Here is a 72,089-nt window from a genome sequence, read left to right as displayed (position 1 = left end):
TTTCTGCTCTTGAAGTTCTACCAGACAGAGTTGCCTCATCCCGAATCAGCGATGCCCATTTGGCTGACACAATGATTGGTAAAGTAGTAGAGCATACAGGTATGTTTGAAACAGAGGATGGTTCCAAGGAGGAGTGGCGAGGGATGGTATTAGCACGTGCACCTATTATGAACACATGGTTTTATATAACCTATGAAAAGGACCCAGTCTTATATATGTATCAACTTTTAGATGACTATAAAGAAGGAGATCTTCGGATCATGCCAGACTCAAATGATTCCCCTCCAGCTGAAAGAGAACCAGGGGAGGTTGTGGACAGCCTGGTGGTCAAGCAAGTGGAATATGTCAAAGAAGATGGCTCAAAAAGGACTGGCATGGTTATTCATCAAATTGAAGCTAAACCATCTGTGTACTTCATTAAGTTTAATGACGATTTCCATATTTATGTCTACGATTTGGTGAAGACATCCGAAATGGGATTCTGTACTTTTTTTTTTTTTTTGCCAAACGTAATCTAATGTAAACATTTGTAAAAAGTCGTTGCTTTCTGATTACGGAAATGCTCAGATATTCCTGCGAATCCACAATCCCTTCCCAGAGGAAAAAGAAATTGAGAAATCGTTGTTTGAGAACGTTTGTTCTCTTTCCCTTACAAAGGAACAAACCACTTTCCAAGAAGACTGACGTTTTTGGGATTATTGAGACATAATGTTTCTCTGACGTCCTAGTGGATGCTGGGAACTCCGTAAGGACCATGGGGAATAGACGGGCTCAGCAGGAGACTGGGCACTCTAAAAGAAAGATTAGGTACTATCTGGTGTGTACTGGCTCCTCCCTCTATGCCCCTCCTCCAGACCTCAGTTAGAATCGGTGCCCAGCCAGAGCTGGGTGCTCCTAGTGGGCTCTCCTGAGCTTGCTAGAAAAGAAAGTATTTGTACGCCCGCTAGCTCAGATGGTAGACACAGATGTCGACACGGAGTCTGACTCCAGTGTAGATGAGGATGAGACAAATGTACAGTCTACAAAGGCCATCCGATGCATGATTACTGCAATGAAAAATGTATTGCACATTTCTGATGTTAACCCGGTTACTACCAAGAAGGGTATTATGTTTGGGGAGAAAAAGCAGCCAGTGACTTTTCCCCCATCTGATGAATTAAATGAATTGTGTGAAGAAGCGTGGAGTTCCCCCGATAAGAAACTAGTGATTTCTAAGAGGTTACTGATGGCGTACCTTTTCCCGCCAACGGACAGGTTACGTTGGGAAACATCCCCTAGGGTGGACAAGGCGCTCACACGCTTATCAAAAAAGGATACGGCCGCCCTAAAGGAACCTGCGGATAGAAAGCAGGAAGCTATCCTGAAGTCTGTGTATACACACTCGGGTACCATACTGAGACCTGCTATTGCTTCAGCATGGATGTGTAGTGCTGCAGCAGCATGGTCTGATACCCTGTCAGACAACATTGATTCCCTCGACAGGGATACTATTTTGCTAACCATAGAACATATAAAAGACGTCGTCTTATATATGCGGGATGCACAGAGGGACATTTGCCTGCTGGCATCTAGAATTAATGCAATGTCCATTTCTGCCAGGAGAGTATTATGGACTCGGCAGTGGACAGGTGATGCTGATTCTAAAAGACACATGGAGGTTTTGCCTTATAAAGGTGAGGAATTGTTTGGGGACGGTCTCTCGGACCTCGTATCCACAGCAACAGCTGGGAAGTCAACTTTTTTACCTCAGGTTCCCTCACAGCCTAAGAAAGCACCGTATTATCATGTACAGTCCTTTCGGCCTCAGAAAGGCAAGCGGGTCAGAGGCGCATCCTTTCTGCCCAGAGGCAGGGGTAGAGGAAAGAAGCTGCACCAGGCAGCCAGTTCCCAGGAACAAAAGTCCTCCCCCGCTTCCACTAAGTCCACCGCATGACGCTGGGGCTCCACAGGCGGAGCCAGGTGCGGTGGGGGCGCGTCTCCGAAACTTCAGCAACCAGTGGGTTCGCTCACAGGTGGATCTCTGGGCTGTACAAATTGTATCTCAGGGATACAAGCTGGAGTTCGAGGTGACCCCCCCTCGCCGTTACCTCAAATCAGCCTTGCCAGCTGCTCCCAGGGAAAGGGAGGTAGTACTGGCGGCAATTCACAAGCTGTACCTCCAGCAGGTGATCATCAAGGTCCCCCTCCTTCAACAGGGAAGGGGTTACTATTCCACAATGTTTGTGGTACTGAAACCAGACGGTTCGGTGAGACCCATTCTGAATTTAAAATCCTTGAACACGTATATAAGGAAGTTCAAGTTCAAAATGGAATCGCTCAGAGCGGTCATTGCAAGCCTGGAAGAGGGGGATTTCATGGTGTCGCTGGACATCAAGGATGCTTACTTGCATGTCCCCATTTACCCACCTCACCAGGAGTACCTCAGGTTTGTGGTACAGGATTGTCATTACCAATTCCAGACATTGCCGTTTGGTCTGTCCACGGCACCGAGAGTATTTACCAAGGTAATGGCCGAAATGATGATACTCCTTCGGAAGAAGGGAGTTATAATTATCCCGTACTTGGACGATCTCCTTATAAAGGCGAGGTCCAGAGAGCAGTTGTTAGTCAGCGTAGCACTCTCTCGGGAAGTGTTGCAACAGCACGGCTGGATTCTGAATATCCCAAAGTCGCAGCTGATTCCTGCGACGCGTCTGCTTTTTCTGGGCATGATTCTGGACACAGAACAGAAGAAGGTGTTTCTCCCGGTGGAGAAGGCCCAGGAATTGTCATCTCTGGTCAGGGACCTCCTGAAACCAAAACCGGTGTCGGTGCATCACTGCACGCGAGTCCTGGAAAAGAAGGTGGCTTCTTACGAAGCAATTCCCTTCGGCAGGTTCCATGCAAGGATCTTTCAGTGGGATCTGTTAGACAAATGGTCCGGATCGCATCTTCAGATGCATCGGTTGATCACCCTGTCCCCAAGGGCCAGGGTGTCTCTGCTGTGGTGGCTGCAGAGTGCTCATCTTCTCGAGGGCCGCAGATTCGGCATACAGGACTGGGTCCTGGTGACCACGGATGCAAGCCTCCGAGGATGGGGGGCAGTCACTCAGGGAAGGAACTTCCAAGGACAGTGGTCAAGTCAGGAGACTTCACTACACATAAATATACTGGAACTAAGGGCCATTTACAACGCCCTGAGTCAAGCAGAGCCCCTGCTTCAAAACCAACCAGTGCTGGTTCAATCAGACAACATCACGGCGGTCGCCCATGTAAACCGCCAGGGCGGCACAAGAAGCAGGATGGCGATGGCAGAAGCCACAAGGATTCTTCGATGGGTGGAGAATCACGTGCTAGCACGGTCAGCAGTGTTCATTCCGGGAGTGGACAACTGGGAAGCAGATTTCCTCAGCAGGCACGACCTCCACCCGGGAGAGTGGGGACTTCACCCAGAAGTCTTCATGCAGATTGTAAACCATTGGGAACGGCCACAGGTGGACATGATGGCGTCCCGCCTCAACAAAAAGCTAAAAAAATATTGCGCCAGGTCAAGGGACCCTCAGGCGATAGCTGTGGACGCACTAGTGACACCGTGGGTGTACCAGTCGGTTTTTGTGTTCCCTCCTCTTCCTCTCATACCCAAGGTACTGAGGATAGTAAGAAAGAGAGGAGTAAGAACTATACTCATCGTTCCGGATTGGCCAAGAAGACCTTGGTATCCAGAACTACAAGAAATGATCTCAGAGGACCCATGGCCTCTGCCTCTCAGACAGGACCTGTTACAGCAAGGGCCCTGTCTGTTCCAAGACTTACCGCGGCTGCGTTTGACGGCATGGCGGTTGAACGCCGGATCCTAACGGAAAAGGGCATTCCAGATTAAGTGATTCCTATGCTGATAAAAGCTAGGAAGGATGTGACAGCAAAACATTATCACCGCATATGGCGAAAATATGTTGCTTGGTGTGAGGCCAGGAAGGCCCCAACAGAGGAATTCCAGCTAGGGCGATTTCTGCACTTCCTACAGTCAGGAGTGACTATGGGCCTAAAATTGGGGTCCATAAAGGTCCAGATTTCGGCCCTATCTATTTTCTTTCAAAAAGAACTGGCTTCACTGCCTGAAGTTCAGACGTTTGTTAAGGAAGTGCTGCATATTCAGCCCCCTTTTGTGCCTCCAGTGGCACCTTGGGATCTTAACGTTGTGTTGGATTTCCTGAAATCACACTGGTTTGAGCCACTTAAGACCGTGGAGCTAAAATATCTCACGTGGAAAGTGGTGATGCTGTTGGCCTTAGCTTCGGCTAGGCGTGTGTCAGAATTGGCGGCTTTGTCATGTAAAAGCCCTTATCTGATCTTCCATATGGACAGGGCAGAATTGAGGACTCGTCCCCAATTTCTCCCTAAGGTGATATCAGCGTTTCATTTGAACCAACCTATTGTGGTGCCTGCAGCTACTCGGGACTTGGAGGACTCCAAGTTACTGGATGTAGTCAGTGCTTTGAAAATCTATGTAGCCAGGACGGCTGGAGTCAGGAAAACTGACTCGCTGTTTATCCTGCATGCACCCAACAAGCTGGTTGCTCCTGCTTCAAAGCAAACTATTGCGCGCTGGATCTGTAACACGATTCAGCAAGCTCATTCTGCGGCAGGATTGCCGCATCCTAAATCAGTAAAAGCCCATTCCACAAGGAAGGTGGGCTCTTCTTGGGCGGCTGCCCGAGGGGTCTCGGCTTTACAGCTTTGCCGAGCTGCTACTTGGTCAAGTTCAAACACATTTGCTAAGTTCTACAAGTTTGATACCCTGGCTGAGGAGGACCTTGCCTTTGCTCATTCGGTGCTGCAGAGTCATCCGCACTCTCCCGCCCGTTTGGGAGCTTTGGTATAATCCCCATGGTCCTTACGGAGTTCCCAGCATCCACTAGGACGTCAGAGAAAATAAGAATTTACTCACCGGTAATTCTATTTCTTGTAGTCTGTAGTGGATGCTGGGCGCCCGTCCCAAGTGCGGACTCTCTGCAATACATGTATATAGTTATTGCTTAACTAAAGGGTTATTGTTATGAGCCATCCGTTGAATGAGGCTCTGTTATTGTTCATACTGTTAACTGGGTATGGTTATCACAAGTTGTACAGTGTGATTGGTGTGGCTGGTATGAGTCTTACCCTGGATTCCAAATCCTTTCCTTGTTGTGTCAGCTATTCCGGGCACAGTTTCCCTAACTGAGGTCTGGAGGAGGGGCATAGAGGGAGGAGCCAGTGCACACCAGATAGTACCTAATCTTTCTTTTAGAGTGCCCAGTCTCCTGCGGAGCCCTTCTATTCCCCATGGTCCTTACGGAGTTCCCAGCATCCACTACGGACTACGAGAAATAGAATTACCGGTGAGTAAATTCTTATTTTTTTAATATAAATCCTAAAGCAGGTGGTGTATTAGAGCAAAAGAGTGCAAGAGACCAGCCATGCAGTTTCTGAAATATTATGACAAACTGTTACTGTATTTCATAAGCACTCATTCCTAACTCTGCTAAGTACTGTTTGGTATACTGTATCTGGCTTCCATGAGGTAGTTGTCCATTATTTCAGCTTCCATTGACCTTTTTGAAAGCAGTAGAAGTTATCGATTCTTTTTTTTTATTTTTATTTTCCCCTATTTTTAATTTTCTCCTGCATAGCCCAGTAAAATGTTGTAATGTTAAGTATTGACTTGTGCCTTCTGGGGGTCCACTTCTTCACCAAACCCAGCCAAATCTCATCCTAACCCTCTGTTCCACGTTCTCTATGTACCCCATCTGTGTCACACCTGTCTGTCTACCCCTCCCCTTTAGATTGTAAGCTCTCACGAGCAGGGACCTCTTCCCTCATGTGCTTATCCTTTGTCTTACTTTAATAATCTTCAACTGTACCACATCCAGCAGTCTTCTGCCACCTGATACTTATTCCAGTGTCATCTGATGATGTAACTATGTGTATTTATTTTTACCCTGTACTTGTCCTATACTGTCATCAACTGTAAATTGCTGTTTTCCTGTTTGATTATTTATGTACTCTGTAAATGGGCGCTGTGGAACCCTTGTGGCACCATATAAATAAAGGATAATAATAATAATATAGGGTGTGTAATCCCCAGGTGTATCTCACACATCGCTCAGTACAGATTACAGGATGTATAATCACCAGGTGTATAACACACGTCGCACAGTACAGTATACAGGGTGTATAATTAATTACCAGGTGTATCACACACATCGTACAGTACAGTATATAGGGTGTATAATCCCCAGGTGTATCTCACACATCACACAGTACAGTATATAGGGTGTATAATCACCAGGTGTATCTCACACATCGCTCAGTACAGATTACAGGATGTATAATCACCTGGTGTATAACACACGTTGCACAGTACAGTATACAGGGTGTATAATCCCCAGGTGTATCTCACACATCACTCAGTACAGTATATAGGGTGTATAATACCCAGTGTATCTCACACATCGCTCAGTACAGATTACAGGATGTATAATCACAAGGTGTATAACACACGTTGCACAGTACAGTATACAGGGTGTATAATTAATTACCAGGTGTATCACACACATCGCACAGTATAGTATAGAGGGTGTATAATCCCCAGGTGTATCTCACACATCACACAGTACAGTATATAGGGTGTATAATCCCCAGGTGTATCTCACACATTGCTCAGTACAGTATATAGGGTGTATAATCACCAGGTGTATCACAAACGTTGCACAGTACAGTATACCGGGTGTATAATCCCCAGGTGTATCTCACACATCGCTCAGTACAGATTACACGATGTATAAAATCACCAGGTGTATAACACACGTCGCACAGTACAGTATACATACTGGTCACAACAATGCAGCAGATATTGAGCACTGATCAGGATACTAGAAGTGACACAGAGCTGCAAGATACAGCAATGGCCTACTGTACTGTACTATATGTATACTGCTGGTCACCAAAATGCTGCGCTGTCCTACTACATACTGCTCACAATAATGCTGCACAGATATGGATAGTATACTTGACACAGAGCTGCAAGATACAGCAATGGCCTACTGTACTGTACTACTATAATTATATACTGGTGGTCCCCACAATGCAGCACACTTAGCACAAATATTTGCAGCACACTGAGCACAGATATGGAACGTTTTCAGGCAGATAATGTAGATATGTGCAGCACACTGAGCACAGATATTTGCAGCACACTGAGCACAGATATTTGCAGCACACTGAGCACAGATACAAAGCTTTTCCGGGAGAGAACGCAGCCACGTCCTCTCCGTTCAATCTCCAATGCACGAGTGAAAATGGCGGCGACGCGCGGCTCTTTTTATAGAATACGAATCTCGCGAGAATCCGACAGCGGGATGATGACGTTCGGGCGCGTTCGGGTTAACCGAGCAAGGCGGGAAGATCTGAGGCTGCCTCGGACCCGTGTAAAATAGGTAAAGTTCGGGGGGGTTCGGATCTCAACGAACCGAACCCGCTCATCTCTAATAACCACACAGATCTGAGGACGCTAATTGTAGGGTCTCTAGTGTTTAAACCATCCAGAGTTTGATTATTAAAATACTAGATATATTCATAAATAAAACATTGCTTTTATACTGATAAATTTATTCAGAATAAAATTGTTAAAATTCACAGTAGTACATAGGCAACAACTTATAGGTGTCACAGAAATATTCTCTATATTTATCCAGTTTGTGTTCAGTATAACAGATTTCTTTGTTGATATTCAAAATGTGATACAGAAATCGAGAAGACAATGAACCCCATGTGTTTCATCCCAAAGGACTTCCTCAGGGGTACAGTATCGAGAACTTGAAATAAATATGGTACAAATGAATACACCACTGGTTGTGCCAGATTGGCTGAATCTAAAAACAGACAATATTCTGTATAGATATTCAGCAAGGTTGTCACAGAGACATTCTTCAATGGGTAAAGAGTCCTTAAAAAGGGGCTAAAAATGGGTAGCAATATATGTTGGACCGAGAAAAATTAATAAGAGGTGTAGTACTGAACTTCTAGTAATTCCACTGGACAGCACACCGCCTTCAAGAGGCAATCTAGTAGTGATAGAGCACAAATGGACTGAACTTTGAAAGGAACACATCAGTCCATTTGTGCTCCATCATTACTAGATTGCCTCTTGAAGGCGGTGTGCTACTGTTAGTGGGAACCAATGAAATAAATAAACACAAACACAATTCCAGAGTGCTTACAAGTGATAAAATTACATGAATTCGTACAGTATTTAAAAATTAAACTTGAGAATTCATAGGGATAACAAAGATCCGCTAGGTTAATTTACCTGGAGTATAGCAACTGGCAAGGCAAGGGTTAATTGCAGACAGACTGGATGCAAGATAACTTGGCAAAGGCTGGGGTTAATTGTACACTTTGGCTAGGTAATACTGGCAAGGCGATGCAAGTGAAGACAGCAAGACTTGATTAAATCAGATAGCAAAACATGGGTTTATTGCAGGTCAGGTTAACAGGATACTGAAATGGTTACTGCAGACAGGTTTGACAAGGTATGATAACTGGAAGCCACAGGATTGAATATGCACTGGTAACTGAACAATGGTAACTGAATGAGGTGATAACTGCTGGGAGTAACCAGGTGAGTGTGTGTGTGAGTTGATTAAAAGCAAAGTTCTGTCAGCTTGAGCAGAGAGACTTGCTTGGTGACTAGTGACTAGACTGTAATAACTCACAGAGGCAGAGATGTAGCTTGAATACTGATACAGATATCCAGGAAATGTTGCAGCCTTGTGAGTGCAGGTATGGCTGGAGTGAATATACTTTGCTGCAATAGGTGGTAACAGACACATAGGCTGGATGTGCACAGAAACAGTACTAGATGTGACTTGAACCAGCAAGGTGAATCCACAAGAACTTGCTGTAACTGGACACAGATTGAAGGTGACACAGAAGGTAAACTGGAGGGTCTTGGCAAGGCTAGGACACATAGCTGGGATAAACGCTAGAGATGTGCGGTGGGCACTTTTCGTGTTTTGGTTCTAATTCCATTTTCGTGGCTTGGTTTTGCCAAAACCACCCTTTCATGTTTTGGTTTTGGATCTGGATGATTTTTGAAAAACAAACAAACAAACATAAAAACAGCTAAAATCACAGGATTTGGGGGTAATTCTGCTCCTACAGTATTATTAACCTCAATAGCAATCACTTCCACTCATTTCCAGTCTATTCTGAACACCTAAAAAATATATATAACGAACCAGTGATTGCGCAGTAAAAAGGACCAGCTTCCTAGGTACACCTCTAAGGGGAGAAAAAACACTAATTCTCTACAAGTGAATACTGAAGGTTTGTAGGGGGTACCCCTGGCGCTTGGTCTCTTATGGATGATTCTGAGTGTCCTACTCAGAAGCAATAAACATCTATCGCATGACAAATATTTCTAAATGGCCCGATCAAAAGTAATACATATCTGACACATGTGACTCAATCAATGAAGAGGGAACAATGTTTAATATTTAATAAAGACAACACATGTAAACATGACATAAACAATGGAAAGATAAAATGACTCATGCATCCAATGATGAATCAAATCTTTCACCATAGGAGAGCAGCTGATATATTCAACCCTACTAGAGGGCTACTACCCAATGGGCTTTACCTGGTGAATACCACCACTAGTCACCACAGACCTGGTTCAAATGCAGTGATTGTATGAGGTCTCTGTGCAAAGGCAAGCAACAATAAAGTGACTGGTGCATGAAGTGGAAATATGAATCTCTCACCATTAGGTTCCCGTGCGGTGGGCTAGTTTGAAAATAGCAAATATGGTCCAAGGCTGATAGGCCTGGCACCACCGCCACGGGTATTATCAGCAATATGTCCTGGAAGTGTGTAGCTCTTTCTCCAAACAACGCGTTTCGGTCCAAGATGGCGACCTTTCTCAAGAATGGATAAAGAGCTATTCCGTTTGTGCTTCTTTTATACCCTAAACCAATCCTCCAATAAAAACATGATGGGAATCACGCAGTTGCGTTCCAGCGGCCGTTTCCGCATTTCCTAGGTCTTGGACAGCCGGGCTTCCGGGATCACGTGATTGCGTTCCAGCGGCCATTTCCGAGTTTCCTGGGTCTCATGACGGAAGTGACGCGGCCGTTTCTCAGAGACCATTACCACAATGGTCTCGTTTAACATTCTTTCCTCACACCACAGACCTCCTACATGTGACCAACGGGGGCTTCCTGATGGTCCAGCAGCCATTTTGTTTAAGGGATCATGTATTCTATTTGACCAAAGATTTCCACATTTCTTTTATCACGTATATAGATCCCCACACCAGACCAAACTAGATGGTACTTCGTATTCCCATCATGTCCATCCCTGATTACCCGGGTGGGGATCTGAATTTCTTCAGACGAATACATTGAAGATCGAGGATGTGTAATATAGGATAAAAGAAAAAATACATGATTAATACATATGTATAGATACAACATATTTATATAAAACCAGTGTTTAGGAACTTTTACATATACAAGACACAACATCAGATCAAACTAAAAAGGCATTTAATCCAGAAACCACCTTAGTTCAAAGTCGACGTTATGACCTTTAGGTTTTAACGTATCAAGGTCATATATCCATCTCATTTTGCTTTGCGCTAAGCACTTCTCTAGGTTTTTGTTCCGCCAGGTAGGTTTTATCTGCTGTAACCCAATGAAGCGTTTGATCTGCCCCTCACACTTATTGTGTTTTTTACTGAAATGTTCCGAGAGGGGGTGAGTCTCTAATCCCTTACGGATATTATAGATGTGCTCCGCTGCCCTCGTTTTTAGTGGCCGTGTTGTCTTTCCAATATAAATTTGGCCACAATTACATTCTAGTAAATAGATTACGTTCCTGGAATGGCAGGTGACGAAATCTTTTATCACACATTTCTTGCCATTCACCTCAAAATCAGTGATCTTTCTGACTATATCTTTTTTCGTGGTAGTTCTGCACATAAGGCAGTCCCCACATCTATGAAACCCCTTGGTACATGTCCTTCCTATGTTGTTCTCTTTCAGACTACTATTAACCAACTTGTCCTTCAGAGATCTGGCCTTTTTATATATGAATACTGGTTTAGCCGGTAAGGAATTCCCCAAAACTGGGTCATCCTGCAGTATTCGCCAGTTGTCTCGAAACACCTTTTCAACCCTCTTATGGTATGCACCATACTGGGTGATAAAGGCCCATTCATAAGGGTTATCTTTCGATATCGGCTTCTCCTTCTCTGCCAGGAGCTCCTTTCTATCTAGCTGATGTACTTTCTCTTTTGCCTTTTCCAGTGTGGACTCCTCGTATCCTTTTTCCCTAAACCTTTCTGCCATTTCCTCAAGTTGTGTTTCTAGGATTACGGGATCCGTACAATTTCTTTTTACTCATTTAAATTGCCCTACTGGTATCTTTTCTAACCATTTTTCATGGTGCTCACTATTAATACTCAAGTAGGCATTGGAGTCAGTCGGTTTTCTATGAGTTTGGGTGTTTATTTTCTCATTCTCTATATATATTTTAAGATCCAGAAACACCAAGTCCTTCTTGCTTTCTACAAACGTTAAAACAATATTAAAATCATTAGCATTGAGTGTTTCAAGAAAGTGAGTTAACGTATTGCTCTCTCCTCGCCAGATAAAAAGAACATTGTCTATAAAACACCACCAGGACACCAGGTTTGCTCCCAGTGCCTGTAGGTAAACCACATACTGAACTTCCCAATAGGCCATGTACAGGTTTGCATAACCGAGAGCAAACCTGGTGCCCATGGCTGTCCCCTTAATTTGCAGATAATAAGAACCATTGAAATAAAAGTAATTATTCTTTAAAATAAAATCAATGGATTCCAATAAAAAAGATTTTGTCTCCTCTTTATATTCACTTTTGTTTAAAAAATATTCTATGGCCACTTTTCCTTTGTCCCAATCAATGATTGTATAAAGGGAACTCACATCCGCACTTATTAAAGTGCATTCTTGATCCCAAGAAACTTTCTCAAGTTTTCTCAGGACATCACCTGTGTCCTTTAGGAAGGCAGGGGTGCAGGTTACTAACGGTTGCAGGAACGAGTCAACCATTGCCGATAGATTAGATGTAATACTATTGGTACCTGTAATTATAGGATGTCCCGGGGGATTACTCGAATCCTTATGGATTTTTGGCAGCACGTAGATCGTCGGGGTGGAGGGGTCACTAATATTAATGAATCCTCTTTCATCCTAAGTGATGGCACCTCCTTCCACAGCCCTTTGAGTAAGTTCATCCAGATTTTTAGTTATTTTGGTGAGGGGATCAGTCTTCAATTTCTTATATGTACTGAGGTCACTGAGTTGTCTATTAATCTTCTTCAAATAGTTCTCTTTGCTCATGACAATGACCCCTCCCCCTTTGTCAGCAGGCTTTATAATTATCTCATTATTTGCCTGTAAGGATTGTACTGCAAGTGATTCTTTCTTAGTAAGATTTTTCTTTCTACATCTGGGAATTTTTCTCAATTCTTTGGTGACTATGGAATTGAAGCAATCTATACTGCCCCCTTTCACGTGCTGGGGGTAAAAATTAGATTTTTTCTTAAACTTAGATCTCTCTGTTGGTAAGATTTCATTGGAGATTTCCTTCCCTAGAAAGAATTTCTTTACGCTTAATTTTCTTATATATTTTTGCAAATCCACAAACAATTCAAACGGGTTGGGATCACTCGATGGTGCAAATTTTAACCCTTTAAGGAGCACCCTCTGTTCAGAGTCAGACAAAATCTGATTACTTATTCTGAACACCTCACAATATTGTTTTTAGGCCTAAAAGTTGCACCGAGGTGGCTGTATGACTAAGCTAAGCGACACAAGTGTGCGGCACAGACACCTGGCCCATCTAGGAGCGGCACTGCAGTTGCAGACAAGATGGCACTATTCAACAACTAGTCCCCAAACAGCACATGATGCAAAGAAGAAAAAGAATTGCAATGAGGTAGTTGTATGACTAAGCCAAGCAACACAAACAATTGGCCCATCTAAGCGTGGCACTGCAGTGGCAGACCAGAGGGCAGACATAAAAAAGGCCCCAAACAGCACATGATGCAAAGAAGAAAAACAATTGCAATGAGGTAGTTGTATGACTAATGGGCTCTACACATTTAAAGATCCGCCGCCGAGCTGCCCGACGGCGGATACGGCCGACGGGCGACCCGGCACCGGGGGGGGGGCAGTGATGGAGGGAGTGAAGTTACTTCACTCCCCCGTCACACGGCTCCATAGAAGTGCAGGCAAATATGGACGAGATCGTCCATATTGACCTGCATGCACAACCAACGGGGCACCAGCGATGAACAAGCGGGGTGTGGCCTTGATAAAGTGGGTATGGTCTCTGTAAAATGGGCGTGGTCTCATCTGAAAAGACTACCTTACACCCCAGTTTTTGACCTTGCACCGACAGATCCCGGTGAGCACAGGAAAAAAATAAAAAATATATATTATGCCATACACCGCAATGCCCCTTGATACATTAAATCCCCATTTTCCACATTACGGCAAGCATGAGTCCCCATTTTCCACATTACGGCAAGCATGAGTCCCCATTTTCCACATTACGGCAGGCAAGAGTCCCCATTTTCCACATTACGTCAGTCAAGTGTCCCCATTTTCCACATTAAGGTAGGCAAGAGTCCCCATTTTCCACATTACGGCAGGCAAGAGTCCCCATTTTCCACAATACAGCAGGCAAGAGTCCCCATTTTCCACAATACGGCAGGCAAGTGTCCCCATTTTCCACAATACGGCAGGTACGTGTCCCCATTTTCCACATTATGGCAGGCAAGAGTCCCCATTTTCCACATTGCGGTAGGCAAGTGTCCCCATTTTCCACATTGCGGCAGGAAAGAGTCCCCATTTTACACAATACGGCAGGCAAGTGTCCCCATTTTACACATTACGGCAGGCAAGTGTCCCCATTTTACACAGTACAGCAGGCAGGAGTCCCCATTTTACACAATATGGCAGGCAAGTGTCCCCATTTTACACAATACGGCAGGCAAGTGTCCCCGTTTTACACATTACGGCAGGTAAGAGTCCCCATTTTACACATTACGGCAGGTAAGTGTCCACATTTTACACATTACGGCAGGCAAGTGTCCCCATTTTACACAGTAAGGCAGGCAAGTGTCCCCATTTTACACACTATGGCAGGCGAGTGTCCCCATTTTACACATGCTGGCTGGCAAGAGTCCCCATTGTACACATTCCGGCAGGTGGCGTGGGGGGGGGGGAGAGAGAGAGGGAGAGGCTGACTTACGTTTGAAGCGGTTCTTCCCACTCTTCAGCCACCTCTCCCTCGTCTTGGTGGCGCCGGCCGGCTTAGCTCCCTATTCGCCCTCCTCCTGAGTACCCAGCTTGGGGGGCGGAGTTTCACAGAATGGCACGAGTGCGTTGTGATGTCACGACGCACCCGCGTCATTCCGCTAAACTCCGCCTCCCGCCCGAGCTGGCCTCTCGGGAGGTGGGGGATTTAAAAAGCTCAAGAAGTGCCACGGCGGGCGCCCTGTGCGGTTGCGCGGCTCGCCCACCGCAAGAAACGGCACTGCATCTAGGCGTGGCTCTACAGTGGCAGACAGGAGGGCAGATATTAAAAAAAGGCCCCAAACAGCACGTCATGCAAAGAAGAAAAAGAATTGCAATGAGGTAGTTGTATGACTAAGCCAAGCGACACAAACAATTGGCCCATCTAGGCGTGGCACTGCAGTGGCAGACAGGAGGGCAGATATTAAAAAAAAAGGCCCCTAACAGCACATGATGCAAAGAAGAAAAAAAGGTGCACCGAGGTTTCTGTAGGCCTAAGCTAAGCGACACAACCACCTGGCCCATCTAGTAGTGTCACGCAGTGGCTGAATGTCGAGAGTGAGCCGCAATTGTTCGGTCCACTGACAGCATCTCCAGCACGCTCCAGTCACTTTTAAAAAAATCTGCAATTGGTGGACTTATAAGGCAGTACCCCAGGACTAATACAGCAGTATCCCTGGACTCATACGGCAGTGTCACACAGGATGGCACTTTCCAAAACCTAGGCCCCATACAGCACCTCATGCAAAGATGTTGAAGAGGTGCAATGAGGTAGCTGTATGACTAAGCCAAGCGACACAAACAATTCCAACTGGAATTATACGTCCAAATCACTGGAATTAATTGGCAAGATCACTGGAATTAATAATTATAAATCACTGAAATTAATTGGCAAAATCACTGTAATTATATGTCCAAATCACTGGAATGAAGTGGCAAGATCACTGTAATTAATAATTATAAATCACAGGAATTAATTGGCAAGATCACTGTAATTAATAATTATTAATCACTGAAATTAATTGGGAAAATCACTGTAATTATACGTCCAAATCACTGGAATTAAATGGCAAAATCTCGCTATCGCCTGCCTAGTGAAGTGGAATCTAGATGGGATTTGTTACCGGGTACACAATACCTCCATCAATTGTCTAAATCCCACTGCACTAATGGCGGATACCGGACGCACGTCTAACACCAATATAAGTGTCAAGGCCTCAGTTATGAGGGCTTTCATCACACATCATATCCAGCTACACTGGGTATATGGCAGCAGAGAACACCAACACTGTGACTGCCTGGACTGGTGCAGCACAATACACTGAGTGACTACACTGGACTGGACTGAGCAGCACAACACTTGCCACCCCACTTTCCCGCCCCAACACACAGACACCGAACACTGAGGACAAGTCCTTTCTATACACTCTCCGAGACTGGAGTGAAAATGGCGGGAATCCGACAGCGGGATGATGACGTTTTGCCGCGTTCGGGTTTCCGAGTCAGGAGGGAAAATCCGAGCCCGGCTCGGATCCGGACTCGGAAGGCAAAGTCCGGTAGGGTTCGGTTCTCTGAGAACCGAACCCGCTCATCTCTAATAAACGCAGGATACAGGTGCAGGGTAGAATCCAGCAGGTCATGGGTCATAGGACTGGCAGGGAACCAGGACTCAGGAACAGATGTGGGGTTCAGACAGACAGGCCAGGGTTACAGGAATAGAGAACTGCACAGCATGCAGCGACCACGTGACAGGCTCACTAAGTGCAGAAACTAGTAATGTCACCGGCTCCAGGAACAGGGCAGAATCCCTAATATAAGGGAAAGAGACCAATCATAGGAGGAGTCAGGTAACAAAAGCAGTTCAAACAGGTACGTAGCAGCTGGCTTCCAGGTTGCTAGGAGACAGTCGGAACACAAACAGGAATGAGTCACAGCGGTGGCTCATAACATGATCAGTTATTGCTTACTTAAAAATGTGCTGGTCTGTTCCCATATTGGGAAGGAATTCATGTGTAGATACCCTCTCACAAGAAAGTATCACTTCAAAAAAAGAGACAAAATGGCCAAATATTAGAAGATATCTAATATTTATTTACAACAATAAAATATAATTAAGTATACTTTTAAATACAATGTTTACATACACAAATAAATTCAGTGGGCCACAGCCAATCCAGAAGAGATGTTATTGTAAACTTCCTCCACCTTATTCAGGTGTGAGCTCAGGAAGGGCCTTCACCGGATTGAATAATGGACTTTAGCCTCACAAAACCCTATGCATTTCGTTGTGAGGACTTTTTCTGTATAGGATACATTTCCAGTCTACTTCCAATGGTACAGGAGATGTTTTAAAGGTAAGTACCAAATATCCTCTGTCCGATAAGATGGTTTTTCAATACTACTTTATCCAATATCAAGGTTTAAAACTCCAATGGTATATGAGCTACATAGGTCTAATATATAAAAATAAAATGCAATTTGTCACTCAGGACGTGGCTTTCTTTGGGGTTTTAACAGATGAAAATATGTGCTCCTTGAACACCTTACAGCCAATGTGTGCAATGAATATGGTTTGTCATATCACTGTATTACCCGTACATATAATTGGAGTGGAACTACGATAAATAATAAAAAAATGACTTCAGGTTCTTTCTCCTGGATGAATAAAGCAGTGTATTGGCTCCCAGCTCCAAAGTGTACACTGATCTTGAACAAAGCATTAAAGCACGCTCTGTTTATGAGACCTGAGTGCCGCCATTGGAAGAGGTGTATATATATATATATATATATATATATATCAGTAGCGGATCTTGCCACGGGCAAGCAGGACTTTTGCCCGGGGCGCCGCCTTCCGGAGGGCGCTGGCGCCATCCGGAGGGTGCCGTACCATGGCAAGATCCACCATTGCTGCCCGCTGTGTCCCCCGTCCGCTGTGTCCCCCGTCCGCCTCCGCTGCCTGCTGTGTCCCTGTGAAGGGAACTAGACGCGTAGCGTCTAGTTTCCCTTCGTGGAGAGTACCTTTGCTGAGCGTAGCGCGATGACGTCATCGCGCACCGCACAGCAAGGTCCTCTCCACGAAGGGAACTAGATGCTACGCGTCTAGTTTCGTGGAGAGGACCTTTTGCTGTGCGGTGCGCGATGACGTCATCGCGCACCGCTCAACATACAAGCGGCGCTACTAATGTACAGGGGGCGTAACTGACCACGCCCCCTGTATTAAGCCACGCCCCGTTCCCTGCCCGGGGCGCAGAGCGGGCTTGAACCAGCCCTGATATATATATATATATATATAAACACTATTTTCTTTACAGCCGCTCTCTGCTTTAACAGTGGGCGTCAAGACGAGTTGTGGGGCCCTTAGAAATGTCTGTTGTTAGCGCTGTGTATATGGTGACATGCTGCTGCTATAATGTATCTACTGTATGTATATGGTGACATGCTGCGGTTATAGTGTTTCCTCCCACAATCCAAAAATATACTAATAGGTTAATTGGCTCCCAACAAAATTAACCCTAGCATGAATGTGTCTGTGTGTACATGTGATAGGGAATATAGGCCCTCATTCCGAGTTGATCGGTCGCAAGGCGAATTTAGCAGAGTTACACACGCTAAGCCGCCGCCTACTGGGAGTGAATCTTAGCTTCTTAAAATTGCGACCGATGTATTCGCAATATTGCGATTACTAACTACTTAGCAGTTTCAGAGTAGCTTCAGACTTACTCTGCCTGTGCGATCATTTCAGTGCTTGTCGTTCCTGGTTGACGTCACAAACACACCCAGCGTTCGCCCAGGCACTCCCACCGTTTCCCCGGCCACTCCTGCGTTTTTTCCGGAAACGGTAGCGTTTTCAGCCACACGCCCCTGAAACGCCGTGTTTCCGCCCAGTAACACCCATTTCCTGTCAATCACATTACGATCGCCGGAGCGATGAAAAAGCCGTGAGTAAAATTACTTTCTACATAGTAAAGTTACTTGGCGCAGTCGCAGTGCGAACTTTGCGCATGCGTACTAAGCGGATTTTCACTGCGATGCGATGAAAAATACCGAGCGAACAACTCGGAATGAGGGCCATAGATTGTAAGCTCCACTGGGGCAGGGACTGATGTGAATGGCCAATTCTCTGTAAAGCGCTGCGGAATATGTGTGCGCTATATAAATAACTGGTAATAAATAAATAAATAGTGTTTGTATAAGATGATATGCTGCTGACTGCTGTAATATATGTATTTGGTGACATGCTGCTGCTATAATGTATGTATAAGGTGATATGCTGCTGACTGCTGTAATACAGGTTGAGTTTCCCTTATCCAAAATGCTTGACACCCAGACCACACACCCAGTGACGATTCCATGTCACTCAAACTACGTTAAAGATCACATCCATGACAGCTAACTGCAGCTACTAGCGTAGACATTTCGGTCTGGGACAAATACTATCTCCCCAGAGATAATGCACGGCGACGAGGGTTGCTTAGCAACCAGATCCATGACGACACTTCCGCTGAGCACAGCGGAGGTTCGGTGATCTTATGATGTCACTGAGGACACACAATATGTAAAGTAATACACAGCGCCTAGTTGCCTAGCAACATGACGCCATGAATCCAGCCCGGAGCTACAACCGGATATGACATACACGCCGCCGCCCCGGTAACCAGGGTGATGACACCCAGTCCACACACCCAGTAACGATTACATGTTACTCAAACTACGTTAGAAATCACATCCATGATAACCAATCGCAGTGACTAGCGCAGCCTTTCCGGTCTGGGACTAATTCTGTCTCCCTAGAGATAATGCACGGCGACGAGGGTTGCTTAGCAATCAGATCTATGACGACACTTCCGCTGAGTACAGCGGAGATTCGGTGATCATATCAGCTAATTAAGCAGATAGCAGTAATTGGCTGGGGGCCACCCAACGGGTATTTAAACCCGTACCAGCAGTCTAACTGGTAGTATTGTAAGTGTACAAGCCCACAGGATGGGTGAAACGCGTTTTCCAGTAGCCACAGCAGGGACCAAGGACTTTGGGAGTATTTCTGTGATCCTGTTAATCCCAGACTTACCCAGGGACCTGGGCAGAGACCGGTATCCAATTTATTATGCAGATATATTTTCTTCTGTGCCTCTCCTGTGCTTTACCAGACTCTAGACACTAACTTATATTAATGGTAGATACTGTTAATTAATTAAAGAAATTATGCAGGGCAGTGTAAGACCTAATATTTATGGAATTGAAAGGTCCTACGGACCGGGATAATAATTTTTGGACATCCTGCTTGTCTATCACAAATGTAATAACGTTGCATTGGGACCTGATTATCTGTACCTGTATACTGTTCCAGGGACCTGGGCAGAGATTCATACCTTTTACCTACCATCTAATAGCATATTAACATCTTACAGGTAACAGGTAATGTTCAATTGTACAGGGTATTACCCAACTGTGACGTCTACTAATTTAATAGTGCCTAGGACAGAGTCCCTCTTGGACGTATTTGTTCCAGGCATCGTCCAGTGTGAATAGTCCCACAGTATAACTGGTCTGGATGCATGTGCATGGAGGAATAGTTGGTACAATTTAGCACCCAATACCGGCTAGTAATACAACAGTGCCCAGGACCCAGTCCCTCCTGAACATATATATTTTTCCCAGGTATCGTTCATTGTGAATAGCTCTACAGTGTAATTTTTCTGGATGTATATGCATGGAGGATTGGTTGGTGCAACTCAGCACCTAATAGGGCCAATTTACCACTGTTTTGCTGTACAAGCATATTATTTAAATATCGAAACACTTCTCACTGCCTGAGTATGCATTCAAGTAACAACAACTATTTCTGTTGACGCATGTCTAGATGACATATATTGATACCCAATTCAGTCCAGACAAAACTCTGTCTTTTCTTTTCTTTCTTATATCAGTGGACTCTCATCTATGATTCACAGGTTAAGTCCTGTGCCTAACGTAGACAGCAGATCCACAACTTCTCTCCTCTATAACTCTTTTTAGGTGCACACTCATTGGTGAGTCGACCTAATTGTGTCCAAGAATTACTACCATACCCCACAGATAGAGCCCGATCTTGGAAGCAAAATGGTGGTGGGCTGGGTCAGTAACTGTGAGGGGGACCCCCAGAGAATACCCGGTGTTGTAATTTGTGACCTGTTCCGACCGTATACCAACAGCAGGATCACCACTTTTTCTCCTCTTTGCTCAATTTCTCTCCTATTTCTTCTTCTCTTTTTTCCTACTGTCTCTACTGGGTAATCAGGGACTAATTGATAAAATCTATTGCATACTACTCAGAGGCACTATCAAGGGTACATCCCCTTGTACGCCAATACCTTTAACAGGATCTATACTCCCAGTATTGGTCCGACCCAATGACCCATGGAGGTCTCAATAAGACAAGCTTTGCTTGTGCTGGTTGGATAAGATGTGGATGTAAAACCTCAGTGTCTACATCCCTCTAATAAGTCTAGCAAGTTAGACTAACCAGAACATTCCTAATTTTTTCAATCACTGTGTTTAGTGTGTATTCGATGGTATTTCAGTTACACATACTCACTCGATTTCACCTATGTGGATACTTAATGGCTAAAAAATAATTGATGAAATGTTTGTATGTGTAGAGATTGATACCAATATACTCTCACCAACTAATGAAGGTGTGGTATGTAAATGTGTTTTTTTTCTTAAATTGATGACTTAATAAAAGTTAAGTTTTAATTAATTCATATACGCAAAATTCAAGAGTGCACCCACACAAGAGTCTTCTGTAAATTCTCTTTTTTTTCTAAGTTTTTCCCTGACTCTGGGTGCACCACCAGGCATAAATTCAAGGAATTATTCCTCTATATTACTTTAATTCTGGTATTACATATTATTGTTTGAATCTTCTGACTGGTGCAGATCTATATCCTCTTTTTCCAAAATGCTTGGGACCAGAAGTATTTTGGATATCGTTTTTTTTTTCCGTATTTTGGAATAATTGCATACCATAATGAGATATCATGGTGATGAGACCCAAGTCTAAGCACACAATTCATTTATGTTTCATATACACCTTATACACACAGCCTGAAAGTCATTTTTGCCAATAGTTTTAATAACTTTGTGCATTGAACAAAGTGTGTCTACATTCACACAATTAATTTATGTTTCATATACACCTTATACACACAGCCTGAAGGACATTTAATACAATATTTTTAATAACTTTGAGTATTAAACAAAGTGTGTGTACATTGAGCCATCAGAAAACAAAGGTTTCACTATCTCAGTCTCACTCAAAAAATTCCGTATTTCGGAATATTCCGTATTTCTGAATATTTGGATGTGGGATACTCAACCTGTATACAGTATGTATATGGTGACATGGTGCTGATATAATGTATCTACAGTATGTATATGGTTACAGGCTACTGCTGGTATAATGTATGTATATGGTGACCTGCTGCTGCTATAATATATGTATATGGTGACATGCTGTGGCTATAATATCTGTGTATATGGTGACATGCTGTTGCAGTAATGTATCTATGTAGATGGTGACATGCTGCAGCTATAATATCTATGTATATGCTGACATGCTGTTGCTATAATATCTATAATAATATAATATCTACAGTATCATTGGCGTTTCTATAATGGGTGCAATGGGTGCGGTGCACACGGGCCCCTGAGTCCAGGGGGGCCCACACCGCACCCATTGCACCCATTTTAATACTTAGTCTTTCTGGAATCCAGCGACGGGAGCTGTGATCGCACTGGAAATTGCAGCCAAAATGGCCGCCGCGCATGCGCGGTAGCCAAATTGGTCTCCGGATCATGGCGGGCGCCATGTTTCCGGAGACCTGCGCATGTGCAGTAGACTCCGGCACAATGCCAGAGTCTACAGTGCCATGCAGAGGAGGGGGCCCACCCGGAGGTGCACACGGGCCCCCTCCTCAGTAGAAACGCCCCTGCACAGTATGTATATGGTGACATGCTGTTGCTATAATGTATCTATGTATATGGCGACATGCTGCAGCTGCTGTAATGTATATATGATATGGTAACATGCTGCAGCAGCTATAATGTATATGGTGACATGCTGATGCTTTAATGTATGTCTATGGTAACATGATGCTGATGCTTTAATGTATGTATATGGTAACATGATGGTGATACTTTAATGTATGTATATGGTAACATGATGGTGATACTTTAACATATGTACAGTATATGGTGACTAGAGATGAGTGGGCTCGGTTCTCAGAGAACCGAGCCCATCCAAACTTCCGGGATTTTCTTTGCTGTTTGTTAACTACTACTACTTTTTAGCAATGATATTCCACACACAAATCTCAGTAAACTTCCATTTTGTATTGTTTTCTATTGATACTTTCACAGTAGGTTGGTTATTGCTAATACATTATTCATTAGCAAAACATTTTTAAACAGAAATAATTGCTGTGTTTGTGCTCTGTTGCTTAATTTTAGTCAGCCAGCCTTTGGACTGTGTTGGTGAACAATATTGTGCGCTGTGAGGTGATCAAAATTCAGTAGAAATGAATGTTATTGAGGTTAACAATACTGTAGGAACCAAAAAGGCCCAAATTATGTATTTTATCTGTTTTTAACAAAACCAACACCAAAACCAAAACACAAAGTTTATACAGATCCAAAACCAAAATACGGGGGTCGGCATACATTTCTGATTTTAACCATGTAAGTATCATAATTATCGACATTGTGAGGTCAACATTATGAATGTCAACGTTGTGAATACAGACTTAGTGGCTACATACTGGTTTGGCAAGGGACAAGGTTGCATCGGTATGCAGTTAATAGGGCGACCACACTTAGATCGACAGTCAGTAGGTCGACCACTATTGATCGACATGCATTAGATTGACGTGGTTAAAACGTCAACATTGACAAAAGGTCAACATGGCAAAGGTCAACAGAGGAAAAGGTCGACATGAGGTTTTCACTTTTTAATTTTTTTTCTACTTTTTCATACCTTACATTCCACGTGGACTACGATTGCGAATAGTAACCTGCGGTAGAGGAGAAAGGCAACTTGCCCGAAGCGTGAGCCATGCGAGGGAATGCAGTACACTAATTGGGGTTCCCGGTGATTTTACGAAGTAAACAACACCAAAAAAAAGTGGAAAAAATCATGTCGACGTTTAGTCCATGACAAACTTTTTCCTGTGTCAACCTAGTGCCTGTCGACTAATAGTGGTCAACCTATTGACTATCGCTCTATTTAGGGTCAACCCAATGATCCACACCTAATTGCACCACCTAGCTCCAATTTAGTCATAACTCTATATAAGGCACTAAATGAGTGAAATGGTAATGTCGGCCTGAGCTTATGGGGAAAGTCTGACAAAGATGAAGTTGCACCTCCAGAGTGAAAAAGCCTATAGTTAAAAAATCAATAGAAAACATGTGCAACAATGAAAATAAATTGTATTATGAAAATGTTGACCTTGGTTTATATCACCTTCTTTTTACATGCTTTTTTAGTATATTTTCTATACTTGAACATGCATAACCTTAAACATTTATCAGTTGTCATTTTGGCAAAATATGTTTGAACTTATTTATTTTTTACTAATTATGAATGTTATACTGTAGCTCTTTCAAATACAAATGAAATAATAAGGCAAATGTGAGCTATGGCAAAGCTAGGCCAACAAAGCAAAACTCATGAAAATGTAACCTCTCTCCTAATTTAATTTAAGAACTCAGAGTTTGCTTTGACACCTTTGTCAAAGAGAATGTTCAATTCTATGATTAAAACATGTGAAATGGAGGAACAGGACACTATGGAAGGAATTTGTCAAAATAAATTCCACAAATATATCGCCTTTTAGCTAATTACTTTAAAATTACTTTGAAATAAGATTGATAGGTATAAATTGGAAGCAGTAACCATGTTTCTTGTGAAAAATGTATACTTTCTGCTGCGGGGTACACAAGGATGGACATTGGGGTGTAGAGTAGGATCTTGATCGGAGGCACCAACAGGCTCAAAGCTTTGACTGTTCCCAGAATGCACAGCGCCGCCTCCTCTATAACCCGCCTCCCTGCACAGGAGCTCAGTTTTGTAGTTGGTGCTGCAGTAAGCAGGCACATAACAGAGGGGCTGCTCCAGGCAGCCCTTAGAAGAGCTTTTTTTTAAAGAAAAAAGTGAAGACTTCAAGGGCAGCAGCGAAGGTAAATGTCGGAAGACATTCACTGCTGCAGCTCCAGCTCTCCCCAGCGGCGCTGTACACTCCCTAACCCTGGTTGCCGGGTAACTACAGCAGGAGGCTCCGGTTTTCTTCACGTCAGGCACACACGACGGGGGCTCTCCGGGATCGCGTGGCCGTGCTTCGGGAGGTGGTAAGTGGGTCCCACTTGCGGAACCCAGTCTTTATCGTGATCCGGCGTGGTCAGTGGGAGGCAGGCCGCGAGCGCTGGCGGTGGACACTGTGGCAGTACAGGCGATCCCACTAGATCACCAGGGCATGGGTGCAGTTCAGGTTTTCTCTCTAAACCATTTTCAGTAGCCCACAGTACCCGGTGGTTTTGCCAGCAGGGGGATAACGCTTAGACCTGAAGCCCCTCCCCCAGCCCCAGGGCACCATTTCCCGCAAATGTTCACGCCCTGGAGCTGCATATCTGTCTCTCCCTCACTCCCTGTCAGTGTCTGGGTGCCATTATCCCTCAGCTTCCTGGGACTGCCTGGGACTGCTTGGGCAAATCCTCCTGTGTAAAGCCGCCTGGTTGTCAGTGCTGTGACTTTACATGACACTTAAGTATTCTACCTGCCTTTTAGACAGTGCTAGTTAAGAGAGTGCATTTAGTCAGGGTTTTCTAGTACAATTACCCTGTGATATACATCCAGTTCTTACTGTGTAGTGTTATATCTATTGACTATATAGCTATATATATATATATATATATATATATATATATATATATATATATATATATATATATATATATATATATATATATATATATATATATATATATATATATATATAAGCTAGTCCAGTGCAGTATTATTGTTAGTCATAACCTCTGCATTGTACAAACTGTGACTATCTGTGTGTGCATTAGATAGCTGAGTGGTGTCCATTTCATGTCTTTCACTCAACTTGCTATCCCTATATTCTATAACATGAGGGGGCTTGGTTTTATATTGATATAGGATTTTCACAAAGATATATTTTAATACGTATTTTTCACTGTGATTTTAGTCACCATATCTCTCATTTATCTCTGCTAGTGCTGACTACACTGTGCAGGGGTTTGGGTAAGAGGTATTGTGCTGCTGCCAATTGTACTGTGTTTCCTGATACTGCAAGTTATATCATGTCTGCTTCTGAGGGTAACGGTTCTGGGGCTGAACACACTGCCGGTGTTGCTGACGCTACGGGGCCATATGAGGAGAATATAGCAGCTTTGGGCTCTGGTTCTAGGGGCTCCTTGCCCGCCAGTGGGACTGTGGCAATGGAGGTACATAATGACCCACCATGGGCCGCTTTTTCCACGCTTCTACATACGCTAGTTAATAAACTAACACCCCCTATGGGACCCCCTATGCCGGTACAATCGTATGTGGCCCCTGCAGCTAACCCGCCGTGGGCGGACAATTTATCTGCCCAATTGAAGAAGTTGAACCAGTCCCTGACTACTAAAAAGACTGATCATAGCTCGCCTAAGTCCAAGGGGTCCTCTAAGCGAGCGCTTGTCTCCTCACAATCCACTGCTGTCACTGACACCTCGTCTGATGAAGACGGCACTGACACTGACCCCACAGGTTCTGACTCAGATACGGCTGATGGGGAGGGTAGTTCACATGTGGATGTTCCTGATCTTTTGGAGGCTATTAAGTTAATTCTACAGATTACGGATGATCCCGAGCCATCCGTCCCTCCTAAGAAACCAGATAGGCTCAAGCGTCAGAAGGTGGTTAAACAAGTTTTACCTCACTCTGACCACCTAGTGGATATACGTGAGGAACCCTGGGAAAACCCGGGTACGAAGTTTGTGCCTCAAAAGAAGATGCTGGCTCGCTATCCCCTCGCACCAGAGCTGTCTAAGAATTGGGAAACGCCTCCTCCAGTAGACTCACATGTGGCTAGGATGGTGGTTTCCTCAGCTCTACCTATCACCACCGTCACGTTTCTAAAGGAGCCTACGGATAAACGTGTGGAGGGATGAATGAAAGCAATTTACACCCTCACGGGTGCTGCACAAAGGCCCACTATTGCAGCAACATGGGCTGCGCAGGCTATTGAAGCATGGGCCTTGGAGTTAGAAGCTGAAATCTCTTCTGACCATGCTAGACAATGCTTGTCATTTATTGTCACAGCTTCTCGCTATATTAAAGAGGCGGCTTCTGATGCCGGTATCCTAGCAGCCAAGGCCTCTACTACGTCAGTCCTGGCTTACTGGATATTGTGGCTGAGATCCTGGTCTGTGGATCTGGACTCTAGAAAAACCCTGGAGGTACTCCCTTTCAAGGGAGATATTCTGTTTGGGGAGGACTTAAATAAGATAGTGGCTGACTTGGCTACTGCCAAAACTGCCTGTCTGCCAAGTAACGCTCCTTCTGTGTCGAAGGCTAAAGGTACTTCCTTTCACCCCTTTCGTCCTTCAGGTAAAGCAAAAGGTCAGGCGTACAACAAGCAGGCCCGCACTTCCAAACCTGGTAAGCCAAAGCCCAAAAGAGCCTGAGCGGCCCGTCAGCCAGCTTCCAAGGCCGATAAGCCTGCCGCATGATGGGGCAGGCCTCCCCCTAGGGGATCCCAGGGTGGGGAGCCGGCTTCTAGGGTATACCCAGAAATGGTTGAAGACCACTCCAGATGCCTGGGTACGGGAAGTCGTCACTCGAGGTTACGCCATAGCCTTCAAAAACCGACCCCCTCATCGATTTTGCCAGACAGACGTCCCGTTGGACCAGACAAAGGCAAACACTCTGCATTCGTTGGTACAGACCCTCCTGGATACAGGAGTCGTAGTACAGGTGCCTCTTGCGCAGAGGGGCCGGGGGTACTATTCTCCACTGTTTCTAGTCCCGAAACCGAATGGTTCCTCCCGGCCCATTCTCAACCTCAAGGCATTGAACAGGTTTGTGAAGGTTTCCAAGTTCCATATGTAAATCCTTCAATCTATAGTTCTGGCCCTGGAACCTGGGGACTACATGGTCTCCCTGGACATACAGGATGCTTACCTGCATATTCCTATAGCAGCGTCACATCAGCAATACCTGAGGTTTGCTATTGGCAACCTCCATTACCAGTTTCGGGCATTACCTTTTGGTTTAACAATGGCTCCGCGAGTTTTCACCAAAGTCATGGCGGTGATGACGGTGGTACTCCGCCGTCAAGGGGTCAGGATACTGCCGTATCTGGATGACTTGTTAATCCTGGCAAATTCCCCAGAACTTCTCCTACGTCATCTAGATATGACGGTCCGGTTTCTACAAGCCCACGGGTGGCTCATCAATTGGAAGAAATCCTCCCTGATCCCTGCTCAGAGCATGGTGCATCTGGGAGCGCTATTGGACACTCACAACCAGAGGTTGTTCTTGTGTCAGGAGAAAGTCCTGAAGCTTCAGGACAGGATTAGTTGCTTCCTTTCTCGTCCGCAAGTGTCGATACATTCGGCGATGCAGGTGCTGGGCCTCATGGTATCAGCATTCGACATGGTGGAGTATGCTCAATTCTATTCTCGCCCCCTCCAGAGGCTGATTCTAGCCAAGTGGGACAGCCTGCCTCACCTGATCAGGTTTCAAATTATCCCATTGACTCCGCAGGTCCATCTGTCGCTGCTCTGGTGGCTCAAGGACCAACAATTGTGCAGGGGCCGTCCCTTCTGGATATCCAACTGGGTCCTGTTGACGACAGATGCAAGTCTAAGAGGTTGGGGCGCGGTGCTGGAGCAACACTCCCTTCAGGGTCGGTGGGCCAAGGAGGAGTCCCTCCTCTCGATCAACATTCTGGAATTGCGGGTGGTCTTCAATGCATTGAACCTTGCCCAGCATTTAATTCAGAACCGTTCTGTTCAAGTGCAATCGGACAATGCCACCACAGTGGCTTACAGAAATCATCAAGGCGGAACTCTAAGTCGTCTGGCAATGAAGGAAGTCTCACGAATTCTACATTGGGTGGAACGCCATCTACCGCCCATATCGGCAATTTTCATTCCGGGAGTCCTGAATTGGGAAGCGGACTTTCTCAGTCGTCAGGACGTACATGCCGGCGAGTGCGGCCTCCATCCAGAAGTGTTTCAACTCCTAGTGGAAAAGTGGGGTCTTCCAGACGTAGATCTGATGGCGTCTCGACACAATCACAAGGTTCTGGTCTTCGGAGCAAGGACAAGGATCCTCAAGCAGCATTCGTGGATACGCTGGCGGTGCCGTGGAGGTTTCGGCTGCCGTACGTGTTCCCTCCGGTGTCACTCCTGCCCAGTGTAATTCGGAAGTTCAAGCAAGAAAAAGGAATTCTGCTTCTCATAGCTCCAGCATGGCCCAGACGGCACTGGTTCTCAGACCTGCAAGGCCTATCATCAGTGTCCAATTCTACTTCCACAACGCCCAGACCTCCTCGTTCAGGACCCCTGTGTCTACCAGGACCTAGCCCGGCTGTCTTTGACGGCGTGGCTCTTGAAGCTTCCGTCTTAAAGGCTAAAGGGTTTTCTGAGGCGGTCATTCAAACTATGTTGCGGGCCCGGAAACTGGCTTCTGCTCGGATTTACTATAGGGTCTGGCATTCTTACTTTGTTTGGTGAGCATCTAACGATTATGACGCTTCCAAGTTTAGTACAGCCAAGTTGTTGGCTTTTCTTCAGCAGGGCCTGGACTTAGGCCTGCGTCTGGCCTCCCTCAAGGTTCATATTTCTGCCTTGTCGGTGTGGTTTTAGAGAAAAATTGCGACCTTACCTTTACTCAGGGTGTGTTGCGTATCCAACCTCTGTATGTCCCGCCTGTGGCTCCTTGGGACTTGTCAGTGGTTTTGGAGGCATTACAAGAGTCTCCGTTTGAACCTCTTGGATCAGCTGATCTTAAGTGGCTTTCCCTTAAGGTGGTGTTTCTGCTGGCTATTGCTTCAGCTAGAAGAGTGTCGGATTTGGGTGCCTTGTACTGTAGTTCCCCATATCTGATATTTCACCGTGACCGGGCGGTTCTGAAGACTCGACCCGGATATTTACCTAAGGTGGTTTCCTCGTTCCACCTTAACCAGGAGATTGTAGTTCCGGCACTTGTTTCTCCCGATCTGTCCCCCAGCGGTCTTTGGATGTGGTACGGGCTCTCCGTATCTATGTGAAGAGAACTGCTTCCATTAGGAAATCTGATTCTCTCTTTGTACTGTTGGATTTCACAAACGGGCTGGCCTGCTCACAAGCAGACTTTGGCCAGATGGATTAGAATGGTGATTGCACATGCTTATGTGAGGGCTCGTCGGTCGGCTCCTGCTCACATTACGGCCCATTCTACTCGGTCTGTTGGACCTTCTTGGGCGGCCCGCCATGGTGTGACCCTTGAACAATTGTGCAGGGCGGCTACGTGGTCCTCAGTGAACACGTTCATAAGGTTCTATGCCTTCGATACTGCCGCTTCCCAGGATGCTTCCTTTGGACGCCGGGTTCTTGTGCCCGCTACAGTGCGTCCCCTACCATAAGGAAGTGCTTTAGGACATCCCCAATGTCTATCCTTGTGGAGCCCAAAATGCTCTGCTTCTGGACTTTTCTCTTAATGTATGATTGCTGGCACCTGGTTTGAACAGGTTAATGGATAAGAAAGATGATGGCAATCACAAATTAAGAGGGAAGTCCAGGAGCAGAGTATTCTGTCCTTCTGGAGAGGGTCAAGTCGCAAGGTATGCTTAAGTACATGTAGGAAAAATTTTACATTTGTTTTTCTTTTTTACATTTTATACATGTACCTCCCAACTTTCAATTGTATGGACTCGGGACCTGCCGCGTCCAGTTAGCAGATTCAGGATAGTTAGGAGGTATACGTATGCAATAAATATGCATATGAAGGTTTTCTTATTAAACAAAGTAATGCTAGTATTGTATGTTAACTTATTTTGTAATGAACAAGAGAAACTATATTTTAAATGGTAAAAGAACAGACACACACACGTGACCAGATGCAAACATTAACATAAATATAGGTACTGCCATACATCACACATACTGTACACACTTATACACCTTACAGTTCTTCCATATGGTCATTTTTATCTCCTCTCATTTCAGCTCTCTTTTATAGTATAGTAGAAACAATTAAAATGCAATGCTTGTTATGCTGTACTTACAGTACTTCAAGCCCTTTGGGCTGTGCACAGAAATCCCCAAATATATAATATATATAGTCCACTAAGGTATGTCCCGTTTTCAACATGAATTTGCAGCGGGAATTGGTGAGCACTCTGCCACTCCAATGGCTCTGACTGCTAAGGAGATGGGATAGAACCTAGCCAGGGAGTATAGAGAACCAATCAGGATGTTGTCACAGTGCACCGGATCCCAGAGCTTACTTAATGGGTTCAGCGGCGTTGGCTTAGCTGGGGCTGCTGCGATCTCGCTACCAGCAGCAGTCCGTCGGCACCCGCAGTGGTGACATGGTGATGTGCAGCTTTCTCATTTGCTTTGACTTCTTGTCAGGCAGTTGTGGCTCCCACCATAGGGGTGCACGCTGACCTGTTCTACATTTAAAGGGTAGGGATATGTACGCACAATGTGATGTCATTTGTGAGGCAAAGGGGGCCTCTGAGCACTGGCAAGCAACATAGTATAGTCTCCATTACCTTGCTCCAGCGCTTAGCCTCAGGGCTTCCTTGTTAAATCCTTAGAGCATCCTGTTACCGGCTCCTGCTGCCCCTGTTTTCCATGCCTTGTTCCTGCTGCCCGTGTTCTGCTCTTGGTTCCTGTCCATGTTTTTGAGTCTCCACTTGGTCCTGACCCAGTCTGTCAACTATGCTATTATACACCCCATGGCTACATATTAATTCCAACACCAGTGTATACCAGCTCCATAGTATAGATCCCAGACAGAAGGCCATGACCTGCGTGATGGGTGTAGCAAAGCCCAAACCTCCTTGTTGGGGTTACTGGTGAAAACCATCATCACATTAGACTCCACACCTTTGTTCTGGGTATTCGCCAATCCCAAAGTATGAGTCAGCATCCAATATTCATCCTTAATTTGTAACAGAGGTACTGTAAGTATGGAGCAGGGGGTGGGTGGGCAGCAGTCAGTGCGTCATGACAGGGCAGTACAGAGTGGGCTGGAGGAGCAGATAGAGAAGGAAGGGACATAGAACAGGACTTGAAGAAACAGCACAGGGGGTGGGATGTAGAAGGCGACGGGGGGAGGGGGGCAGGGTGTTTGGGAGCATAAGCGAGGTCCCTTTACTAGTTAATGTAAAAATAAAAATGAGAAACATTTTTTAAGGGCATTTATAAAATCCTTTAGCACTGGTTTATTAAAATTTTAATATGTGTAACATTCCTCTAAAAATGTATGGTCACATAATTTTTTATATGGCATGCTCACCACATATTTTCTGTCAAGATCCTTTCCTCACCTGACCAGTGTAAAAATATTACAATGAATAAAGACTGTATGGGCACGCCCGGTCTAGTTTTAGCACATGTGCACATTTGGCCTGACAAGGTGAAGTCTGTGAAGGTTGTCGCAGAGATTTTGGATGACCTGGAGTTTAATAATCAGGATGGCAGTTTAATAAACTATACAACCCAGTGATGTGCAGTGAGGTCAGTGGCTGGGGAGGCACTGGGTAGTTTCAGAACCAGATTTACACACACACATGTATGAATCCGAAGGTTCATGTAGACATTGGGGGTAATTCCAAGTTGATCGCAGCAGGAAATTTTTTTAGCAGTTGGGCAAAACCATGTGCACTGCAGGGGGGGGGCAGATATAACATTTGCAGAGAGAGTTAGATTTGGGTGGGTTATTTTGTTTCTGTGCAGGGTAAATACTGTCTGCTTTATTTTTACACTGCAATTTAGATTGCAGATTGATCACACCACACCCAAATCTATCTCTCTCTGCACATGTTATATCTGCCTCCCCTGCAGTGCACATGGGTGGTCATTCCGAGTTGTTCGCTCTGTAATTTTCTTCACATCGCAGTGATTTTCCGCTAATTGCGCATGCGCAATGTTCGCACAGCAACTGCGCCAAGTAAATTTGCTATGCAGTTAGGTATTTTACTCACGGCATTACAAGGTTTTTTCTTCGTTCTGGTGATCGTAATGTGATTGACAGGAAGTGGGTGTTTCTGGGCGGAAACGGGCCGTTTTTTGGGAGTGTTTGAAAAAACGCTACAGTTTCTGGGAAAAACGCGGGAGTGGCTGGAGAAACGGAGGAGTGTCTGGGCGAACGCTGGGTGTGTTTGTGACGTCAAACCAGGAACGACAAGCACTGAACTGTTCGCACTGGAAGAGTAAGTCTCGAGCTACTCAGAAACTGCACAGAGAAGTCTTTTCGCAATATTGCAAATCTTTCGTTCGCAATTTTGCTAAGCTAAGATTCACTCCCAGTAGGTGGCGGCTTAGCGTGGGCAAAGCTGCTAAAAGCAGCTTGCGAGCGAACAACTCGGAATGAGGGCCATGGTTTTGCCCAATTGCTAACAAACTTGCTGCTGCGATCAGCTCAGAATTACCCCCATTATACAAAGATGCAGCAGTATATTTGCTGCAAATATGGTGAGTTTTGACTATAAAAAGTATTAGAATAGAAAGATAATCTATATATATATATATATATATATATATATATATATATATATATATAAATGCGAAAGCCCTCAGTCAGTCACTGACTGACTGTCACGATCCGGGTATCTGGACGCCATTATTTACCTTTCAGGTGTCTCCTAAGGCTGTCCCAGCGTCCTAGGCCCGGTTCCCAGCTGTGATGCAAGCATTCATACGTCATATCTCATCTCTGCTGATCCGTGGATATTGTTCCTCAATGCCCGGGCGACTGGCATGGCGTCACCTGCCGGCGGGGCCTCGGGCATCATCTCCATATTCCTAATGCATACAGGGTATGTGGCACTCCTCACCTACTGCAGTCGTGGCCGTCCATGCTGAAGGTTGAGACGCAAGTCGGCGTTCTCTATGTTCACCGCCGCCATTACAGAGGAATCTCCATGTGGTGAATACAAACAGCTTTCCCTCCACAGGCCGGTATGGACGCAGCCATCTTGGTTCCAGTCACATGATCCTGACCTCCAATCCATAGCTCTGCTGAAGTCTGCATAATTAGTCATCCAATCCCTTTACACCTAAGGGTATAAAGGGACTGAGCCTGCACTAGGAAATCGTCAGTGCTTTGGTTGTCAAACCTTGTTTCCAGTCTCTCTCTCTCTCTCTCTCCTGTGGTTATTTTGTTCCAGGTTTCCAGCTCCTGTCTCCAGTTACCACTAAGAGACCCGCACCAGCTTACCACCTTGCGGTGCAGCCTGACTCTGCAGTCTTCTATGACTACTCCAGCTTCCAGCTACAGATTCATCTGCTTCCAGCGGTCAGCTTCCAGCAGTGTTCAGCTTTCCTAAAGTGCCGGTGCTTCTCCAGCGGATACCTACATACCAGCCGTATCCGCAAACCATCGGTACCTGCATATCATCATTTCCTATATCCTCGCTCCCTAGCTTCATTCTACTACCTGGCTGGTTCCATCCAGCATCCACTCCGTGTTATCTACCTGGCTGGTTCCATCCAGCATCCACTCCGTGTTTTCAACACCTGGCTGGTTCCATCCAGCATCCACAGCAGTCCTCTCAGCTACAGTGTTACCAGCTTCAAGTGCTACATCTGCTGGTGTGTTCCTCGGCTACTCTCACTACTACGGACGGGTCTGGTAAGGACATTCCATCACTGGGACATTAAGAACTGTACCTTATCCTACCAGTACCCTGTGGCTCTTGCCAAGCTTATAGTGATCCAGGAACTGTTTCATTTTATCTACTGCATATCTTGATTCATTTACCACTGCTGTGAATACGGAGTTCTGTTAATAAACTTTTATTGACTTTTAAATCCTGGTTGTCATGGTCACGCCTTCGGGCAATCTTCCTACACCATACTTACATGTCTAGGGGTCTGATTAAACCTCCCAAGTTTAGTTTCACCTCAGCCCCTACAACTGAGGCTTCCTCCCGTCAGCTAAGGCCCTCAGTTGTGACACTGACTGACTCATCACTAATTCTCTTACTTCCCGATATGTGAGCAAGTTGAAATTTAACATAATGTAGGTATTCTGCAGTAATATGAAAACTACATAATTAGAATTGTAATAAACCTCCCCTAATGGGATGAAAAGGGGGTTGACATAATGACGTCATTACCAATGCGTGTCTTTCGTTGCGTGAACGAGAACGCCCAAGCGGATAAATGGATCAAAATTTGGATTGCACCTCCAGTGTGTAGAATTTAATAAACTACAAAAATGTGAAAGCCCTCACTTACTCTCTCACTTATCACTAATCCTCTTACTTTACGATATGTTAGGAAGATGAAATTTAACATAGATATTCTGCAGTTGGGAAATAGGAAAACTACATAATTAGAATTTTAATAAACCTCCCCTAAGGAGATGAACAGGTGTTGACATAATTACATCATTACTGATGCATGTACGATAACTCCCAAATGGACAATCGGATAAAAATTTGGATTGCACATCCAGTGTGTAGAATTTAATAAACTACAAAAATGCAAAAGCCCTCACTCACTCACTAATTCTCTTACTTCCCGATATGTTAGGAAGATGAAATTTAATTTGTTAGGGGATGAAGAGGAGGTTGACATAATGACATAATTACCGATGCGTGGCTTGCATTGCATGAAAGATAACAACCAAACGGACAATCTGATCAAAATTTGGATTGCACCTCCAGTGGGTAGAATTTAATAAACTACAAAAATGGTCCTGTCACTTTTTAGCGTATCTGCTATGAGGGTAACACCAAGAACCATGGATTAATATTTACTTACATTAAGACCTCTCAAATTTACATCTCTATAGATTTACCAAATTTTTAACACTTTATTATTTACAACCATGAAACTCAGAAACTCCCTTGGGAAGAACAAGTAGAATAGCTAGTAAAATATAAATATCTTTTTTTTTGTATTATTCTAACCGTTTTTACAGTAAAACCACTGGAGTATACTGGATTATGTCAGGTGAGGCTCTGCCTACCCTGACTGCATGTCACTAATATGACCCCATGCAGGACTTTTAGCAGTATCTAAAATCCCCCGGATTTCTTCTGTTAGTCAAGCATTTATCCATGCGATTCCAACTCTTTGGGACTCGCTTCCCCACACATTTCATTGTGATTATTATTATTATTATTATTATTATTATTATTATTATTATTATTATTATTAAATCACAATCTGTTTTCAAGCCACTAAGAGAAAATGCCATAGGAGTACAGTTTGAATAGCGAAGGATCCCTGACAAGGGTTGACAGAACTGATTAATTTATTGATAATTTAATTGATTCATTTAGAATAAAATAAAATCACAACAATCTGTTTTGCAGCCACTAAGAGAATAGGAGATAAGAGTACAGTATTAATAGCAAATGATTCCTGACAAGGATTGAAAGAACTGATTGATTGATTGATTCATTCATTCATTCATTGAATTGATTAATTTAGATAAATAAAATCACAATCTGTTTTGCAGCTACTAAGAGAAAAGGCCATGAGTACATTGTTAATAGCCAAAGATTCCTGACAACGGTTGAAACTAATCATTTATTAATTTAATTGATTAATTTAGAATAAAATAAAATCACAATCTGTGATTGTAACGGTGTGAACTACTGAATATTATTTTTAAGTACAGTGCCTAAACAGCAAGACACGTTTATTTTTTAACACTGCAGTAAGTAACAGTGGTACCTACTGAACATAATTTTTTTACAGTGCCTGAACCTGTCCTGAACACACTATTTATTATTATAATGAAGATTTCCTAACACTGACAGTTACAGCGCTGCAGCCCACAGCCCTTCATTGGTGACTCTTACAAAGTAGCCCACAGCCCTTACTCTGCAGCCCTTCACTGATGACACTGCGGGGGGTCATTCTGACCCGATTGCACACAGCGGTGCGATCAGGTCAGAACTGCGCATGCCAGACGGCTGAAGGCCATCGCTGCACAACGATTGCCTCTGCCTGATAGGCAGAGGCAATCGCATTTCGTGGGCGCGGTCCGGCCAGCAGGCATGGGGAGCAGGCCGAAGCAGCTGCGTGACATCACACGCAGCCACTGCGGGCCGGGAAGCGACGAGTAGCTCCCACCCAGCACGCTAAAGCTGCGCTGGCTGGGAGCTGCTCCTAAAGTGCAAAAGCATCGCCGCCGCTACGATCAACTGGGAATCACCCCCTGAGCCAAATACAGTGCTGCAGCCTACTGCCCTAGTTCACTAATGATAATAACACTGACACAGTAGCCTACAGCCCTTACTGCAGTAATCAGAAACTGGAAGTTTCCTTGGAAACTGAAACACGTCTCTAATTATTACTAAATAGTTTTATTAATAACTTTTGTAAGTGAAACTACTTTGATGGCAATAACCAACACATAAAATGTAAGCTTGTAAGCAGGACCCTAGCACCTCTTTGGTTTTTTTTTAAACAGCCTTGGTTTTATTACTTTAGTTTATATTGCAACTTGTATTACTGTTTTGTATTACTGCTTTGTTCCCAATTGTTCCCAATTCTAAACGTAACTGTTAATAATAATAATAATAATAATAATAATAATAATAATAATAATATCAGAATTATATTAGTAACTGTTAATAATAATATCATCAGAAATGTAAGGAAATGTGCAGTTACGCATGAATGGCCAGTAAGAATGCTTTAAAAAAATGAACAAAGGGATGTATACAGCAACCACAACACACACTACACCATGCACATAACATTATACAATGTCAGGATGTCTGAAACAAACCTTATCTAATACCAACAGTCAGTGCTGTTCAAAATGTGAAAAAAGATATCTGTAATGTAGAGAGAGAGGAATATATTGATAGAAAATGGAGGTAGCTCCCCTGGAGGAGAGGGGATAAGAAAAAATTAAAGACATGGTACATTTCACCAAATGAAGTTCAACATCTGCTTTGCACAGCTAGCATAAACCATCTTCAAAATAATCCTGCTTGGCTAAAATGTGATCAAATTCTTCAGCCTATTGCTTAACCTGGCCAAGAGCTTCATTTGTATCACATCTTTTATATGTTTAAGAAATGGAACCTGGTCCGAGGAGCTGCTTGTTTTAATTTAAGGTAAATGAAGCATATGGTGACCGTTAAGATGAGTGAGATTAATATCTTAGAAGATTTTGAAACATTTTTTAACTGGTGGACCCCAAAAATACATAAAAATATATAGTTCTATCGGAATCAAAAGTGATAAAACATCAAAGCGCAATCTGGACACTAGTCGCCAACATGGAATAATCTTGGAAAATATGTGATATAAAGAGCCATCTGAAGTTTTGTATATGGTAAAAGTAGCAAATGCATAATCTTTGGAGCAGGTTACCAATAGAATCATATTTTACTGGTTTTGCTAGTTCCTGTATTATGTCCATATCAGCGATTTAGCCACAGTCCAGGAATTCTGCTTTGCTGGGGAGCAACTGGTACTCTGACCAAAGAAATTGGTCTTTAGGTGATAGTTACTATTTTTTTTTCCTGCCAAACCCTGACATACATACATTTTTAAAAAAGCATTGGAGCTTCAAATGTATTTTAGAAAATAACATAACAAATCCTCTGATTTATGAGTAACTTCAATTTATGTAATAGGAACAGTGGTGCAAGTGTGTGGGTACGGGTGGGTACGGCGTACCGGTAAGAATTTAGCCATGGGTACGCCGTACCCACACCGACGGGCCGCCGCTCCTCTTCCCTCCCTCCCTCTGCTGCTCCCCGCCGAACCCGGCGTTCCCTGCCGCACCCGCCGCACCGCCGCTAATGTGAGGGAAGGAGAGCGCAGCCTGCGCCTCTCCTTCCCCTCAGTCTCCGGCGGGTGTCTCAGTTTCATTCAGCGCTGATCGGTGAGCCAATCAGAGCTCTGATTGGCTCACGGATCGGTGCAGAATTAAACTGAGACACCCGCCGGAGACTGAGGGGAAGGAGAGGCGCAGGCTGCGCTCTCCTCCCCTCACACAGACAGGACGGCAGCGGTGAGCAGGGGAGGAGGGGGGGGGACACATGTATACCTGACACTGGGGGATATCTGGCACTGGGGGAGCATGTTATACCTGGCACTGGGGGATATCTGGCACTGGGGGGGGGCATGTATACCTGGCATTGGGGCATATCTGGCGCTGGGGGATATCTGGCACTGGGGGGGCATGTTATACCTGGCACTGGGGGATATCTGGCACTGGGGGGGCATGTATACCTGGCACTGGGGGATATCTGGCACTGGGGGGGGGGGGGGGCATGTATACCTGGCACTGGGGGGGCATGTATACTAGGCACTGGGGGATATCTGGCACTAGGGGGGGGCATGTATACCTGGCACTGGGGGATATTTGGTACTGGGGGGGCATGTATACCTGGCACTGGTGGGCATGTATACCTTGCACTGGGAGCATATCTGGCACTGGGGGGGGGGGCATGTATACCTGGCACTGGGAGCATATCTGGCACTGGGGGGGACTTGTGTACCTGGCACTGGGGGATATCTGGCACTGGGGGCATATCTGGCACTGGAAGGACATGCATATCTGGCACTGGGGGCATATCTGGCACTGGGGGGACATGTGTATCTGGCACTGGGGGAACATGTGTATCTGGCACTGTGGCCATATCTGGCACTGCGGAGACATGTGTATCTGGCACTGGGGCTTATCTGACACTGAGGGCATATCTGGCAATGGGGGCATACTTGTTTATCTGGCACTGGGGGCATTTCTGTATCTGGCACTGGGGGCATATCTGGCACTGTGGGCATATCTGGCACTGGGGGCATACTTGTGTATCTGGCACTGGGGGCATTTCTGTATCTGGCACTGGGGGCATATCTGGCACTGTGGGGGCATTCTGTATCTGGCACTGGGGGGCAATGTATATCTGACACAGTGGGGGCATTTGTGTATCTGGCACTGTGGGGCAATGTGTATCTGGCACTGTGAGGCAAGTGTATCTGGCACTCTGGGGACATTTTTGTATCTGGCACTCTGGGGGCATTTGTGTATCTGGCACAGTGAAGCAATGTGTATCTGGCACTGTGGGGCAATGTATATCTGTCACTGTGGGGCAGTGTATATCTGGCACTATTGGGATTATACGTGTATCTGCCCCTCCCCCCATATGTGTATCACGCCCCCACTTTCATTGGCCATGCCCCATGTGGCATTTGGCCATACCCATTTTTTTGCGCGCGCGCACACAGTACCCGTAAGACATTTTTTATACTTGCACCACTGAATAGGAAAGAACACAGTGTTTCATATCTTCATGGTGTACACATAAAAGAGAAGAGCAAAGAGGATAAGGTTAAAATTATATATTTGCAATTTTTTCTTATAGCGCTGATACATGTAGTAGGAAGTCTAAACAGGATTCAGAAAATAATAATGGATTAAATAAGTGAGTTAGGATTACCAAAGTTGACCCAAGGTTTCCCAGTCCTAATAAATTTATTGATCAGCAACGATATGGAATCTGATCTAAGAAATTATAGGTGGGTAATATCACAGTAAGCTAGAAGTTACCTTTTTTTCTGCCAATAGTACCTCTTGTAACTGCATATAAGGCTTTTAAGTCTAATGTGCTGAAAGAAGTTACTAGGGACTTCCACAAGAGTAACACGCATTCCTGGTTGATAGTGAAGAGGCACAGGGCCCTATAGCAACATTTTGAAGAGACCCCTGTCCCATTGTTTCTAGAAAGAACTTCTCTGCAGCAGTTGTTTATTATATGCCCCATATCAGTGCCTTAGCCAATTTTCTACACTCTAGTAGTGAATTAGTTAATGTTATGCCCCATAGTAGTGTCCTAATTTATTTTCTGAACCATCGTAGTGCCCTAGTTCATACTATGGGGATCATTCCATCCCGATCGCATGCTGCAGTTTTTCGTAGTCGCGCGATCGGGTCAGAACTGCGCATGCGCTGGTGCCACAGTGTGCCAGTGCATGCCAGATGGCCAAGGGCCATCGTTGCCTAGCGATCGCCTCTGCCTGATTGACAGGCAGAGTCAGTCGCTGGGTGGGAGGGGGCGGCTGTGCGATGCTTTTGCAGTTGAACGGGGGGGGGGGCTGACATGCATGTCAGTGTAAGTGAACGTAGCTGTGCTAAATTTATCACAGCTGCGATCAGGTCGGGATGACCCCCATAGTCACATAGTAGGGCAGTCAGTACACATTATGCAACACAGTATCCCCAATTTCCATTGTGAAATACAGTGTCCCCAGTTCATATGATGTCACATTACCGTGCCCCCAATGCATATTATACCACACTATTTATTTTTTCCAGTTATTTATATAGCGCACACATATTCCGCAGCACTTTACAGAGAATATTTGCCCATTCACATCAGTCCCTTCCCCAGTGGAGCTTACAATCTATATTCCCTATCACATGTACACACAGACACATTCACACTAGGGTTAATTTTGTTGGGAGCCAATTAACCTACCAGTATATTTTTGGATTGTGGGAAGAAACTAGAGATCCCGGAGAAAACCCACGCAAGTATGGGGAGAATATACAAACTCCGCACAGTTAGGGCCATGGTGGGAATCGAACCCATGACCTCAGTGCTGTGAGGCAGTAATGCTAACCATTACACCATCCGTACTGCCCAATAGTGCCTCCACTTCATATTGTGCAACCTTGCAGTGCCCCAGTTCATATTAGGCAACATTATAATGCAGTCCAGTTAATTTTATACCACAGTATAATGAGCAAGTCCACTAGATATATTGTAGGCCCCAAGGCAAAAGTTTGTAAGGGCCCCTATGTACCACCCAATGGTGAAAAATGCATATACTGTAACAGATGCAACTTTGACAGGGAAGGTGGGCCCCCCTCAGCTCTTGGCCCCATAGTAGCTGCACTCCCTGCACCATGGAGTCTAATCAAGTCTGCAGCCCTCCATAGCAAAGCTCTGGTAGGGCCACTGGGGATTCTCAGGTCCAGAGGGCCTAGGAGCCACCCGCCACCATTCCAGCATTTAAGGAGTCCCACTCACGTAATTCGTGGGACCAGAGCTCAATGGCCAGGGATGCCTCTTCAGGAAAGGGTGCAACTTCAACTAGCCGACTAGGCCTCAGCTGCTGAAGGGTCACATGGTGAGCCGCAGCTGCCGCAACCAGAGACCCATGATCACTTGTGGTTGGGAAGCACTGTGGGAGCCCAGGAGCAGAGGTAAACCAACGCTGGCAGCAGATGTGGGAGACCAAGTCAGGTGCGACTACTCCCGGTAACCATTAGACTATGCCCCCCATTTGAACTTTTTTATTGCAAGTGACAACTCACTGCAGAGTGGAAGTGCTTATATTTGAACATAGGTAAGAATGTCAGATGCACAAACAAAATTCTTATAGCTATGTGTGCAAATGTGAGGAGCTTATGAGACAAAATTGCAGAGCTAATTTCAATAGTCACAAGGTACATTGGTGGTCATTCCGAGTTGTTCGCTCGTTGCCGATTTTCGCTATGCTGCAATTTGTTGCTAAATGCGCACGCGCATGGTACGCAGCGCGCATGCGCTAAGTTATTTTACACAAAACTTAGTAAATTTGCTGGTGTTCGTGCGGCGCTTTTCAGTCGCACTGCTGATCGGTGAATGATTGACAGGAAAAGGGCGTTTCTGGGTGGTAACTGAGCAATTTCCGGGAGTGTGCTAAAAAAACGCAGGCGTGTCAGGGAAAAACGTGGGAGTGTCTGGAAAAAAGGGGGAGTGGCTGGACGAACGCAGGGTGTGTTTGTGACGTCAAACCAGGAACTAAATGGACCGAGCTGATCGCAATCTAGGAGTAGGTCTAGAGCTACTCAGAAACTGCAAGAAAATATTTAGTAGCAATTCTGCTACTCTTTCGTTCGCTATTCTGCTAAGCTAAGATACACTTCCAGAGGGTGGTGGCCTAGCGTTTGCAATGCTGCTAAAAGCAGCTAGCGAGCGAACAGCTCGGAATGAGGGCCCTTGTGGCTATTACAGAGTCATAGTGCAAGGAGAATAATGAGTAGGATATAGCTATATCAGGATACAATTTATTTAGGAAGGACAGAGTGGTAAGAATTGGAGGAAGGGTAGCAATATATGTGAAAAAAGCATAAATGCTTACAAAATATTGAAAAAAAACTGAGGTTCTTGGGGTGACCATAAAAATGGGAGAATGGCACCAAGAAAGGGTCAGGAACTGGACACGAACATGTTGCTAGACATCACTAAAATGGCTTTAAAAGGAGAGGTCATAATCATGGGAGATTTGGAAGGGTAAATTGTAAATTGGGAAGGGTTTTTTTGCAAATTCAGCTATAAGTGGGAAATTACTAAAAGGGTAATTCAGACCTCATCGCTCCTCTGTGAATTTGAAGAAGCATGCGATCAGATAGTCGCCGCCCAGATAGAGTGAAAACCCGCCCCGTGCAAGTCTGCATATGCCTTGCAAAAATCTCTGCGAATGCCGGTCAGCTGCAAATCTGTTCGCAACTGACTCACCACTGAATGTTTTTTCCAGTCTGTGCGTAGCCCAGGACCTACTCCTACAGTGCGACAGAATCAGGTTGATCGGGGCCGTAGATGATGTGACCCACCCTCCCTGAAAATGCTTGGGCACACCTGCTTTTTTCTGGATACTCCCAGAAAACGCCCATTTACCACCCCCAAACGCAGTTTGGCCACGCGCGTGCAATCGATAATCAGCTACCTTGCAAATTCAAACAGCAGTGATCATAGGCGTGTGCAGCTAATTTTATTAGGGGTGCACCGCCTTTTGGGCGTGTCTAGCACTATTTTACATTCTCTTAGTAAAATCACATGGCTTAATCTAATTTCTCCCTAGTTCTAATAATACAAGTGGATATAATACACCCCAGAGAAATAAAATGATGCATAATACAGATTTTTGGGTCCCCTACTGAGATAATGTCATATATATTATATATTATGTGTATATATAGATATATTATGTAGATATTTAATATAATATACATATATTTGTGTCATTATCTCAGTAGGGGAACCAAAAGTGTGGGATTTTGAATTTTGGATAAGGGATACTCAACCTGTAATACTAGTGGATATAATACACCCCAGAGAAATAAAATGAAACATAATAGTGTGACCACCGGCCGGTCCTGACTGTCCACTATGGCAAAACCCTGAGTCCTAGATGCCGCTGCACCCCATCGCTGCTTTCACTTCACCAACCTATCCCTAACCCAGTCACGGAACTAAAGAGTGGTGAGCCTAGGTCAGGCATGTCCAAACTGAGGCCCTCCAGCTGTTGTGAAACTACATATCCCAGCATGCCCTGACACAGTTTTGCTGTCAGAGAATGCTAAAGCTGTGTCAGGGCATGCTGGGATATGTAGTTTTTCAACAACTCTAGGGCCGCAGTTTGGACATGCCTGGCCTAGGTGCATATGCATTCCCCACCACTTGCACCCCCCAGCACCTACACCCTGATTTTGAGTGGGCCACTCTGTAAAGTACAGGAGATTTACGGGGCCAAACATTTCAGCTTTAACATAACACAAGTTTAACATTTACACATGCCATCAGAGCTATATTTGACTGTTTCTATGCCTTCAGATTCTCTATATATGCAGGAGACCAGCATTTGTCACACATGTCCCCAAGCTCACAGTTACTGACAGTAGTGCCCCTTATTCACATGACATCACACAGTATGAGCCGAAATTCACATTTCACAACACAGTATGAGCCAGATTCACATTACGCCACAAAGTATGAGCCAAAATTCACAAAACGCCACACATTATGAGCCGAAATTCACATTATGCCACAAAGTATGAGCCAAATTCACAATACACCACACAGTATGAGCCGAAATTTACATTACAGCACACAGTATGAGCCAAATTCACATTACGCCTCATGGTATGAGCCATATTCACATTACGCCACACAGTATGAGCCGAAATTCACGTTACGCCACACACCACGTGCCTCAGGTAAATTATGGCAAATTCACCACTGGTGGCATAGGTTTAACAGCAAGACAAAAAAAATTATACTTCCAATGCTGATGTCACATCCAGTTTGTATTGTTTATTATCTTTGCACTTTTTGTTTCACGGGATCTCTAATACAGTAAAGGATATTGATGGATATGGCCATAAAACTGTGGCTATTGCTAATGGAACCCAAGATGCCATGAATAGTGACTTACAGTCTGTCTCTGTGAAAGAGTCTCTGCTGAACTGCATCAGCAGAATGTTTCCTTCGGCGGTGGTTCCGAGTCCCCATGAGAGGAACGCTGGCTGTGGCCGCACACATGATTGAGAGCACAGGCGGGAGAAAATGGCTGGGAGGAGAGTACAGCACCAGGAAGAGAGCACAGGCGGATGCACGGTATGACATCATCAGGTAACGTCAGTCCCCCCCTGTGAGGCCGCCGCACATAATGTGCATTCAGCAATGTCAGCATGTATTAGCGGGTGCAGGGTGCAGTGGTGGGGGGGGCCAGAGGAATGAGCTGAAGGCTCGGCGGTCACTGTGCTGCAGCAGGCAGTGTGAGGGGTGCCAGACATTAGGGGGTGCCTGTGCGCACCAGGCACCCCCCGTGCGCACGCCTATGGCAGTGATCAGGTTTTAATCAAGTCTGAATCGTGCAATTGGTGATGGAGGCAACTCGCAAGGACACAATATTAGATTTAGTATTCACCAATGATGACAGGACATCAGACATACTGTATGTGTGGGTGAGAAACTAGGATCCAGTGACCATCAAGGAGTGGTTTGGTATAAAGACAGATTTTAGGAAGACTGTCTTAGAAAAAATGGGGAAATGTGTTAGTGATTCATTGGTAGACCAGGAAAAGGAAGCCAGTGCGGTTTCCAAAAGAGTTATCTACTAGTGTGAAAGCAAAAAAGATGGCCTTTAGGAAATACAAGCAGATTCAAAATAATAACAGCAGAGAGGTGTACCTTGCCAGAGAGAAGTCGGGTAAGAAGTTGATCAGGCATTCAAAGGCAGAAGCTGAGGAGAAAATGTTCCAGTCAGTTGATAAAGGGGGTAAAACTGTATTTTTAAGTATATAAATGAAAAGAGAAAATCAAACGGAGGAATAATAAGACCTAAGACAGAGAGCGAGAGTTTGGTTGAGGGACATAAGGTAATAGCAGATCGTCTAAATAATTATTTTTGCTCAGTATTGACTACAGAAGGGGCCACAGTTAAGTTGCAGTACATTCATAAAAATAAGGTGGATGAAAGTGCAATTGTAAAGTGCAACGGAATTTGCTGTGCTATAAAATAAACTTAATAAATAAATAAATGAATAAATAAATAAATAAATAAAGTACATTTTCAGAGGAGAAGATCCTAACAGAACTCTCAAAACTGAAAGTAGATAAATCAATGGGGCCAGATGGGTTACATCCAAGGATACTAAAAAAGCTTAAAGATGTGCTGGTAGCACCATTAACAGAATTATTCAACCAGTCACTAGCTACAGGAGTAGTTCCAGAGGACTGGAAAAGAGCAAATATAGAACCACAGCACCAGTAAGCCTTACATCAGTTCTAGAGAAAGTAAAGGAAACACTATTAAAAGAGTTGTGGAATATCTTGAATCCAACAACTTACAGGATACCTGCTGGGGGGAGATCATGCCAAACAAATAGTATTGCTTTTTTGGACTCCGTGACCAAAATAATAGATCATAGAAAGAAGTAGATGTAGCATATCTAGACTTTAGTAAGGTGGACCCACATCACAAACTGCTAAATAAACTCAAAAGCGTGGGATCGGATTATAAAACAGTTGTATGGATAAGAACCTGGTTGCAAGATTGGGAACAGACAGTTGTAGTAAATGAAGTGCCTTCTAAGGAGGGAATTGCTACCAGTTGAATACCCCAGTGATCTTTAATATCTATGTTGGTTGCATTGCAAATGCTATTGAAAGGAAAGTATACCTTTTTGCAGATGACACAAAGATATGCAACAGGGTAGACATGCCAGGAGGGGTAAAACAAATGATTGAGGATCTATATAGACTTGAAGAATGGTCTAGAACATGACAACTATTGAGGAGGAAAGGGAACTAGTAGTCACTATTTCAAGTGAGTTAAAGGCTGGGAAGCAATGTACCAAAGCAATGAGAAAGTCAAGTCAGATGCTTGGTTGTATAGGGAAAGGAATCAGCAGGAGAAAAAGAAATAATTATGTAATGCATAGGTTATGCTACCTCATCTGGAATACTGTATTCAGATCTGGAGACCATATCTCCAGAAAGATATAAATACATTCAAGAGCACAGAAAGAAGGGAAACTAAAATGGTACATAATCTACACAACAAAACGTAACAGGAAAGACTAAAAGATCTGAATATGTATAATTTGAAGCAGAGAAGAAAAAAGAGGAACATGACAGAAACTTTCAAATATATCAAGAGGTTTAACTCTCCAGTAGTGATGCCAAATTTTGTGACATAAACGTGGACGCTGGAGAGACCCATTTGAATTTCTGCGTTGTTCCAGGAACTCTATGGCTATTGATCAGGAATAACTTCAGTAATATTGTGTTTTTCTATCCTCGTTGACGCATTTGCTGCATCTTCCTCGTTTTCTTGCCGGTGGCAATTTCTCCATACAGCAGTGACTACAGGCACTCAAAAGAGTTACTTCAGTACTGATGCTGGGTCTCCCAGACCTGGCAGACAAAGGAAGGGCTCTTGCAGCAATCGCAACTAGCACATCGTTATGCTTTATCTGTCAACGGACAGTAAACAAAATGATACGAAATTACTGAAAAGTGTATTGCCTCTTCTTCAAAAATTGACCAGATAGAACAACAATCAGAATGACTTGGTCTCACATACCCAGCGTCAGCAGTGAAGGGTTAACAAGGTCCAGGAGGCAAATATTCTTCAAAGGAAGATAAGTATTAGAACATGAGGACATGCGCTGAAACTGGAGGGAAGTAGGTTTAGAGGAAACTTAAGGAAAAACCACTACACAGAAAGAGTAATAGATGAATGGAATAGATTCCTCCCAGAAGTGGTTGAGGGAAGTCAGTAGAGCAATTTAAACATGCTTGGTATAGGAATATGAATATCCTTACAAATAACTAAGGATCAAATAGGGTTGAGGTTACCTAAAGCTTTGACGTCAAATTCTATGTTGCTATGTTACACCGATTATCTTCCACCAACTGTGTATGAAGGGAATAGAGCCCAATAACAATGTAATACAAATATTGGCCTTATTCAGGACCTAATGGACCTGCAGTACACAGCTCAAAGTACCGATGTTTTGTTTTGGATCTGTATTATTTTTGTATTTTGCTTCTAATTTTTCAAGATTGCCCTTATGTGTTTTGGTTTTGTATCTGTATTTTTTTAAATGCTAAAAACAGCTAAAATCATGTCATTTGGGCCTGTTTTGTTCCTACAGTATTAACCTCAATAACATTAATTTTCAAGTCATTTTGACCACCATACAACTCATAATATTGTTTTCTCCAATATTGACCAAAGGCTGCAGCAAGCTGGCTGGTTAATAAGCAACAGAGCAGCAGCACAAACACACACAGCTTATAGCACATCTATGAAACATTGCCACACAGCAGTGACAGAAAAGAAAAGTGGTGCAAGATTGAATTGTTCTTGAGGCCTCTCACCCACCATTATGTTGGATATTAAAAATGACATGCACAGTTTAACAAGCCAAATACTTCAGGGACTGAAGTTCTTGGTTTGTTTGGGCCCCACAAAAGAATGTACCAATGTGTTTAAAACAGCTTACAGTGTTGTTTTGTTAATTATCTCTTCTCTACAGTGGTAAGATGTTGTCATTATCACCCTCATCCTTACCCTGTGTTAACACCATCATCACTATTACAGAAATCCTTGTATTTTGACATCATTGGTGGGAAAGGTCTTACGCAGGGAATTTGTGGTTTATTTTTATGAACTTCATCTTTTCCACATTTTGAGGATGTAGACTCATATGTCAATTGCTCACAAAGTTCCCAGCTGTACTGAAAAGTTTTTCCGAGAACACACTGGAGGATGGGCATCTTAAGTAAAGCATAGCATGTTTGTACAAAGGGATCCAAATTGTCTTCTTTTTCTCCCGGTAGTCAAAGGAACTGTTTGACATGCTCATTTGTACAATGACATTTAAATAATTCACCACCATTCTACGGATGGTTACCATATCAGATTGAGTCACAATAGAGGTGCTACTAATGTTGGGCAATTCTTTGAAACCTGACCAGATGTCAAAATGTTGTGGACTCATCCTCATTACTAGTGGGTCTCTGGGAAAAGGTTAGTTTTTTCCTGGGAACATCCGCAGCACTATCACTTGGTTGCTACTCCTGCTCTTCTGTTGACTGATTGTGATCCATAACAAATCAGAGCACTTCTATTATTAATGCGGTGTCATGGCACCTACTAAGCACTATTGTGACACAATGCCATTGCATGGCCCTGAACACACACAACATTTTCTACCAAAAAAAAATCACACTGCAACTCACACAGTGCTTATATTATTAACATGGTGGCACGACCTGGCCCTGAACACACACAATTTATTTTTATTTGTTTTTATTTTAATTCTTAAGATTTATTTTTTAACAATTGACAACAACTTCACCCTGCGATTCACAGTGCTTATATTATTAATGCGGTGACACAGCCTAGTCCTGAATACACAGAAGTTTCACAAAAAAAAGTTTTTGTTTTTTTAACAATTGACAATTTCATACAGTGACTCGCACAGCATTTATATTAATGCAGTGGCATGGCAACTACTAAGCATGAACACCATACCACTACATGGCCCTAAACACACACACTTTTTTTCTTTGTTTTTTGTTTTTGTTTTTTTATATTTATTTTTTAACAATTGACAACTTCACACTGCAACTCCCACAGTGCTTATATTATAGTAATGGTGGCATGCACCAAAAACTTTTATGGCCACCAGTGTGCCTCACTGCTGCCCTGTATTACTATTAGAAGCACTGGACTGCACTGTGGGAGCTCTGAGCTGAACTGTGGGTAGTTACAGCTCCAGTAAAGGGCTATTGCTGCCCTGTATTAGGATCTCTGGGCAGCACTGTAGGCTGTGACAAAACACCACCAGTGTGCACCAAGGCTTAATGCTGCCCTTGTATTAGGAGCTCTGGGCTATACTGTGTGGGCTTAAAGTCCCCATACATTAGTGCAATTTTGCCCGATTTCATCCGATTCCGACGTTTCAGGCCGATAAATTGAAAGAAAACTGGCAAATCACATGTGTTTTACCTCCGATCCGATCCAATGCATTGGATCGGAGCCCCTAGATCAGAAGTACTGCACTATAGATATATTTTACCGGCAGGCTTGGCTGGGGTCACATACTGTACAATACATTGTATGCAAAAGGACTACGATGTATCATATGCGATCCTGCTACCGGGAAGCTGCCCGGCGGTCCAAGGGTGATCGCATGCGACTTCTCCCCTCCGAGATGTCGCATAAGCGTATGGCCAGCTAAACAGCACCAGTGTGACTGACAGTGCACCAATGAAAAAAAGGGTTAATGTTATGTGTGATTAAAATATTGGCATTAAAATAAAAATAAATAATGCTGCCCTCAGAAGGAGCTCTAGGTTGTGTGTAGTGCCCCATTAATATTGATATTAATGCCTTGGCAGTCTATTGGCTGTGCTCTCTGTCTGCTAGTTTGGGGATAAGAGCAGTGAAAGCAGCAAATCAGAGGAAACTAGACCATATGCATATGCCAGGTCACCTCCTACTGTCTGTCCACAGCCCCAGTGCTGCTTTGCTCAGCCCCTTCCCCCCGCCGCCATTACTAAGGTCACCTGACAAATGCATATTCCAGGTCACTTCCTCTTAACTGCCCACTAGTTCTACCCCACACCAGAAGCCGCTATATCTTAGTTAGGTAACCCAACACATGTATATGTCGGGACACCACCTCTTAACTGCCTCTTGCCTTCCACTATCCCCTTTTGCATAGCTCCACAGCTGCTACTCGGTGAGATGATCCAGTGACCAAAGCATGTGCAGAAGGGAGAGACTTACCAAATACAGAGGACCGCCGGAGAAGACTGCATTGTTGGAGCCCTGGTTATTGGATCGCATCACAAGAAAGGTAAGTACTGAATACATGGATTTAAACCAAACAAAGCTATATGTTGCATTGAAGTGATGCGATATGTAATGAAAAGTTAACATATTTTTACATGAATAGAACCCTTAAAAACAGCTTTTCTCCAGCATTTTAGCTGGAGAAAGCTATATTTTTCTCTCTATATATTTAGAAAATTGATTTCTTTGCCTTTCGTTTCATAATCCTGTAGCCTCCATTGGATTTAATGGGGGTGTGCAGGAACAGTATTTATATACTGTAGATGAGGGAATGAGAGCTTCTTCCATATTTTTTCACAAACATAACTCCAACTCTCGAAGCGTTATGTGTCTTTGTAACCTGATGAATTAGAGAAAACAGGGAAAGGGCATTTTCTTCCTGTTTTTCTCCAGACTCTCCAGTTCCCCGGCTGACTCTCTCCTCCAGTGGCCAATTCTCTTCTTACTCGGCCATCTCTCTGCTCAAATGGCTGCTTTTCTCCTCCCCAGATGGTTCCCCCCTCTCCTAGCCAGTTGTTCCCTCCTTCAGCCAGCTCTCTCCTCCTTCACTCGGTTCTCCCCTCCACTGGCTGGTTGTCTCCTCCTTTGGCTGTCTGTCTCCTCCCCTGGGTGGCTCCCTGCTCCCTTGGCCAGTTCTCTTCTTTAGCGCACTGCAAGTGACATCACTGACCCATATCTGCCCATGTGCAGAGCTTATAACATTGGAGATGTGTGCTAACATCAAATTAACGTACATCTCTGAATCAGACACTTAGCTTTTATCTACTTTGTGGCTTTTACCTTTACTGCTTAGTACAAAATTGTTTAGAAATGTAAATAGTGATAATGAAATGATGATTGTGTGTTTGTAATTTTTTTTTTATTTCTAACCACCTCAACAAATATATATGGTAAAGCAGTATAAAGAAAATAAATTGATGTTAACTTAAGTTGGCTTTTTAAATTTGATTGAAAACATGTAAACCAATGGTTTGGATTTTAATTAATATGCATATTTAGGCTTTCCACCATAAACAACTTTTACTCGGTTATAAACAAAATCAGCTGCACACAACGTATAAAAGGTGAATTCTTTCTGTTCGTCCTGCTTTCATACAGTCCATGTGGCTCTGATTATTTTATATATTGATAGACTACAAAAAAAGTCACATACTCATGTTTCATAAAAAAAAGAAACAACAATCTTTCAAAGAGGAATAGGAAACCTGAAATACTAATTAGTACAATATGAATTGTAGTCTTTTGACATTGAGAAATATATATATATATATATATATATATATATATATACTGTAGAAGAAACTATACAACGAAAAGGTTTAGATTATTTAACAGCAGCAAAGACATACAGATATACAGTACCTAAGATAGCACTTTGTTCTATGCTGCCTGCAATACTTCCAGAGCTGACAGAATCCCCTGTGTTGATTGTGATATGTATGTAAACCTGCTCAGTTGTATAGAAATAAAACAAAACCCCATTATTATTATTATTATTATTATCCTTTATTTATATGGCGCCACAAGGGTTCCGCAGTGCCCAATTACAGAGTACATAAACAAATAATCAACCAGGAAAACAGCAACTTACAGTTGATGACAGTATAGGACAAGTACAGGGTAAATAAACATAGTTACATCAGTAGATGACACTGGAATAAGTATCAGGTGGCAGAAGACTGATGGATTTGGTGCAGTTGAAGAATATTAAAGTAAGAAAGGATAAGCACATGAGGGAAGAGGTCCCTGCTCGTGAGAGCTTACATTCTAAAGGGGAGGGGTAGACATACAGGGGTGACACAGATGGGTACATAGAGAGCGTAGAACAGAGGGTTTGAATGAGATATGGCTGCGTTTGGTGAAGAAGTGGGTCTTGAGAGCACGTTTGACATTTTGTAGAGAGGTGGAGAGTCTGAGGGGGAGAGGTAGGGAATTCCAGAGAAGTGGTGCAGCACGTGAAAAATCTTGGAGGTAGGAGTGGGAGGAAGTAATCCGTAGGCAGGAGAGTCGGCGTGCATTAGCAGAGCGAAGAGGACGGGTGGGAGTGTAAAGGGAGATAAGGTCAGAGATGTAGATGGGAGAGGAGTGGGTGAGGGCTTTGTAAGCAAGTGTGAGAAGCTTGAAATAGATTCTGAAAGGGAAGGGGAATCAGTGAAGGTCTAGTAAGAGAGGAGAGGTGGACGTAGTGCGTTTGGTGAGGAAGATGAGCCGGGCAGCAGCATTGAGGCTAGATTGGAGTGGAGAGAGATATCTGTCAGGAATGCCAATCAGGAGCAGATTACAGAAGTCCAGTCTGGAGATGACCAGTGAGTGGATAAGAGTCTAAGTAGCATCCTGGGTCAGAAAGGGTCTGATCCTGGAAATATTTTTTAGATGAAAATGGCAGGTTTGTGAGAGCTGCTGAATGTGTGGTTTGAAGGAGAGGGAGGAGTCAAGGATTACTACAAGACAGCGCACTTGGGGGCTAGAGGACATAGTAGTGCCATCAATAGATAATGAGATTCTAGGAGGTGAGGTTATGCGGGAGGGAGGGAAGATGATCAGCTCGGTCTTAGACATGTTAAGTTTAAGAAAGCGCTGGGACATCCAGGAAGAGGTAGCAGAGAGACAGTTGGAGATACGAGTGAGGAGAGCAGGGGAGAGGTCTGGAGAGGAAAGATAGATTTGGGTGTCATCAGCATAGAGATGATATTGGAAACCAAAAGAACTAATGAGCTTACCTAGTGAGGACGTATAGAGAGAGAAGAGAAGAGGACCAAGGACAGAACCTTGGGGTACCCCTACAGTTAGTGGAAGTGAGGGGGAGGTGGAGTCATGAGAGGAGACAGAGAAAGAACGGTCAGAAAGGTAGGATGACAGCCAAGATAGGGCAGTGTGATGCAGACCAATGGAGTGAAGAATTTGCAGTAGGAGAGGATGGTCCACAGTGTCAAAAGCAGCAGGCAGATCAAGTAGAATAAGTAGAGAGTAATGTCCCTTAGATTTAGCAGCATGGAGGTCATTGCATACTTTTGTAAGGGCAGTTTCAGTGGAGTGGAGAGGACGGAAGCCAGACTGGAATGGGTCAAGCAGTGAGTGTGTGGAAAGAAAGGAAGTAAGGTGGTTGTAGACAATACGCTCAAGGAGTTTGGAGGCAAAAGGGAGGAGAGAGATGGGTCGGTAGTTGGAGAGAGTGTTTGGATCAAGGGTTGGTTTTTTAAGAATAGGAGAGATGAGTGCATGCTTGAAGGCAGAGGAGACAGTGCCTGATGAGAGGGATAGATTGAGAAAGTGGGAAAGATGGGAACAAGCAGAAGGAGAGAGGTAGCGGAGGAGGCGAGAGGTGATAGGGTCAAGTGGGGAGGTGGTGAGGGGACAGGAACGAATGAGGGCCATGACTTCCTCTCCAGATGCATGGGAGAAAGATGTCAGAGTAGGTGCGAGGGAAGGGGAGGGATGGTAAGGGATGGGAGAAAGCTGGTTACTGATGGTCTGGTGTGATGTGATGTCCTGACGTATGGAGTCAATTTTGGATGTGAAGTAAGTGGCAAAGTCAAGAGCAGAGAGTGAGGAAGGAAGACGAGGTGGAGGTGGGCAGAGGAGTGAGTTGAGAGTGGCAAAGAGGCGCCGGGGGTTGGAAGACTGGGAGGAGATGAGGTTCTTGAAGTATGACTGTTTAGCAAGAGAAAGGGCAGCACTGAAGGATGAGAGCATAAGTTTGAAATGGAGGAAGTCTGCCTTAGAGCGTGATTTCCTCCAGTGTTGCTCAGCAGTACGTGAGCATTTTTGCAGATATCTGAACAGAGTTAAGAGCAGAAGTAAGGGATGCATTGTATGTGGAAGTGGCTTGTTCAGGGCATGAGAGAGAGAGAATAGGAGAGAGAAGTGAGTCAAACAGTGAGGAAAGGAATGTGGTGTCAATAGCTTCAATGTTACGCTTAGTGATGGTAGCCTTAGGAGGTAGAGATGGGTAAATCGAGAGAGATAGGTTAAAGGAGAGCAGGTGGTGGTCAGAGAGGGGAAATGGGGAGTTGGAAAAATCAGAAATATCACAGCGGTGAGTGAAGACCAGATCCAGTGAGCTCCCATTAACATGGGAGGGTGAGGAGGTCCACTGGGAGAGACCAAGTGAAGAGGTGAGGTTAAGGAGTTTAGAGGCAGGGGATTGTGTGGGGATGTCAATAGGGATGTTGAAATCGCTAAGGATAATGGAGGGAATGTCAGAAGAGAGGAAGTGAGGAAGCCAGGATGCAAAGTTGTCGATGAATTTGGAAGCAGTGCCAGGGGGGCGGTAAATGACAGCGACTCTAAGATGGACTGGTTGGAAGAGGCGTATGGCATGGACCTCAAATGTAGAGAATGTAAGGGATGGTTCTGGTGGTATGAGTTGGTAGGAGTAACTAGAAGGTAAAAGGACCCCAACACCACCCCCATGGTAACCCCCAGGTTGGGGTGTGTGTGTGAATATGAGGCCCCCAGCAGAGAGAGCAGCAGGAGAAGTAGTGTCAGAGGGCGTAATCCAAGTTTCAGTAATGGCTAGTAGGTGTAGGGAGTTGGAAATGAAAAGGTCATGAGTGGGGACCAGTTTGTTGCAAACAGATCTGGCATTCCAGAGGGCACAGGATAGGGGGTATGAGTTTGTGGGAGAGATGTGAATGAGATTATCAGGTTTGCTGTAGCGATGAGGTGAGATTAACTTTGAGGGCAGGGATGATGAGAGACTAGTGATGGTACGTGTGCCTGAGCTAGGAGGGGAAACTGGTGGAGGTGGGCAGGGAGGGAGGTCAGTGTGATGTGGATGGGGGCAGGGCCGGATTTAGGGGGGGGCGAACGGGGCGACCGCCCCCCCTAACATACAGCTCCATTCCATGTGCTGCTGTGCACACAGTGTACCGGAGATCTGCATTAGCCCCTCCCACAGCAGAGCGAGTCACAGCTGGGTGAGACAGATAGACGGGATTGAGCTGAGCACTTGTGCAGAGGGAGGAGAGAGCTCTCCCGAGTCCAAGCCAATCAGAGCTGGCCTTCCTCCCCTGCTCCTCCTCTCTCCCCTGGTCTCCCTGTGTGTGAGCCTGGTCAGCCTGTTGCAAAGCATTACTGGGATTGGGAGTCTCTCGCGTCTCACCAGTGTCTGCCCTGCATCATGTCTCCTGACTGAGCTGCAAGAGGAGCCCCCCTCCTCACCTTCCTTCTCCCCCCAGAAATTCCAATCTCCTTGTCTGCAGCTTGTAACGGAGGTCAGTGTCCCGTATGTGTGCACTGGGCAACTTAGCTGATGTCTGCTTACAGGTCAGACTTCAGCAATCAGTGAAGAGAGACATGCATTCTGTGTGATAGCAGCAGCACTGGGTGAAGAGAGAGGTCTGTGCAGCCTGCTTGTAACATGAGACATGTCTCCTCTCAGACAGACTATGGGCAGTTCTGTACACCTTTCTTAGGTGCAGCCACAGACTTTCACCCTGACCCCCACTGCTGCTCATTTATTAGTTAGCATCACAATACAATTTAATAAAAAATAAAATACTACTCTTATCTCACACACAAAAACAGCTAAATTCCCCATTGCTTTGAAAGTTTAATATTTTGTGTTTGGGAGGGGCTGGACTAGAAGTGGGAGGAGTAATGAGTAGAGAGGGGAGGAGTCCGCATAGATTCTTAAACCGCCCCCCCTAAAAGAAATGTCTAGATCCGTCCCTGGATGGGGGTGTGGGGAGGTGACAGGGAAGGGAGAGAGGGAGCAGGGCTGAGTTGTGGGGTAGCAGGACCATGGGGCAGAGGTAAATGAAAGTGGGGTAACAGGAAAGGAGGGGGAAGGAAACAGCGGGATGGAGGGGAGAAAGAGGAGGAGGTGTAGGAGACTAGGGTGGAAGGATAAAGATACATTATTAGGTAGACACTGAGTGATGTGGGGAGTATAAGAAAGCCTTGACATAGTGTTAAGTAGGTAAATAGGTTGAGGGAATGTGGAAGTAGGAGATGAGACTGTAAGGGAATCAGAGCAGAAGAATTGCAGAAATGCAGGTGAGAAAAGCAGTGTAGGCTCAACGGGTGTAGATTTAGTATGAAATGAGTCAAAAGCGTAGATAAAGTGGGTGCAGAAATGCACTGACACATTCATTTTTTTATTTTATTAGATATATTTTTATTGTTAGATGTTTAAGATAAGAAATCATTGCATACCACCAGTTGGCAAAAACATTAGTGGCAAGTAAGTCCAACAGTTCAAAGAGCTATAAATGTACAGTATAGTATAGCACAATGTGATACATAGTACTGTATATAAAATTAAGGAAAACTTGCAGGTCCATGACTTGCAAAGACTTAATTTTCTATATACATACTGTAGGACTACCATTAAAACTCCTCCAATGACATGAGGGCAGGCTGAGCAGGGGGAAAATAGGTATTTTTCTAAATGTTTTGGGCAGTGGCAGGCATTTGTCTACGAAGCATCGGCATGGTTTAGTGGGGTGATCAGAGATTAGTGGAGTGAACGGCTACAGGCTAAGTCCAGTTCAGGTTCATGCCCAACAAATCGGAGTTATCCAATTTAAAAAAATTGCCATTGGAGAGATCACTGCTAATCGTAGGCCCAAGCTAAGATGGCAACAGTAGCCAATCTCGGATTGCAGCATTTTCTCTCTGCTTGCTAGTGCTGGCTTTTGATTAGCAGGAGCATTGCAGCTGAGTTCAGTTTGATGGAGGTGAAGAACTAAGGGCGCTTCAATGACAGAAAGCGCAGAAAGCTGCAAAAGGAAGGGAAGGGACGACGGAAGATAGCAGAGTAGCTGAACTTGCGGTAAACTGCTTAATTCAGGCCACAGCGGTTCAGTTGAAGACAGGTGCAGAACCCATCAGAAGTCCAGAAGCAGTGACAACCAAGGCAAGAGATTAGGCTGGCTTTTGCTGCTCAGGCGAAGTCTACAGAAACTTGTGAAAATGACAGAGAAGACTGGAGCATATGCAAGCTCAGCCTAAGCTTCAGAAATAAGTAGGGCCCCAGTTGGGCTTTTGTACGTATTTGTATTAGGCCACCAGGATTATCACTGTGGTTTCTTTTAGGTACTAGGGCCATGCCTACAGTGGGCACTAGGCCCGCATTCTATAGTGGGCCCCATGGTTATGCAAGCACTAGGCATGTACTGCTGTTGGGCACTAGGCCATATAAATATACAATTTTTTCCTCTGATTTAGTAGCTACTACATCTGGGGCATACTGGACATTAGACCCTATGTGTTGCTATCAAGTAGGTGGGCACTGGGCTCAGGGATCATTGGGCATTATGTCCTATTTATAGTGCTGCCCCTGAGTAAAGTACTGTAAGTGGAAATAGGCCTTTGTCATACTGAGCACTAGGCCCTACATAAAGTTTGTGTGTTTGTTAGGCAGGCATTAGCAATGAGGGACTATTGAATTAGGCCAGCAATGTAATGATTAACCACACTGTAAGGCAAGTACAAGGCCTGAAGCATCTGAATGGTGGGTGTTAGACCTATGCTCCCCAACAAATGGCACTGATTGTGAAGGGTTAGTCCAGCTCCCACATTAACACTGGGCCACCAGCATAAGTAGGGACATCTGCCATTTTCTTCTACTGTTTGGGGTATTAGGCCATCAAAGTAAAAGAGTACAGCTGGCTCTCATAAGTTAAAAAGGTTTTGTTGCTTTACTTTGGGAACTTGTATATTGTGTAAGTTCAGAGTTATTCATACTTAAGATAAATTGTTACTGTTAAATTCAGTGTTATGGTGCCCATACACTTGTGATATAAATGGTACTAACCTTCGATTTCGACTAGATCTGTGAGAGAAATTAGGGGATTGTATTTTTTTTTAACAAACTGATTAGTTGTGATGGATTGAACAGGTGCAGGCCAATTAGTAGCCACTAAGGGTATAAATCCCCAGCTCTGTATACTGTCAGATCACCTTTGAAAAAGCTGCAGGACCTGCAGCGAAACGTGTTACGTGTTACCTCAAATCACCAATTTTTCATTGGAAACTGCTTTTCATGTGCCCGGACCTTTATTGGACTTCAAACACGATTGTGCAGAGAGGACAACCACTTGGTGAATGGACTAGCTACTGGTGCTCATTTACATCTGCTCGACATTAAGGACTCCACACTCTAGTGAGGATTCAGGACCCGCAAACATCACCCTATTCAGGGACTTTATTCAGGGTACCTCCAGCGGGCGCTTTTGTGGTAATGTTATATCTGGACTGTGCCATCAGGCCTATTTCCATTGCATTTCATACACCCATCTGCAGTCCATGCTAATTAAGGAATGGTCTCTAGCACTCGAGCAGTTTATATTGGTGATTCTGAATGTTTTTTATGCGTAGTTAAGATACATTTTTATGTGTTTTTTAAATAAATGCTTTTTTACCTTTCCATCCATCCTCATGTGTTATAACATTGTTTAAATACATTATTTGATTAGTTCATTACGTCAAGCGCTGCTACTATACATTTTTTTCTGTGTTTTTTTTCAGGTTTACACAGGTTTGACTAACCATGTTTCTATAGCAGCAGCTCTATCATTAGAACAACAGCCCTCCTTGCGCCTGATCCTAACCTCGGTTGATTCTATTTCTGCTTTTACATATACAATTATGTCTTGAAATAAAAAGCACATATTTTTTTCTACACAATTTCATGTGCTTCATTATGAAAACTTTATACTGTTTGAAAAAGTTCAGCCATGTTGGTTGCATATTTAAAAAAAGTCATAGGCATTTTTTTACGCTTCTCAAATGGAAATGCTGACCTTGATATACAGTATATAGCAACAGATGTGGTGCATTTTGATACTATGGCGTTGCGTGGCACCACTACCAGGGGCACATATGCAACTTGGTGCAGGTTGATGGAACCGGGGAGCCATCTTCCTACCCCAAGTTGCATGTGTGCCCCTGACTGTGGTGCCACTCAACGCCGTAGTATCAAAATGCACCACATTTGTTGCTATATATAGCATTTTTGTTATGTCAAAAATGTAATGATGCAGATGTGTTGCATCATGAAAACTTTATACTGTTTGAAAAAGTTCAGCCATGTTGTGTCTTCAAATAAAAAGCACATATTTTTTTTATGCAATTTCAGTTTGCAAAATAAAAAATTTTGTTACACGACAAGCAATGTGATGTGTAATTTTCTTACCTTGCAGTACTTATACTGAAGCAGTTTGATAATAGCCTTGCAGGTTTCAGGTATGATGTGTCCCAAAGCCTGCGCAGAGATACGGGTCCCATACTTCAGGTCCTCAAACGACTGTCCAGTAGCAAGGAACCGCAGGGTAGCCACGAGCCTCTCCTCCGCAAAGATAGGAACCCGCCATTTGGTATCACGCTTCTGTATGGGGGGGTCACCAGACGCAGCAACTCCTGGAAGGTGTCATCATTCATGCGCAGGAAGTTGCGGTAATCATCCGGGTTGTTGTCCCTGATCTCATCCAGGAGGGGCATGTAGGAGCGAGCAGGCCGCTTAAGCAGCCACTCCTTGGTCCAGCAAGATCTCTCCCTCCGCCTTTGCTGGGCCCTCTCCCTGTCTCCCCTCATCTTCAGCACAGATTAGCACATGAGAGCCTGATAGCATGTAGAATCCATCTCTACACACAGCAGTATAGAAACACTTTGTAATGCAAGCAGAACAAAGCAGTGCACGGTAGCTAGCAATGTGGAACGAGCAGCAGGTATAAACCAAACTTCTCTAGTCACAGAGCAAACAGAAGTGCACAGACTATAAAATGGCTGCTTGATAATATATCCCCCAGACAGGCCAGCCCTCTATTTAAATTTTTCTTAATCTGGCAGATAAATCTAGTGTGCTTTTGGTCAGCATGCGATGCGCTCAAATTCGATCATCCGATACCACCCGATTTCCAGTCGTAAGGGGCATGAGATAAATTGCAGGATTGTATGAGCATCGAATGCACAAAAAAATGCACTTTCGATGCGATTTGTCTCAAGGTGAGCTTCAAGGGAAATCGGGGCCTATATTGCGTCGAAGGCAATCGCACAAGTGAATGCGTACCATTAAGGCCAAAGATGCAAGTTGGCCACCTATTTGTTGGTTTAGCGTGGTGTTTCTTTGTAGTTATTAGTTAAGATTCTTGTATGGGTGCATGTACTTTTGGGTGGAGAAGAGACGTCTAGCAATGTGACAAGAATTGTAACTGTTAGTGCACATTTTGTGTATGTCTTGGCTTCTCACACTACTTCTGAGCCTGTTATGTTGACCTCTGTATACCCATGCAAAATCTACGTTCCACCTCCACTGTGTGAAGCACAATTGATGTAATGGGGTGGCTAAGATAATTCACCTACTGGGTGAAGACCACTGTTACCCCTAGTGTATTTTATTCCCATCAGAAAAAAACCTTGCACTCTGACCCTCTGACTCTGTCTAAAGTAGCCTATTCTGGTTATATTGTGAGCAACACTGCCAAGGAAGAACTGACTGCCAATAGGATCTGTTTCAATAACCTGTGAGTGTTGTAGATTGCTGCTCTTTGTCCATTCCTGACAGCGGCATCCCAAGGAGATCAAATTGCAGCTAAATCCCTCCTTTCTGTCACCTTTGAGGCCGTGTTGCCTATTAGCTTGCTATAGTAAACACATGGGGATGCGTTTAAGATGCCGGCTGTCGGGATCCCAGCAGTTGGAATTCTGATGCCAGAATCCCGACAGCAGTCAAAATGCTGTTGGCGGAATCCCGACAGGGTCAGAAGACAGACGCTGGAACCCCAACCACCGGCATTCCAAATGTAAGTATAGCGGGCAGGTTAGGTTTAGGGCTGCAGGGGTGGGATAAGTTAGGTTTAGGCACCTCCTAGGGGGGCTAGGGTTAGCTATGGGGGAGGGGGGTTAGGGTTAGGCTTGCGGGGAGGAGGAGTTAGGTTTAGGCACTATTCGGGGAGGTTAGGGTTAGGCTGTGGTAAGGGAGGGTTATGGGTAGGGTAGAGGGGGGGAAACATACTTACCTCGCCCTACTCGGAAATTTTCCACTACCGGCACTGGGACTGTGACCACCACCATCCCATCCGGTGGTCAAACATACTGATCCCCACGCATGGTCCCTAACATCTACTGATTAATGGTGGGCCAGAAGGAAGAGAAATATGTGCCTGTAAAAAGTCAAGGTAATGAGGATCAGGGAATGGGACTGATATGAAATCAGTGTTATCTTCTGACTATAGCAGATGAGCTAGGGTAGAGGGAGGAAAGATTTTAATTGAGTGATATTAAAGCATTATGGGTCACCCAAATATCCAGGTATTTAAAATGAAGCATTTACTGAAGAGGATGAATAAAAGTTTAATCTGATAGATTTGTCCCAAATTAACTTCAGACCTTATTGGTATACAATGCAGTGGTGTCCACCACTGCACTAATCAAAAGCCATAGAATTCTCAGATATACTTGAAAAAGGAAGTAATTTCTCATAAAAACAAAAATACCAAGAAAATGTAGCACCCCTGTGATACTGGCCAGTAGGGAGACCAATCCCGGGCCATTTTTTTTAATCCTGGGTATCGGGATTGAAAAATGGTCACTCCCGGGATACCCGGGATTGGCTTTCTTCCTGTGTGTGTCTGTCCTTCCGCCACTCACCGCCTCTCCCCACCCGCCCTGCACATTAATCAATTCACCAAACTGCTGGGGCAGGTGGAAGAGGATCTTACTTCAGCCACAGTGACTGCAGCGGCATCCAGGAGGAGGCGGCGGGTGACGGCTGAGCTTACCAGCGGCCTCAGCGGCAGGTTATTGCGCAGTGTGACCTCACAGTCAGAGGTCACGCTGCACCGAGGGAGCCGGGAGGACGGAGCCGGTCAGCGTCTGAGCGTCCTGAGGACGCTCAAAGCTGATCCCGCAATCCCCAGGATTGGACTTTCCAGTCCCGGCATTGAATCCCGGCCTATTTTTTGCCTAAATCCTGGAATCCCACTGATCCCTTTCCCGGGATTGGCCACACTACTGGCCAGCAGTAGTAAGCAGCAATTTACCATCACAGCCGTAACAAGACATTTTGGTGCCCTGTGCCAGAAAGAGAATTGGGATCCCCCAATATTTAAAATAGAGACAATGCATGGTGAAGGCGTGGCTTCAGGGGCATAATAGTCACAAAATAATACCAATTCATATTATGCCGCACAGTAGTCTCCATTATTCAAATTATACCACGGAGTCAGGGGCGGAAATGCTGGAGACAATGAAGTCAGCTGCCGCTGGGCTTCAGCACTGAAAGGGGCACTTCCTCCATTGACTCCCCATTCTGTGTTCTTCCTTCTATTACAATGGAGCCGTGGCGCAGAGCAGAGCCGGCCCCGCCACTGAGCTTAATGACTATGCTGACAGGATGCCTTAGTTGCTAGCTGCTACTTCAGCTGTCTGGATCATCAACCCGCATATGAGCCTTGCAAGACAGGGTAAAACACGTTGACTACCCTTTGCCTACTTACAGTAAAGGTAATTGTTTTTGAGTATTCTGCTGCCCTGTAACTACCCCCCTGTCACCTGTTACCTGCAAGGGGAACTCGTGATGGATTGCAGTCATGGTGGATTGCACCTGACTGAGGAGGGTGCAGTGGTGCTGGGGGAAAGGATGGTTAGAAGGTTGGAGGAGATTTTAAACTATTTGCCTGGGCGGAGGGTATAGCAAGAAATCACAGTTCATTCAGTAAGAATAGCAGGGGTGGCGTTAGTGAACAACATGGGGGAGGAGTAGGGGGGAGGAATAGAGCAGACGGCAAGGGTAGTAACATGGGAACTAAAAAGGGTTTTAGAATAACAGTAACCAATGATGATTACGGGTCATCTTTGCTGCATTAGAATTATGATGTCCCTACCATAAGGGGAAATACATATGTCAACTGTATGTATGTAAATGCTAGATGCCTTACAGGTAAAAAGGGGAAACTAGAAATCCTCGCAGCAAGCAAGGAATATGATATTATAGGCACTACTGAAACATGGTGGGACGAATCTCACGATTGGACAGTCAATCTAGAGGGTAACACGCTGTTCAGGAGAGACAGACTAAAGAAACGGGGTGGAGGGTATGTCTTTACGTAAAGCCATTTCTAAAACCTGTTATACGGGAAGATATTCAAGAAGGGACTGTAAATACAATTGAGACGTTATGGGTAGAAATTGCATGCCGGGGTAAAGGAATAAAGAAGTTATTATTGGGGTTATGCAACAGGCCGCCTGGTATTAATGTGTTTGACAAGAAATTGTTACTGAATCAAATTGAAAGAGCAGCAGAAGTAGGAGACATAGTAGTGATGGGAGACTTTAACTATCCCAAGATAAACTGGAAAATCAATTCATGTGATACTGCAAAGGGCAATATGTTTTTAAACAGGCTAAATGATAATTACTTAGTTCAATTAATCGAGGAACCAACTAGGTACAATGTAATCTTAAATCTTAGACCTGGTATTAACTAACAATGGGGAATTGGTATCAAATATTGAAGTAGGAGAGCCCATAGGTAACAGCGGCCACAATATGGTCACATTCAATATCAGTTTTCGTAAGCAGTCCTATACTGGTTCAACTAGGACTCTAAACTTTAGCAAAGCCAACTTTGACATGATGAAGGAAGTGTTAAGGGACATTGAATGGGAAATTCTGTTTCAAGGAAAAAATACTACAGAGAAATGGGATGTATTAAAATCACTGCTAATTAATAATACTCGTAAATTTATTCCCAACAGCAGCAAAAAGAGGAATAAAAATCCCAAACCAATGTGGTTTAACAAAAATATAAAGGAATTAATAGACAAAAAAAGATGAGCATTTAAAAAATACAAATCTGAGGGGGATGCGAAGTCATTCCAGCACTATAAAGACTGTAACAAAGTATGCAAAAAAGGAATAAGAGCGGCTAAAGTAGAAACTGAAAAACTAGTAGCAAAGGAAAGCAAAGCAAAGCGAATCCCAAAAATTTTTTTAAGTACATCAACAGCAAGAGACTAAAGAAGGAGAGTATTGGCCCTTTAAAGGACAAGAGGGGAGTCTTAATCAAAAATGATAATGACATAGCAAACAAACTAAACAAGTTTTTTTCAACGGTATTTACAAGAGAGGACCAAATGCTGGGTCTAACACAAAATCTCAACACAGATAATGTCCCACTGCTAAATGCTTATTTATGTGAGGAATTAGTCTGTGACCGAATAAAAAAAGTTAAAGATTAATAAGTCACCTGGTCCAGATGGAATTCACCCGAGAGTTCTTATGGAGCTGCACGCTGAACTAGCAAGACCTCTATTTTTGATCTTCATGGATTCGGTTAAATCGTGTATGGTTCCCAAAGACTGGCGTATAGCGGAGGTAGTGCCAATATTCAAAAAGGGGAGCAAAGCTGAACCAGGTAATTATAGACCAGTTAGTCTTACATCTATAGTGGGGAAAGTATTGGAAGGTATTCTAAGGCACAGTATTCAAAAGTTCCTTGAAGCAAATAAGGTCATTAAAAGGAACCAACATGGATTTGTGAAGGACAGATCATGTCAAACTAACTTACTTGGCTTTTATGAAACAGTAAGTGCAAACCTTGATCAGGGTAAGGAGGTGGATGTAATCTTTTTAGACTTTGCCAAAGCTTTCGATACTATACCACACATGCATCTTTTCCATAAGCTACAAGAAATAGGGCTAGGGAGCACAATATGCACTTGGGTTAGTAATTGGTTAGATAATAGGGAGCAGCGCGTTGTGGTCAATAGATCATTTTCAAATTGGACTAAAGTACTAAGTGGTATGCCACAAGGGTCTGTACTTGGACCACTTTTGTTCAACATTTTCATCAATGACCTAACAGTAGGTCTAGAGAGCATGGTGTCAATTTTCGCAGACAACACCAAATTGTGTAAGGTTATAAATACGGAGGGGGATGCTGAGTCTCTTCAGAACTAATTAACTAAACTGGAAGCATGGGCGGCAAAATGGAGAATGAAATTCAACACAGACAAGTGTAAGGTAATGCACTGTAGGGGCAAGACCAAAAATAACACCTACATACTAAATGGGGTAATATTAGGGGATTCTGTACTGGAAAAAGACTTAGGGGCTCACATAGATAACAAATTAAGCAGCAGTACCCAAAGTAGGAGTGCAGCAAAGAAGGGAAATAAGATATTAGCATGTATAAAATGGGGAATTGATGCAAGGGACGAGAGTATTATACTCCCATTATATAAATCACTAGTGTGCAATACTGTGTGCAATTTTGGACACCATATTACAAAAAGGATATCCTGGAGCTAGAAAAGGTTCAGAGGCGGGCGACCAAACTAATCAAGGGCATGGAGACGCTGGAATACGAGGAAAGGCTTGCAAGGCTAGGCATGTTTACATTGGAAAAGAGGAGACTAAGAGGGAACATGATCAACCTCTACAAATATATAAGGGATCAATACAAAGAGCTTGGGAGGGACCTGTTTTCTATAAGATCAGCACAGAGGACACGTGGTCACTCGCTTAGGTTAGAGGAGAGGAGTTTCCGCACATTGAGGCAAAAAGGTTTTTTCACAGTAAGGACAATACGTGTTTGGAATTCCCTGCCTGAGAGAGTAGTAACTGCGGACTCAGTCAACACCTTTAAGAATGGGTTAGATAAATTCCTATTGGATAAAGATATTCAGGGTTATGGTGCGTAGGCACGCATTATAGTTAATATAACTAGTCCTAACATAAAAATAACTAGTCCTATAATAGGACTGCATAGGAGACCACAAATAGGTTGAACTCGATGGACAATTGTTTTTTTTCAACCTTAGTTACTATGTTACTATATATTAATATTATAAAATCTTGTCATAACTTTGTCCTTTTTAACCTGATGGAATGAAACTACAGTAGCCTAGATTAGACTTTGATTCTGCAATTTTTTGCAGTGATTAAGTTATCGTATTACCTGCAACCACAGTCAATTGATATGCAATTTTTAATCTGTTTTTATTTTATTTTATTTTTTTAGTTTTCTATTTATGTGATGTCAGTGTTATGAGTTTACAGCAATGTTTCCCACACTTGCACACCCCACCTTAACAGGCCAGGCTTTAAACATATCCATGCTTGAGCACAGATGGGTAAATCAAAATCACTGCAGTAATTAAGTCATCTGTGCTGCAGTATGGGTGTCCTTAAAACAATGATTCCCAAATGCTGCCATTACAGTACAGATTTTAATGATATCCTTGCTTGTGCATGAGCATGGATATCCTTAAAACCTGGATAGTAGTTTCGGAGTTTGGAAAACTCTGCCTTAAAACTTGTACAGTTGGAAGGAGAAGACGACAACTAGTTTATAGTGTAGGACAGGGGTGGAGAACCCCCGGCCCGTGGGCCGCATAAGGCCTGCAAAGCTGCTTGTTCCGGCCCACCTGCTTGTTTGCCAGCAAGACACGCCGCCGCTCAGTGCAGCGGCAGCATGTCTCAGCCTTCAGGGCAGGGAGGAGAGCGCAGCTACTATGTCCGGCGGCAGTAGCGGGTAGGATCTCAAACCAGCCACCGGTTCGTGAGCCAATCAGAGCTCGCGGACCAGCAGCCAATCAGGAGCCGCCACTGCCAGTCCATAAGCTCTGATTGGCTCACGAACCGGAGGCTAGTTTGAGGTCCTACATGCCGCTGCCGCCCGACATAGCCATGCTCTCCCCCCTACCCTGAACCGACCGCTGAGACATGCCACCACTGGATGGAGCTGCAGCAGTGGTGAGCGGTCTGGCACTGTGGGGGCATTTGTGTATCTGGCACTGTGGGGGCATTTGTGTATCTGGAAATGTGGGGGCATTTGTGTATCTGGCACTGTGGGGGCATTTGTGTACACTGTGGGGGCATTCGTGTATCTGGCACTGTGGGGACATTTGTGTATCTGGCACTGTGGGGGCATTTGTGTACACTGTGGAGGCATTTGTGTATCTGGCACTGTGGGGGCATTTGTGTACACTGTGGGGGAATTTGTGTATCTGGCACTGTGGGGGCATTTGTGTATCTGGCACTGTGGGGACATTTGTGTATCTGGCACTGTGGGGGCATTTGTGTACACTGTGGAGGCATTTGTGTATCTGGCACTGTGGGGGCATTTGTGTACACTGTGGGGGAATTTGTGTATCTGGCACTGTGGGGGCATTTGTGTATCTGGCTCTGTAGGGGCATTTGTGTATCTGGCACTGTGAGGGAATTTGTGTATCTGGCACTGTGGGGGTATTTGTGTACACTGTGGGGGCAATTGTGTATCTGGCATTGTGGGGGCATTTGTGTATCTGGCACTGTGGGGGTATTTGTGTACACTGTGGGGGCATTTGTGTATCTGGAACTGTGGGGGCATTTGTGTTCACTGTGGGGGCATTTGTGTATCTGGCACTGTGGGGGCATTTGTGTATCTGGCACTGTGGGGGCATTTGTGTATCTGGCACTGGGGGCATTTGTGTACACTGTGGGGGCATTTGTGTACACTGTGGGGGCATTTGTGTATCTGGCACTGTGAGGGCATTTGTGTATCTGGCTCTGTGGGGGTCATTTGTGTATCTGTCACTGTGGGGGGCATTTGTGTATCTGGCACTGTGGGAGCATTTGTGTATCTGGCACTGCACTATTGGGGGCATATGTGTATCACGTCCCATTTTAATTGGCCAACCTATTTTTTTGCGCACGCACTCAGTACCTCTAAGAGGCATAACTACTGGGAGGCAGGGTCATTTTTAAGTTGATAATTTTTGTATGGCCCCCGAAGGATTTTATAAATATCCTTATGGCCCTTTGTAGAAAAAAGGTTCCCCACCCCTGCTGTAGGACAACATAATATGTATATGGGTTCAGTATGATTTGCCAGCAAATAGGATGCTGGTGGTCAGAATACCGACGTCAACATCCCGATAGTTGAAATCTCGACAGGGGGGAGGTAAGAATGTTCACCCTCTCCCCTACCGCCTAACCCTCCCTTCCCATGGCCTAACCTCCCCCCTTAGTGTCTGACCCTTATCTCCCTCTGGTGGTACCTAAACTTAACCCCCGATGCCCCGCAGCCCAGTCCTAACCCTCTCCTCTTAGTGCCTACACCTAATCTCCCCCAGGTGGTGCCTAACCTTAACACCCCTAACCACCCCCTCACCCCGCAGCTTAGCCATATTCCCTCGGTGGAGCCTAAACCTACCCACTCCCCCCCACCCTTGCCCTAACCCAAGACGCTCGCTATACTTACGTTCAGGATCCGGCATCATTCTCCTGACCGTGTTGGGATTCCTGTGTCGGCATTCCGACAGCCGACATCTTAACCACATCCCATGTACACTTAGTACAGGGTGAGAGCAGCAGATAAGCAGCAGCAGTATCAGTGGCAAACAGAATAACATTCTAGTAAGTGCAAAGATGTAACTTTTTTAATTTAAGTCTACGTTTTAATTAACAAAAACTATTCATTGTATGCTGTATGTTTTTTTTTTTTTTTTGTTCCCATTAGGATTTAAGTTTATTCATAAAAAAAGTAGTGCGGTTGGAGTAATGGTTAGCATTACTGCCTCACAGCACTGAGGTCATGGGTTCAATTCCCAATCTGGCCCTAACTGTGTGGAGTTTATATATTCTCCCCGTACTTGCTTGAGTTTCCTCTTACAAGCCAAAAATATACTGGTAGGTTAATTGGCTCCTGACATAAAAGAACCCTAATATGTTAAGTGTGTGTGCAAGTACATGGGCAGACTAGATCAGTGATGGCTAACCTTGAGACTCCAGCTGTTGTTGAACTACACATCCGAGCATGCCCTGCATCAGTTTTAGCATGGCCAAATAACAAAACTGTAGCAGGGCATGCTGGGATGTGTAGTTCAACAACAGCTGGAGTGTCAAGGTTAGCCATCACTGGGCTAGACTGTCCGAGTGGTTTTTACCTGCCGTCACATTCTATGTTTGTATGATGTGGGGGCTGAATGATGTGGTGGTTATGAATGGAGAAAAAAAAATAGGAATGATAATTTGTCAGATAAAATGGGTTTAAAAGAGGTGTGCACATTGTGGGGTAGGGTAATGGTGTGTGTAGACTGTAAATGAATTGATAAAAACATATAACCAATAAGTACTGCTGTATTTACAAAGTCCAATTGTTGGCATTGGGGGGGTGGGGGTGCACCAACATTTATCTTGCCTCCAGGCAACTGAGATGAGGTTATGCCACTGCACACACTAGTGCCACTTAAACATATTACTCCAGAAAGAGCCCCCATTTCATATTACTCCAGGTAGTGTTCTTTATACACATTACACCAGGTAGAGCCCCTTATACACATTACATCAGATAAAGCACTTTTACACATTACACTAGGTAAAGCCCCCTTTTACACATTATGCCAGGCAGAGCTCCCTTTTACACATTACTTCAGGTAGAGTCCTATTTACACATTATGCCAGGCAGAGCCCCTTTCACACATTACACCAGGTGCAGCTCCTTTTACACATTACACCTGGTAAAGCCCCCTTTTACACATTATGGCAGGCAGAGCTCCCTTTTATACATTATGCCAGACAAACCCTATTATACACATTATGCCAGACAAACCCTATTATACACATTATGCCAGACAGAGCCCACTTTTACACATAGCTCCACTCTCACTAGAGCCCCCTCTTATACATTATGCCAGAGCCCCTAACACACATTTTGCCAGGTAAAGCCCCCTTTTACAATGCTAGGGTGAGAGAGTGAGTGTGTGTTTCGTATAGACTCAATGGGCAGTTGCCCATGGGCCCCAGGAGTATGCAGCCCTAGGCTGATAGCTGAGGGACCCCTTTTTCCAGGGATACCAGAATTTTGAAAATCGACCATGGGGAACCAAAGATATCCTACTTCAAAGCAGTGTTCCCCATCTGAGCATGTTAAATGCTTTTCCCAGCCAGATATCTTGGGTTCTGTCTGACTTTGAGTTTTTTTGAGGGTATACCCCAAAAGCTGGGACTCTCATCTTTCAGTATACACTGGAAACTTGTCTCTGTTTTGCCCAGATTTAGAGATATCAGCCTTCCAGCAGCTGGTCCCTGCTCCAGCTCCACACACCTGGTATGCAGTTTTATCATTTTGTCGATGGATTGCTCTTGCTCCTGAACGCTGGTTTCCAAGTCCCCAGTACCTCCTGAAAGGTGGGACTCTCTAGCTTTTTAACCTATTGAAAGATAAGAAATCTATTGTCAAGAACTGGAGATATCTGCAGTCATGCAAACTGCCCTCCCACCAGAAATTGAGCACACTACACTATCCACCCATTCCTGCATATTAAACACCCCTACCATCCTGGAAGCCATGTACCGGCACCCCTTCATTCAGTCCAATGCCCCCTTCTGTAGTTTAGTGTTCTCCCTCCTGGCCCATCTCCCACCAGCTGTACAGTGTTAGAAATTACTGGACCAGGTCCTACATGCCGAGCGGAAGATAGAAAAACCCCTACCACCCGCAGGACATTAAAGCTGATGCTGATAGCACTCCCCACCCCTACTACTGGAGGATGGGTAGGGACCACAGTCCATTGCTTTGTCCAAGGGCCTACACTGCTGTTAAGACGGCCCTGAGGTGAAGCAGTTGGGTAGAGGAGTGGGCCGCAGGATGGTGAGTCACATTCTTTCTTCCAAGTACCAAGTGCAGTCAGCCTCACAGCCACCACACGGTCCCGGCAATCTCTCCTAATCTCTCCCCCACATCCTGCTTGCCCCGATGGGTGAGCATGGGATTGTGCAGAGTCATGGCGGCAGGTAAGAGTGATGGAAAGCCCAGAAAGCTGGGAGGTGGCTGGGAGGCAGCTTAGCTCCCAGATCCTGCAGAATCCAGTTCGGGTTGACTGGTTAGTGTGGCGGTGAGTGATGCAGCCATGCTAGTGGGCCCACACTACATGTGCAATACATATGCAATGCATATGCTCTGTGTGCCAGGCACCATTGGCACACTGCAAGTTACGGCCCTGCTTACCATATATCTTGCCATTTGGGGTCCCTAGTGCTTATGCCTGACCAGGAATGGCCAGGTTACACAGGAGCATATCCCCTGAAAACCTGGTCTCGGGATTACAGATTTAGATTAATTTAAAATAAAAGTTAATAAAATTACAAAAAAATTGAGAAAATATACATATATATTTCAAAGCACATCTAATCGAATTTTTTTTAATTATACAAAATTATTTTCTTTTTTCACAACAATTGCAATCACCATAATAGCATAGTGATAATATAAGAGAACATCCAGTGTTTTAAATAGCTACCCAATGCAGAGATATTCTATCAGAGATGGCTATCACTAAAAAAAATCACTAAATCCTGTAAAACCAGACAGTTTCATAGGGCTTTCACAACTTCTCCCTT

The 72,089-nt window shown here is 44.4% G+C and overlaps 1 long non-coding RNA gene across 1 annotated transcript; it reads left to right on the top strand.

Annotated features, from left to right (window-relative positions):
* The first annotated feature begins 19,337 nt into the window (after window positions 1–19,337).
* On the top strand, window positions 19,338–59,873 carry LOC134933233 (uncharacterized). The gene is made up of 3 exons (XR_010179646.1): window positions 19,338–19,459; window positions 50,626–50,760; window positions 59,232–59,873. It is a non-coding gene; the product is annotated as an uncharacterized LOC134933233 (long non-coding RNA).
* The last annotated feature ends 12,216 nt before the right edge of the window (window positions 59,874–72,089 follow it).

This window comes from Pseudophryne corroboree, chromosome 6 (genome assembly GCF_028390025.1).
Source record: "Pseudophryne corroboree isolate aPseCor3 chromosome 6, aPseCor3.hap2, whole genome shotgun sequence".
Classification (NCBI taxonomy): domain Eukaryota; kingdom Metazoa; phylum Chordata; class Amphibia; order Anura; family Myobatrachidae; genus Pseudophryne; species Pseudophryne corroboree.
The sequence above is the reverse complement of the archived record's forward strand: the minus strand, read 5'-3'. Positions and strand labels throughout refer to the sequence as shown.